This window comes from Euphorbia lathyris, chromosome 2 (assembly GCF_963576675.1).
Source record: "Euphorbia lathyris chromosome 2, ddEupLath1.1, whole genome shotgun sequence".
Lineage (NCBI taxonomy): Eukaryota > Viridiplantae > Streptophyta > Magnoliopsida > Malpighiales > Euphorbiaceae > Euphorbia > Euphorbia lathyris.
In genome coordinates, this window is record NC_088911.1 from 90,478,810 (window position 1) to 90,550,898 (window position 72,089).

The following is a 72,089-nucleotide window of genomic DNA, read 5'->3' on the forward strand; positions in this document are numbered from 1 at the left end:
TTATTCATCAAGCAATGTCTATCAAGTCTATTTAACAAAGAAATCTCTTTGAGGGGAATTTACCTTTCCCTTGATGGAATCATGTTGATTTTCTCCATTGAATTGATTCATTCAGCCTCTACTCCTTGGCACCGGCAAGCCGGGATTGGTAGTGCACCGATGTCTACAACAGCTTCATTGACAAGTTCTATTTCTCCATTGAATTGATTGATTCAGCCTCTACTCCTTGGCACCGGTAAACTGATGTCTACAACAACTTCATTGACAAGTTCTATTTCTCCATTGAATTGATTGATTCGGCCTCTACTCCTTGGCACCGGCAAGCCCATCGTCAGCATAGGGATTGGTAGTGCACTGATGTCTACAACAGCTTCATTGTCAAGTTCTAATTCTCCATTGAATTGATTGATTCGGCCTCTACTCCTTGGCACCGGCAAACCTGTCATCAGAATAGGGATTGGTAGTGCACCGATGTCCATAACAGCTTCATTGACAACTTGAGTTGGTGATGTAATCACGAGCAACTTGTTAGCACCTTGATTAAAGGAAACAGATCAATGATTGATCCGGCCTCTAATCCTTTCCACCGGGAAACGCCTCTACTTCTTAGCACTCACAAACTTCGTGAGAACAGGGACTGGTTATGGACTTATGTTCAAGAGCTCTAATCTTACGTACAAGCAAGCCGAATGATGGAAACTTTGTCAACAAGAGTTGGTGATGCACGTACAACTTGGTAGCACCATGATTAAAGGAACCCGATCAATGATTGATCCGTCCTCTAATTTTGGATACTAGCAAGCTTTCCGTCACAATAGGGACTGTACATGTAATATACACAGCAGCCCCAGGAACGACTTTGTCAGAAAACACCGATTCAAGAAGATGCAATGGTCAATAAGATCCTTCGTTCTTTCTTAAATATATTTCATTCTTTTTTTTAATTTAGTTTTTTTTATTAGGATTAATCCAATAAATTCAATTTAATTGGAAGATTTAATTTATAGTCTTTAATTTAATTAAATTTCATATTATTTTTATTATTATTATTTTGTGTTTATGCATTTTTTTTATTTTTGAAGTCTAAAGATTTTGTTAAGGGATCGAAGCATAAATTTTCGTTTCTCAAATTCATGCTTGTGGGGAGCAATTATTTGCACCATAAATAATTTTTGGCTTTTAATTATATATTTTTAATATATTAATTGGCCCAACTTACATCTAAATAGATTTTCCAATAGTGAATACCAGGGGAAAGCTATTTTCTAGGACGAACCTCAAGGGGAACCTAAGGTAAATCAAAGGGACATCAAAAGGTCAGTTAATATTTTAACGTGTATTTTTGTGAGCCAATTAGAATGCATGAAAGTTAGAAAGCGCCATAATCAATGTTATCGTGGAAGTCAAAGTAGAGCGGTTACTCAATGTGGTGGAGAACGTGGATTAGTGGAAAGAAGCAGTAAGTTACCTCCAACATCTATAAAAGGAATGAATCACGATGAACAAGGCCCAACTCAACAACTCAACAAACCCAAGCAAAAACTCTAGCAAATTACCTCTAGACTTTAGCATTTTACAATTCTTAGTTATTCCCTTAGATTCAATTTTCATTCAAGTTCAAGTTCATTCATCTTTTCCAGTACAATTTTATTTTTATTTGTTGTTCAATCATTTTCTGTAAGATCGGTATCGTTTTGATAATCGAATCTTTAGGAATTTTCGGTCTCTTTAATTCTCACAGTCGTTTGATATTTAGAAGTTAGAAAGCGCACTCAATTTCATTCCATAGTTTGATAATACTATAATTATCTGACACGTCCGCAATTACCTACGAAAGAGCCAAACAACCATTAATATGGATAATTATCCTTATTGAGTATAGACACCAACAAATTCGGAAGAACAACGGAAGTAAAAGGATTAGCAAAGGAACATGCATTTCTAACTAAAGTATGAGCTGCATTATTCGCCAATCTAAGACAAAAAAAAAACACCCTAAAATATGAGTGGTTAGATAAAAGGCATTTACACTCTTGAATTAATGTTATGAGTGTATTTCTATGGCCTATTTTATCTAACGTGTTCTGCCCCCTCCAAACTCTGTGATATTATCACAAATACCATTAATTATATCAATAATAGTATTGGAATCAGTCTGGAAGTCCATATCCTGCAACTGGAGACCTACTGTCCATTTCAATCCATTCAAGAGAGCTTTTGCTTCGATGAGTAAACATGAAAATTCATGAAATAAGCTTCACCTAATTATTATTTATTTATTTTATCTAAATTACAGATATCTAATTGAGATATCCTAATCCAAATTTAAATCACAATTAAAACTCATCACCCTTCGTGTATATGTATTTAAATCACAATTAAAATTCACCACCCGTATTTAGTGGAAATTAAACCTAATATTTATTCCCACAAACTAAGGTAGCTTAATCATAAAGTCATTAAAGTAAAGGTTATACACCATCTATTTTAAAATAATTTGTCACATTTGATCAATTTTTTCTATTTCATTTTATTTGTCATATTTAATTTTCAAAGCAACTTTTTCTTATTTTACCTTTATAATTAGCTTAATATTAATTACATTTTTTTGTCATTTTAAGTTTTCAATCTATAAAGAATGGTTCAATTTAATGAGTGATACAAAAAATAAGAATTATTAATAAAGAGAGATAAATAGTAATTGGATGTTCGAACTACAGTTGCCGAGATGGAATTTTGTTCGTAGTCGGTGTCCCTTCAAGATGCTCGATCCTGCGAATACCGTCTCTGTGAGGGATCAATCCCTGTAGACACTCCGACGGTTAAGACAGTTAGTAATTCTAGGAGGAATAAGTATATAGTTGAAGTGCAGAATGGAGAAATCATGTACCTTTATTGTTCATTGCGTGTGTATTTACAGACTTCTCTAAATGGGCTTAGGCCTCGGTTATGCTTTGATGGGCTTGATGGGCCAATTTCATATACTTTATCATGGTATTTTTGGTTTTGTTAAAAAAAAAAAGAGAGTAATTGGTATAAAAAAGATTTAATTGAGTAATTTGTTTTTGGCCTATGGAGACCTATGGCCGGGCCGGCCACAAATTCATCCCGAACTACAATCTATAGGTCACCGAATTAAAATTTAAGTGCTAAAACTTTAAATTTAACCAAACTTGATTGTATTGTTTTGCATAAAAAAGCTAAATAAATTTCATTTTGACAGAAATTCAAAGGATAAATATATTTATGAACCCTCAACTTGTTATTATTTTGTTTATATCCCCTAAATTTTATATCTCAATATAAAGCATTTTACTAATATAAAAAGGATAATATATAAAAATATCCCAAATGTTGGTAGTTAAAAGCAAATTTAATCTTAATATTCAAAATGATGCAAATTTGCTTTTAGAAGTTTGACTAAAATCATATAAAAAAGTTAGACTAATTTTCAATCATTAACGAAGCACTCTATGAAGTTATTAATCTCGTTATCTTCCCTCTACATGTGTGTCATATTATTATTAATGAGTAACGTATTAAAGACATATGTATACAAGAGAATTTTTTTAGAAAATATTCTGTGTCAAATCGAAAACACGTATACACATGACATTTTTTTTCACGTATATACACATAAATTTTATCTATTGTTAATGAGTGATAACATAAAGCACATATGGAGTGGAAATAATGAGATTCATGAGTGTGTGATGTATAATTGTAGTTAAGAGTAAAATTATACAATTTATGACGTTAAGGGTAAAATTATTTTTGATTGTCAACGTTGAGGGGATTTTTACATCTTATCTCATATAAATGCCATTTTTACCGATGATCAAATCAAAATGACTGATGACGACCTCAAAATAGAAAATGGAAGAATCAAAGTTTTTTAAAACCACATTTCTGACGGAATCGCCGTTTTCGATTTTTCAAATCACCATTTATGAAACTTTCTCTTTCTAAATAATAAGTTTCTATCTTCTAACAAAACAACACTTAAATGACTTTAAAATAAAAAAGTTGAAGAATTAAAGTTGTTTATAAAATTATTTTCATTAACTCTACAATGGAGATTTACATGCTATTAGAGTTGCCACCTTGATTAACGGTGATGTCTCTCAATCTGCGACGTAGACCTGATAGATTTAATCTGATTCACCTGAGAAGAAATTAACAAAACGTCAGAGAATGACTAGTGTACAACGTCCATTCTCTAATGTTTAAATCAGTGATGTTATTAGGTGAAGTAAGAATATCGTAGAAAGCAGAGTGAAGTTAGAATGCTTTTGTACATTGTGCACCGTTAAAAGTGACTATTTATAAAAATGAGTGAAAGTTACATATTATTATGCAAATCTCCACTTGGAAATATTTGATTAGTCTATATATCTATACGATTTTGTACATATCTCCTATTTCTATAAGTTACGGTGGTTTCTTCCGACCATATAACTGGAACACATGTTCCTAATGGCTATGCTTTTTAAATAAATCCTTTTATTAGTCCACGTGCCTGACTTTTTATAGCTTTTTATTTCACGTGATATAAACATAAAAAAAAAAAAAAGTTTCTATGTTTTTTTTTGAAAGGAAAAAGGTTTCTATGTTAGTAAACATGAAAGTTGAAATGTTTTTATGTTTAGTTTTGGAATCCGTAATTATATAGAAAGTAAGGAGAAATATTGAGAAACCATAAATATAATTTAACCGAAATTGAAATGAAATGTCCTACAGCATCTCCTATGGTATTATTTTTGCTATTTTATAAGTGGAGTTGGCGGCCAAAACATGTCTTCAATTGTACTCCTTTTCTTGCGCCAAAAATGGCGCAATATATATACGTATATTAATGAGTTAAGATTATAAAAATAATATTTTGTAATTTGTTATGTTTAAGTGAATATATATGTATATTTTGAATAATTTTACTTAGTTAAAAATCAAATTATGAAGAAAACATTAAAAAAAATTAATTTTGAATATATGTTGATTAATAATAAAAATAATATATAAATTAAATATTATTATTTTTAATTGTAAATGGAATATATATGGTTCCGATAGTAATTAAAAAAAAAAGTAGGAAAAGTGGAATAGATGATTATTTATATGGATTGCTATACGTCGCCCCTATTTTACTTATCGTCGCCTCCTGTTTGATATTCTTGCCCTTTTCATTTTTCATTCAAAAAAGTGAAATTCTCCCAACCCCGAAGAACAAAACGAAGAAAAAATACTTGAACATCTAAGTTTCGTATTTACCAATAATCTGAAATTTAACGAATTTAACTTGAAACGAATTTTTTTCCGTTAAATTTGCTCTAAACGGGTAGCCATACGGTCCGGTCCATGGACCGGTAGTATGAACTACCCGTTTTTCCTAGGTAGAAACGGGTAGCCTACCCGTTTTTTCCTAGGTAGAAACGGGTAGGCTACCCGTTTCTACCTAGGAAAAACGGGTTTATTTATTTATTTATTTTTAATTATAATAAATATTAAAAATTGATTGGATGCTTCAATACGTATTTTTTATTTCCAATTTATCTATACGTTTTTTCTATCCAATCAATACATAATTTATCAATAATTAAATTTACGTTCTAAAAGATAAATAAATATAAATTAACAAATAAAAATTAATTGGACGCGTTAATACGTATTTTTTTATTTCCAATCAATAATTTATATATACTTTTTTTCTATCCAGTGAATACATAATTTACGTATAATTAAATTTACGTTCTAAAAGATAAATAAATATAATTTACCAAATAAAAATTAATTGGACACTTCAATACGTATTTTTTATTTCCAATCAATAATTTATCTATACGTTTTTTCTATCCAATCAATACATAATTTATCTATAATTAATATTTATTATAATTAAAATAAATAAATAAATAAATCCGTTTTCCCTAAAGGAAAACGGGTAGCCTACCCGTTTTTCCCTAGGTAGAAACGGGTAGGCTACCCGTTTATACCTAGGTAAAAACGGGTACCCGTTTTTACCTAGGTATAAACGGGTAGCCTACCCGTTTCTACCTAGGAAAAAACGGATAGGCTACCCGTTTCTACCTAGGAAAAACGGGTAGTTCATACTACCGGTCCATGGACCGGACCGTATGGGCTACCCGTTTAGAGCAAATTCAACGGAAAAAAAATTCGTTTCAAGTTAAATTTGTTAAATTTCAGATTATTGGTAAATACGAAACTTAGATGTTCAAGTATTTTTCCTTGTTTTGGAGGCATGATTTTTCTTCGGGGTTGAGAGAATTTCACTTTTTTGAATGAAAAATGAAAAGGGCAAAAATGTCAAACAGGAGGCGACGGTAAGTAAAATAGGGACCACGTATACAAAACCCTTATTTATTAGAGATGAGTAATGATGGCAATCAGTAAAAAGCAAGGTCCCTTTTTGTAAATTGGACGTCCATTTGCTGGTTTGGTGGCTATTATTGTAATTTCCTCATAAAAGATGATTTAGGTTTGGACTTTGAAATGGATAGTTTATTTTTTTATTATTTTTTAATAGAGAAATGTTGATAAAAACAAATGCAAAATAATAAAATAGGAAAATAGGAGAAGGAAAGTGATAGAAACGTTATGCGTGCGTTGGCCATGTGCATTTGTGCGGCGGTTTGTTTAAAATGCCAAAAATCATTTTCCACGTCATTACGTCAACGATTAGGTATTGATATTGAGTTTTGTTTTTCTTACCACCTCATTCTCGTTTTTATTGGAAAAAGATGAACACTACACTACACATTTGACACACTTGATATCCATTAAACCGATAAATTGTTTATTAATTATTATATGGATAATGCATATCAAATTCTGTGTATAGGAAAAATTCAACAACGGAGGAGTGGAGGGTGTTTGTTTCAGCTTTTCGGATTAACGTTTAGCGTTTCACTCCAAACCACATGAAATATATATAATATTTGATTAGGTTTATATAACCGCAACGTTTAACATTTTCTCTGGAAACTGCAACATTTTAGAGCTTTTTACGAAAAGTTTCTTTTTTGAGCTTTTTCATGAACAAGTTGATAAGGACATCTCCAGTCTGAAACTAGACCAGGACGCAACTTACGCGGAGCGTGGGTTAGATCACGCGGAGTGTGGAGTCATTGCTCGAAAGGGAGGAGGAGAGCCATTCGTGGAGGACTAAGTTCAGGAGGCATTCCACGCGGAGTGTCCGTTTAGTCACGCGGAGCGTGGGATGTTAAAAGAGACTTCCTCGCCAAGTTCTGATGGAAGGGACAATAGCTGAACTTCATTAAAATTACTGTTTTGCCACTCAACTATTTACTATTTTGCCATTTACTTTGATTACCCTACTATCATTTCTTCTATTTGTTCCTACCTTACCCTAAGGTTCCTTAGTTGTTGGTAGCCCTAGTGAGGCCTTTTAGTCTTTTGCTCTCTCTTAGAAGGAGTATATAAGCTCCTTATTTTGTAATGAAAGACAACTTTTGATATTATTAAACTTTGAGCCTTCATTGGAGCTTGGATTTATCCAATTTGGGATTACTCATCCTTCAAGTTTTAGTTTGAAAAGTTTGTAATCTTTGTCAGTTTACGATTAAAACTATCATATCGACTTAATCTACATCAGTTGGTATCAGAGCCGAATCGTTTTCCTTCCCATCTCGGAAATGGTTCAACCGCGTATCCAAAACAAAGCAATGAGATCCCATGAACAAAGAGTTGATGCATTAGAAGCAAGTGTGACAACAATGGATGAGAAGATTCAAAGAATCGAGGAAAAACACAAGACGAGTATGCATGGGATGGCCCTTGCTATCGATAGACTTGTTGGTCCCTTGTAAGGTTGCAAGTATAGTTCCAAGGGGGGGTTAGGAACTATTTTACCTTTTAAAACGATTAGGGCAGATTTCTTTTCTCTGAGAAAAGATTATATGACAGCGGCGCTGATCAATCGACAAGACACTGGCTTAGTCAACTAGTGACTAGGTTAGTTTCGTTGCTTAGGTCAGGAAATAGCACTTAGAGTCTATTCCTGAACTAATTCGTTGGCAGCGCACAACTCAGCTTGACCACTTTTACTTGGTCAGTTTTAGTTTGTTTTAAGCAGGCAATATAAATAAGGAGTTAAGGTTTAGAAATACTTCACTCAGCAGATTTATCCAGGTTCGGCTTCTTCTAAGCCTATGTCTTGTCCCCGGAACACTTCCGAGATTTCAAATCCTCTACTGATCTCTTTAAAGGTAGAGCCTGAAACCTTTTACAATATCAGCAATTGAGTATGACAAGAGTACCTTCCTCTATACTTCTACTCAATCCTAATCTCTCCGCTGAGTACTTAAAACCGAGTACTCAGCATCTCCTTTCTATCTCTAGAAATGATAAATGTTTTTGTCCTAATACAAAGATGTGCTAAGACACTTTAGACGATTTACAATCACTCTAGACTTTTACACAGATATGAAAATGTAGTGTAAGAATTTTGCTTTGCTTCTTGCTTGCAGAACTTGTAGAGATTTGGACAGCGTAATGGCTTGATCAAGTTCTGTATCTTGTGAAGCTTGTGATGGCACTATTTATAGAGACGTCTGGTCATTCGGTCATTTCGAATTTCGAAATAACCGTTGGAGGGAAACGGCTATGTGTCGTTGTCATCCTGACTTGCACAGAGCTCTCGGCCAATCACAATCGTGTATCTTCTGTCCTCAGTCAGCACAGCAGATGGTCTCTCCTTTTATGGTAAAGTCAACTGGATAGCATAATGTGTCGTCTGAACTTTGCCAAAAGAGGAAACACTTTGTCTGGAAGTTTTCCTTTTCCAGTCTGCTGTCTTGTACGCTTTGTCGAGACTACTCAGCAGCTTCATTGTGAAGTTGTTCCCGAAGGTCTTCTAGATCCTTCCGTTTGCTGAGTTGCATTTTTGTCCAAAAATGACAACGTCTTGACATACGCGGGCCGAGTGTACTGAGTTATTTGACTTGGGCCTTGGCTTCCGTATTGGGCTTGGGCCTTCCAATCCTTATGACTTATAACATTTATACTCAACATTGAACAAACACATTAGTAGAATAAATCAAAGCATTTAAACTTAGTGTGTTTAGAATATGTATTCTAATTTATACTTAAACAATTTTGTCAAATCAAAATTATGTGGAAAGGTGTTTCAACAAACTCCCCCATTTTGATGTTGGCAAAACTATTCAGCAAGGAACTCAGTATGAGCTCCCCCATGATAGTTGACCTTATATCATTTAGCAAACTCCCCCGTAAGGGTTGCACTACTGACTTAGTTTTAATTTCAACATTTAAGAATTTAAATGAGTGAGTCTAAGGTCAGTTTTTAGGTGAAGGTCAGCTATATTACATATTCTATTTACTCAGTGCTAAGCGGAAGTTTTTAGATATACAGAGCGCGCTGAGTAAATTATTGTTCAATGAGTTCTTTATCATAATGTTTCATAAGATCATAGTATGATGTCAAACATGTTATCAGCATATCATTTAGTCAATAAATATTATAAGTGTTAAGCATAGCTGATATAAACGAAGATACATAATAACTCAGTACTTAATAGCATATATCATAACTCAGTATTTGAATAAGAAAAAAAAAGTATGATATATTGATAGAAGTCAGCAGTTACACAGCAAAAGAAATAAAATAGCACATATTACAAAAGTTAAGACCTAGCCTAACTATTTCTTTTTCTTGCCCTGTGACTTACTTCTCTCGTACTGACGTTGCTCATGTTGAGCTCTAGCAGCTTGCGCTTTCTCCCCCGTTTTGTTAACTTCAGGGAGCTTAAACGCATCGGTTAAGACAGCTCGAATCAGTTCTTGTGAAAGCTCTTTGAGTTTGTCAGCACTTTCATTGACCCCATCAAAAATGGCAATGCCATCAGCTGATACTTCGACTGGTATATGAAGATCAGCAGCACTGAGCATATTTACACTGAAGGCTTGTGCTTTGGCTTGCCAAATGAGAGCTTCAGTGAGACCAGCAAAGACTTGGTGGAAGGTTTTCAAGAGTGCTGAGTCATAATGATGACGATGGATATTGTTATGACGAATGTGATTGAAGGATTGCTGTGCAAGAGATAGCAACTCATTTTGTTTCATCGCGTCAGTATCCATCTCTTGCTTGTTGAGATTAAGTAACCGTATGGCCTCACCAATTTGCTCGACTGAGCACTGACTATAGGATACCATTTGCTCATTTGTCTTAAGTTGCTCAGTATGAAGCTGAGCAAAGAGCATCTTGAGTTCTGAGGAAGTGGCGTAGTCAGTGTTCGCAGCAGACAACTTCTGAACTTGCTGATGGAGTGAGTTCAGATGTTGAATTGTTGACAGTTGTATCTCTGCTAGCTAGCTTGCTGGGCTTGTAATGACAGGACGACATTCAGCAGATCCTTGAGTCCCTTGACTTCGTTGAGAAGTAGAGTGACTTGAGAGAGCTGAGGTGCGTCAGGAATTGAAGATCCAGCAGCAGGCGAAGTGGAATGTTGAAGATCGTGGATGAGTGCTTGCACTGAGTCAATGAGCTTTTTACCGGACTCAGTGGCATCCCGATGTACATCAGTATGACCAGAAGAAAGTGGGGTGAAAGGAGTACCCTGGTCAGTGACTGGATGACTTGGCTCAATCTGCACTTGAGTTGGAGGTAAGTTTGATTGATCAGCAGAGAGGTTGTTGATGGAAGTCATAACCCGAACACTGTCAGTGCTGACGGCAGAGGGATGAGGAGTCAGCATCATGCTTGAGGAAACAGCATGGGCAGTGCTTGGTTCAATCTGACTTGTAGAAGTGGTTGAAGTGTTATGCTCGACATGTTCCTGTTGAGAAGAAACAGAGGCTTGTTTTTCCAATGGCGTTGTAGTAGAGGAAGTTGAGGGCCGTTTGAAAAATTTTAATTGGACGGTAGAAGGATCCTTTGTTGTCTTGGAGAGGACAAGTTCAGGAATGGATGGTGGTTGCACAGGAGGGTCACTGACTATTACCTCACTGGCCTTAACCAGTTTTTGCCTTCTACGTGGTGGAGTGGTATGATGAGCAGGTTCTTTTGAGTGAGTAGGAGAAGGTTCCTTTTGCTCAGTATGAATCTGGTCAGCTTGCTCTTCAACTTGTTCAACTCCCGCAGCCAACTCAGTGTCAGTCTGCACAGCTCCACTTGCTAACCCAGTGTTAGCATCCTCAGCTTCTATTTCACTGTCATATTCCTCAGAGTCATCAGCGTCATCCTGACCGCTGGCTTCAACTTCTTCTTCTTCAGCAGTGCTGTCTCCATCAAGCTCTTCCTCAACTTGGGAGATGAAGCGGTCATCTAACTGGACCTCAGTTCCCTCAGCATCAGTACCTTGGCATTGAGTGAAGTGAGAATGACCCGGTATAATAAAATCCGTCAGCATGACGTCGAGAGGGGCCAGTGTTGAAGACTTCTGCTTCTTCTGAGGGAGCTCAGCAGCTTCCTCAGTGTCAGGCTCATCTTGACTGCTTCTCTTCTCAGCTGACTTTCCAGCTGACCTCTGCCTCTTTGCTGGAGACACAACATTAGGTGTCTCAGCAGATTTTCTCTTGCGAGAAGCTGGGGCCTTAGTTCTTCGCCCTTTCTTAGGCTCAGCTATAGTCTCCTCAGTCTGATCAACTTGGCCAGCAGCAGCAGCAGCAGCTTTTCCTTTCTTCAAAGGCTGCCCATATTTCAGTGCCCTCAGCGAGGCAGCTGTGATTTCGGTTCCTCTGAAAGAGTCCTCACCTTCGAGGTCAATCTTGTGGTCGATGAGGATCCTGGTAATGATTGATCCCAACCTCATTGTACCCGTGCTGCGTAGGAACCCAGCAACTAGGAAGACCGGTATGTTGATGGGGGTGTACGTCAGCATGTGCCATATGAAGCACTGTTCAAAGTTCGTTGCTGAGGTCGTGCAGTTTATTTTAGGGTAAATGAAGTAGCTCAGCAGGTAGTGAGCCATCTTTTGGTGCTGTCCCATTGAAGATGCTGAGATCTCGCCTGAGTGACCCTCAGGTTTGCAGAAGGTATGGACGTAGTCGGTCTTGTCCTGATCTCTAGACTTCCTCAGTCTGACTCCCTCAGTTTTGAGCTGGAGGAGGTTTCCAATGTACAGAGGGTTGATGAAGATCGTCTTTCCTCGTACTTTAGTGCTTAGATAGTCAGGGGAGTCACTGGCAACCATGAGATTGTGGTAAAACTCCCTTACCAGGTCAGGATACGTCTCATCTCTGACAGAGAACAACCCAGTCCATTCGTTCTTCACAATCCATTCGGCAAACGGTTGTTCATGTTGGACGAAGTGCTCAGAAACCCATCTGGAGGGCTCCACTTTCCATTCGAGGACACTTTCGAAGACTTTGGAGTAGGTCCGTATCTTCACAGCTTTCTCTTTTCCAGAGTTTTGGTCAGTTTTACCCTTGCTAGAGGTGGAAGGGTTTCGTGAAGGTTCATCGGAGCTGGACTTCTTTTGGCCGGCACTGGAGACGTTGAAGGATAGCTTAGTCATTCTTCTAAGATGGAGAGAATAGAGGTATTTGAGAGAGAGAAATTTGAGTAATTTCTTAGCCTTAAGAATTTGTTAAGCGTAAAGAGTAAAAGATGGGGAAATGCCCATAATTTATAGACGAGTTGAACGGTGTGGATCTTAACCAAATCCATGTGTCAGTTTTGCCTTGGGATCATATACCGACAAGGATCCTGGCATTTATGACACATTACGGCGAATACGTCATCCTAGGTTATACGCGTGCTTGGAATTTATGCTAACGGATTAATCACTCAGTATTTAGAATGTCAAGCGTTTGATATTCTGAGTGGTCAGTGCATTATTTAAGGATGATTTTAAGTTCAAGTTCTAAACTAATTTACTCAGTGTGCAAGTTTACTCAGTATTGTATATTCAGTCAGTTTCAATGAGATACTCAGCAAACAATAAATCATTCAGCATGTAATTCACTCAGCATTCAATATTCATTTAGCACAGGAATTTACTGAAGAGGATTAAACATACCAATTGCTTCTCTCAGTATGCTGAACTGCTCACGAGCCAGTGGCTTCATGAAGATATCCGCCAGCTGTTCGTCCGTTGGGACAAAGGTCAGCTTGATCTCACCTTTGAGTACATGGTCTCTAATGAAGTGATGTCTGATGCTGACATGCTTCATTCGGCTGTGTTGAATTGGGTTCTTGGAAAGATCAATTGCACTTTTGCTGTCACATTTGACTTCAATTGTCTTCGTTTGAACACCGTAATCTTCAAGTTGTTGCTTGATCCATAGGACTTGAGCAACACAGTGACCAGCAGCAATGTACTCAGCTTCAATTGTGGACAGGGCTACTGACGCCTGCTTCTTGCTGAACCAAGATACAAGACAGCTTCCTAGGAAATGGCATCCTCCAGAGGTGCTTTTTCTTTCCAGCTTGTCTCGTCCATAGTCAGCGTCAGTGTATCCAATGAGTGTAAAGTCATGAGTATTTGGATACCACAAACCTGCATTTACTGAGCTTTGCAAATGTCTAAGGATCCTTTTTACAGCTATGTAATGGGATTCCTTAGGGTTAGCTTGATATCTAGCACAATAGCATACTGAAAACTGAATGTCCGGTCTACTGGCTGTTAAGTAAAGTAGAGAGCCTATCATACCTCGATATAACTTGCTGTCTACTGACTTACCATTCTCATCAGCGCAGAGGACAGTGTCAGTGCCCATAGGAGTGGATATTGGCTTGCAATTTTCCAAGTCATATTTCTTTAAGATCTCCTTGGCATATTTAGCTTGACTGATGAATATTCCATTCTTTCCTTGCTTAATTTGAAGTCCAAGGAAGAAGTTGAGTTCTCCCATCATTGACATTTCGAATTCAGTCTGCATTTGTTTGCTAAACTCCTTGCACATTGATTCGTTAGTTGCACCAAATATTATATCATCAACATAAATTTGGGCCAGCAGGGTATCTTTACCCTTTTTCTTAATGAATAAGGTTGTATCAGCTTTACCCCTGACATAATTTTTAGTCAGCAGGAAACTGGTCAGCCTCTCATACCAAGCACGTGGTGCTTGCTTGAGGCCGTACAAAGCCTTTTTGAGTTTGTAAACATGGTTTGGGAACTTAGGGTCCTCAAAACCTGGAGGTTGATTTACATAAACCTCCTCGTTTATAACTCCATTAAGAAAAGCACTTTTGACATCCATTTGGAATAATTTAAAGTTCATGTAAGATGCATATGCACACAGTATTCTAATTGCCTCTAGCCTTGCCACTGGGGCAAAGGTCTCATCGTAGTCTATACCTTCTTGCTGACTGTAGCCCTGAGCTACAAGCCTTGCTTTGTTCCTGACTACGTTTCCTTGTTCGTCCATCTTGTTCCTGAAGACCCATCTTGTTCCGATGGTCTTTTGACTCTTTGGATGAGGCACTAACTCCCATACATCATTTCTTCGAAATTGATCGAGCTCCTCTTGCATTGCGTTCATCCAGAATTCATCGTACTCAGCTTCAGCAAAATTCTTCGGTTCTTGTACTGAGACGAAAGCAACATTGCTGAGGTACTTCCTGAGTTGATTCCTCGTCATCAGGGTATTCCCAGCAGAATCAAGGATTGCACTTTCGGAGTGCCCTCTTGGAATCCTTATTTCTTTGGGTAGATTCATGTCTTGTGCTGTTCCTGTTTCAACAATCTCTGCAGAAGTAGATGGGTCAGTAAAAGTAATCTTAGGTTCACTCTTACTCTTGGTCAGCCTTTTCGTGAATGACTCAGTAGCTGGTTCTGAGTCAGCGATGGTTACTGAGTTTGGTTCTTCTTCGGTCAGCGGCTGGTATCTACCTGCAGGGTCAGTTTCATCGAACTCTACATGTATTGACTCTTCTAACACTTGAGTTCGCTTATTAAAAACTCTGTATGCTTTGCTGTTTGTTGAGTAGCCCAAAAAGATAGCTTCATCAGCTTTTGAATCAAACTTTGCTAAGCTATCTTTGGTATTTAAAATAAAGCATCTACAGCCAAAGGCACGAAAGTATCCAATATTGGGCTTTCGTCCTTTCCAAAGTTCATAGGGGGTTTTCTTGAGTATAGGTCTAACTAGAGCCCTATTAAGAATGTAGCATGCTGTGTTAACAGCCTCTCCCCAAAAATACTTTGGAAGCCTATGCTCATCCAGCATTGTCCTTGCTATTTCAACAAGAGTTCTGTTCTTCCTTTCTACAACCCCATTTTGCTGAGGTGTTCTAGGAGCAGAAAAATTGTGGTCAATGCCGCTGGCTTCACAGAATTCAACAAACTTTTGGTTTTTGAATTCTCCACCGTTATCACTACGGATATGAGCTAATTTTAGGTCTTTTTCATTTTCAATTTTTCTAACCAAATTTGAAAATGTCTCAAAGGTCTCATCCTTGCTGGTCAGCAAGATAACCCACGTATACCGAGAGAAATCATCTACAATAACCAAGAAAAATCTTCTTCCACCCAGACTCAGCGGCTGGACTGGACCAAAGAGATCCAAGTGTAGCATTTCTAACGGACGCTTAGTTGAGACAATGTTTTTACTGTGAAAAGATTGCTTGGTTTGTTTTCCAGCTTGGCAAGCATGGCATAATTGATCTTTTTGAAATTTAAGTTCAGGCAGTCCCTCAACCAATTGCTTTCTTGCTAATTTGGCCAGGAGGTCCATGCTTACATGACCAAGTCTCCTGTGCCATAGCCAGGAATTTTCTTCCTTTGTTACTAAGCACACAGTTTTTGAAAACTTTTTCTCTAAGTCTAGCATAAAGACATTATCTATCCGAGGGACAGTTAAAATTAACTCATTAGTTTTACCCTCGTATATTTTACATCCAGTAGCATCAAATATAACTTTTCTCCCATTGTCACATAGCTGAGCTACGCTGAGTAAGTTATATTTGAGTCCGCTGACTAGGTAGACAGTTTCAATAGTAGGATTACCTCCGATGGTTCCTGAGCCTACTATCTTACCCTTCTTGTTGTCTCCAAAACTTACACTCCCTCCTCGTTTACGTTCAAACGTGATGAACTGAGTTTCATCACCCGTCATATGCCTTGAGCATGCGTTGTCAATATACCACATCTTTGACTTCTCGGCACATCTCAGGCTTACCTGCATTGTAACTAGTTACTTTTAGGTACCCAATTCTTTTTGGGTCCTGACTTGTTAGGTGCAACAGGTATAGCATCATATTTTATTTTATGGCGACATACATGGACAGTATGGCCATTCTTTCCACAGAAGTCACAACTGACCTTCTGTTTAGGATTTTTTACTGACTTGTCAGCACCCCAGTGCTGAGCGTGCCAGCACACTTTAGTAGTGTGTCCTATCTTCCCACAAAAGTCACACTGGACTCTTCGCTGGGGATTTCGTCTTTGCTGAGTACCTTGGTATTGTGTACCTTGATACTGAGTTCTCAGCGGAAAATTGTTTTTGTTTGGAACCTTTAATTGGTTCTGAATGGTTGTGACATCCTTCCTCAGTTTCTTTGAAACTGACTGGACTTCAGAGACAGACTCATGAATGATTTTTATATTTTCATGCAAAACTGAGTTGTCTTGAAGAAGGTATCTGAGGTCACTCAGTTTGACCTCTTCCACCTCATCACAGCGCCGGCTGAGTGCTTTAATCTTCTTGTTACACTTTTTTACAAGTGTATACAGATCACTCAGGGCGTTACCCATTTCATTTCTGAGTTGAGAGAGAGAGATTACCTCATTAGATTGCTCTTCATTATCTGACTCATCAGATTGGTCAGCATGCTCATAAATGCATGGCTCAGCAAGTTCGTCAGCCATAAAGCATATCTTCGCTGACTCGGTGGCCTCAGTTTCTGTTGATGAAGATTCATCACTGTCACTCCAAGTAGCCACCATTGCCTTCTTCCCACTTTTCTTTTCTTTCCTCAGCGTGGGGCAGTTTGACTTAATATGGCCATCTTGGTGGCACTCAAAGCATGTAATGGGCTTTGAGCTGTCCTTTCTGTATTTACTGTCGCTTGAGTCAGCCTTATACTTATCAAACTTTTTGTAAGGCTTTTTAGAATATTTGTCGTTCTTCCTGAACAGCCTCTTCATCTTTCTTGTGAACATAGCCATCTCCTCATCATCAGTTGAACTCCCGTCAGTGGAGTCAGCCTTCAGGATATGTGACTTCTGCTTCTTGTCATCAGATTTTTCCTTCACCTCAAAGTTTTTCATGGATATCTCATGGGTCAGCAATGAACCGATGAGTTCGTCATATTTGTAGGTGGTTAAATCCTGAGCTTCCTCAACTGCTGTCTTCTTTGCTTGCCAGTCTTTTGGAAGACTCCTGAGTATCTTTTTGACTTGTTCTTCCTCAGTGAAGATTTTCCCAAGTCTCTTGAGCTCATTAATGATGTTGGTGAACCTTGCGTTCATGTCTGAAATGCCCTCATCATTGTTCATCTCGAACAGCTCGTACAGTCTCATCTGCTGATTCACCTTGGATTCTTTTACTTTGTTTGTTCCCTCGTAGGTGACTTCCAGCTTCTTCCAGATCTCTTGTGCTGACTCACAACTTGAGATTTTGTTATATTCTGCAGCATCGAGTGCACAGTGAAGCATATTGATAGCCGAAGCATGGTTTTGAAGCTTCTTAAGATCATCCTCTGTCCATTCAACCTCAGCTTTAACAACTGACTGGCCAGCAACAACTTTCACAGGTACAAACGGGCCTTGGACTATAGATAGCCAGGCACTCATGTTTGTAGCTTGAATGAAGTTCTTCATCCTATTCTTCCAAAAGGTATAGTTTGACCCGAAGAATAGGGGAGGCCTGGTAATGGACAGCCCCTCAGGTAATATCTGAGTTGTCTGGTTTCCATGGAGAAACCGAGTGTTGTTTTCGCCCATGGTATGGATCAACTCAAGGTTGTTAGACCTTTAGTAATGAGCTTTTAAGCTCTGATACCACTTGTTGGTCCCTTGTAAGGTTGCAAGTATAGTTCCAAGGGGGGGTTAGGAACTATTTTACCTTTTAAAACGATTAGGGCAGATTTCTTTTCTCTGAGAAAAGATTATATGACAGCGGCGCTGATCAATCGACAAGACACTGGCTTAGTCAACTAGTGACTAGGTTAGTTTCGTTGCTTAGGTCAGGAAATAGCACTTAGAGTCTATTCCTGAACTAATTCGTTGGCAGCGCACAACTCAGCTTGACCACTTTTACTTGGTCAGTTTTAGTTTGTTTTAAGCAGGCAATATAAATAAGGAGTTAAGGTTTAGAAATACTTCACTCAGCAGATTTATCCAGGTTCGGCTTCTTCTAAGCCTACGTCCTGTCCCCGAAACACTTCCGAGATTTCAAATCCTCTACTGAGCTCTTTAAAGGTAGAGCCTCAAACCTTTTACAATATCAGCAATTGAGTATGACAAGAGTACCTTCCTCTATACTTCTACTCAATCCTAATCTCTCCGCTGAGTACTTAAAACCGAGTACTCAGCCTTTCCTTTCTATCTCTAGAAATGATAAATGTTTTTGTCCTAATACAAAGATGTGCTAAGACACTTTAGACGATTTACAATCACTCTAGACTTTTACACAGATATGAAAATGTAGTGTAAGAATTTTGCTTTGCTTCTTGCTTGCAGAACTTGTAGAGATTTGGACAGCGTAATGGCTTGATCAAGTTCTGTATCTTGTGAAGCTTGTGATGGCACTATTTATAGAGACGTCTGGTCATTCGGTCATTTTGAATTTCGAAATAACCGTTGGAGGGAAACGGCTATGTGTCGTTGTCATCCTGACTTGCACAGAGCTCTCGGCCAATCACAATCGTGTATCTTCTGTCCTCAGTCAGCACAGCAGATGGTCTCTCCTTTTATGGTAAAGTCAACTGGACAGCATACTGTGTCGTCTGAACTTTGCCAAAAGAGGAAACACTTTGTCTGGAAGTTTTCCTTTTCCAGTCTGCTGTCTTGTACGCTTTGTCGAGACTACTCAGCAGCTTCATTGTGAAGTTGTTCCCGAAGGTCTTCTAGATCCTTCCGTTTGCTGAGTTGCATTTTTGTCCAAAAACGACAACGTCTTGACATACGCGGGCCGAGTGTACTGAGTTATTTGACTTGGGCCTTGGCTTCCGTATTGGGCTTGGGCCTTCCAATCCTTATGACTTATAACATTTATACTCAACATTGAACAAACACATTAGTAGAATAAATCAAAGCATTTAAACTTAGTGTGTTTAGAATATGTATTCTAATTTATACTTAAACAATTTTGTCAAATCAAAATTATGTGGAAAGGTGTTTCAACAAGACTCACCCTTGAGATTCGGAATTCCCATGCTGAACACGCCGGAGACCCGCACCGAAGGTAAGAAGAGCCAACTTGACCCCAACCCGATCGACAACCGACACCACCTCCTAGAAGGAATCATGTACCACAACTGATGGACCTCGGGTTCGTAAGGTAAGACGCCCTAAATCCGTTATCATTAGAAATGCCGATAGTGATAGTGATGGCCAGTGGCAGATATAGGATTACTCGGTTGGGGGGTCGATTTTACACGTGCGTTCGGGAAATTTTTTTTTTTGCTAAATCGAACTTGCTTAATTTTTTTTTTGGTATATATGCGTATTATAATTTGAATGACCAAGAACCAATTTTAAGTATCAATAGAAAATTTCTCAAAATTAAGCTAGATTTCGTTTAATAGTCCTGCAAAAAAAAAAAAAAATAGAAATTTGGATTTATTGAGATCTAATAGGCAAAAAACCTAAAAAAAAAATTAGAAATTTGGATTTAGAGAGACCTAATAGGCCTAAAAAAAATTAGAAATTTGGATTTAGGAAGTACCTAATAGGTCCAAAATATTGAAATTTTGAATCTTAAACAAGTTTAACACGTCATGAGATATATTTAATTTTTTTATTAGTTCAATGCTAGTTTCTCAAAAAAAATTATAACATTTTTACATTTTTTTATATTTAGTTTTAAAATTTAATTTAGAAATTAAGTTGTTTGAGTCTCAAAAATAAGAAATTATTTTTTTAATGGAAAAGACTTAATAAAAATGAATTCAAAATTGTTATGAAAATAAATAAATTAATAATGGTAACATAATTTTATAATTATTGAAAAATAAAATTTAAATAAATAAATAAATACTTTCTAAAATAAATTAAGGTTGGGGAGAATTGAACCTAGAACTTTTTAAAAAGAAACAAATGTTTTTAATCATTTCATCTACCTTTAAACAATGAAATATTATTATATAGAATCTATATAGATTAATATTAGGGGCCGAAACTACTTGTAACCATAATAGTTCCGGCGGCTGGAGAGGCCCGAACCCCCTGTCTCCGTCCTTGATGATGGCGACTTGTTTGATGATTTTGAGTTGAATAGGATTGTTAGAAATATGGCTATTAGACTTTTTTTTTTTTTTTTTTTATGTTAATGTTATGGATGATAGATATATATGCTAGGGATGTGAATCATACGCATGCGAATGCTATGAATTTGGATGTAAAAATAAAAAAATGATAAGAATGTAATACTAGAGTTGATAAAAAATATCACACTTTTTAATGTAGTTAAGCAAAAAGCTTGACTAGTAGTATAATTTTGACAAACACTCGACTATTAGTATTTTTCTAATCTTTTCTTAAGAATCGGTGGACTTTTGTTTCTTCTTAAACAAAAACAACATCATCGCCGTGAATGTAGGATAGATTGCACTAATTACCAAACGGTTCACTAAAACCGTTACTTAACGCCGCCAAATATTGTCCGCTCGCAATCTCAATGCCGCGTAAAGCAGGGCCTAGTTCGCTGGTCCCAGCAGAGCAACTGTCTGTCTCCCTTCTAAGCTAGTAATTTATTTTCATATATATATATATATATATATATATACACGGTGTTCGCGGTTACTTTGCTTTTTACAAAGTACCGTTACTTGGTGTGGTTTTCATCATTGGATTAATTTTATGCTCTATTATTTAATGGTGAAAACCACACCAAATACCTCTATATATATATATATATATATATATATATTTGAAGAATATATATTTATGTATTTCAAAAAATCACTTAAAAAATGGACGAATCTTGAATTAAGTAATTAAATAAAAAATATATTTTAGAGATAAAGTATAAAAATATCTCTAACATTTATAGTCAAAGATAATTTTACTCTAACATCTAAATGTTACAATTTTACCCCTTAACATTTGTAGCCAAGAGTAACTTTACTCACAATTTTGATAAGTTGGGTCTGTTTGAAAAATAATTCGTCAAATTATCTTATCAATTATGAATTTTATCATCTACATTTTATATATACGTTATGTTATCACTCATTAGTAACGGATCACAAACATATGATTAGCCGTGATTTTTTTTTTTTTAAAATATAGTCTTTTATTCAAATTGGAAAAAATTTCACATAATGTATAAATATTAATCTCCAATTTTATTATTAAATAAAAAAATATAATTTTTTTTAGAACTAGTAGTTAATATGCGATTGATGCAGAATAAGGGACACAATATTTATATTTTATAATAATATCTGAAATTGACTCAATTTATCAACATTATGAATAAAATTACTTTTGGTTGTCAACGTTAGGGGTACAATTATACAATTTTAGATATTAAAAATAAAATTGCTATTGACCGTAAATATTATAAATATTTTTACATTTTATCCCTATATTTCATTTGCTACATCAATTTACACGAATTTGGAAAAAGAAAGAAAGAAAGATTGTTTCTCTAAATTTTTAGGCGAGAAGATATCTAGTTAGTCCAATTCCATGAACTCATTTAAAACAATATGATTAATCTTATAATATTACATATAGAGTAATCTTATAATCTTAGATATAGAATAAGAAACTATTTGTATAATTTAAACAAATTGAAAATATCAATATATCTAAATAACTTCAGATGATTGATAGTTTAGTTAAATAAATTTAACTGATTAGATGATCAAGTTCAGATCATCTCATCGATAATAAATTTAAGTAATGAGGATATTTAAAATTCAAGGGTCAGGCCAAATAAATATACTACAATGTGTTAAACCTATTTTAATTTTTTAGTAAGAATTAAACTTATTTTTATTTAAGCAAGTATTAAAATAATTATTTCCAAAATAATTAAAATATCAATTAAAAATAAGAATATGTTTGTATAAATAATATTCTCCGAAATTTCCAACTTGTAAAAGATGAGGGCTCTAAAATTGCTATTATCCGATATTTTTTGAAAAATAAAAGATAAATTTGTAAAAGCTGCACAATCTTTAAAATGGAAAAAACTGCTAGTACATTATTTATCTGAAACAATCAATAATAATAAAAGCTTTTATATGCATGTTCATGGCGTTTTCTGCTCATACAAAATTCCAATCAATGCGTATTGCAGAAAGATACTGAGCATCAAAATCAAATCCACAATCCACAACATCCTTAAAAACCTAACAGCTGTGCTGTGAGTGATTATCTTAGTTTTGAACAAAGAAAGAAGTTTCATGCCCTTTTTCTTCAGCTGTGGGGTCATTTATTTTACTCATATTTGAATATGACAGCCTAATCAACAGCCTGGAAAGGGTTGTTATTGGTATAGTCCTCCACTAAAAAAGCTTCCTCCTTGATGGGGTTTCATGGCTGCACTCTTTCAATGTCAACTGGGTTTCCATTTTTAACTCCTACCTCTTCCCTTTCTTCTTCTTGAGAGGTAAGGGTTTCTAATTTCTACCTTCTTTTCTTCTGCATTTTCTCTTTCAGATTGCACTACTTTATTTTATTCAGATTTCAGAGAGAGTGTATTGCTTGGAATTGGTTTAGATAGATCTGGTGTTTATGAGAAAACAGAAGCAATTAGGGAAACTGGGTTTCTAATTTCTAATAATTGCCTTTTTCAGTTCTTAGTGAACCTTTTTTGCTGGAGATTCTACTCGGTGGAGCATTGGAGTATATAGGCATTTAGGAGATTCATTCATGGTTTGTTGAGTTGGGAATTGGATTTGCCCCTCTTCTGTTTGTTAAAAGGTCTGGGATTTGGGTTAATTAAAATGCTGAATATCAGATCATTGAGATGCTTACGCATCTTTCTTATTTTGGTGCTGTTTGAGCTCGTTGGTTACAATAGATCATTTGCTGCTTTCACTCCCCCTGATAATTATTTGATTGCTTGTGGTTCTTCCAAAAATGTTACCTTTCAAGGTAGAACTTTTGTTCCTGATTCCGGGTTTTCTTCCCTCACATTAAAAAGTGGAACCTCTTCTATTGCTCTCTCTAATTCCAGTTTTCCATCTCCTATCTATCAATCTGCTAGAATCTTTTCCGGAATAGCTTCTTACAAATTCAAAATTCAGCAAGAAGGCAGGCATTGGATCCGCCTTTACTTTTATCCTGTTCCGAGCTCAGGTCAAAATCTGACTTCTGCATCTATTTCTGTTGTCACAGATGATTATGTGCTCTTGAACAATTTTACTTTTAAGAACTACAATGGTACTTATATGTTCAAGGAGTATGCAATCAATGTGACATCTGATAGCTTGACTCTTTCCTTCATTCCTTCAAACAATTCAGTTGCATTTGTTAATGCAATTGAGGTTGTTTCCATTCCCGATGGAAACTTCCCTGACCAGGCGTTTTCTGTAAATCCACGAGCTCCTGTTGGCGGTCTTTCTGAGGTTGCCTTTGAAACAGTTTACAGGTTAAACATGGGGGGTCCATTGATCACGGCTGAAAATGATACTGTTGGAAGAATTTGGGAGAATGATTCCAAGTACCTCCATGTGAACAGCTCTGCTGTGAATATATCAGCTAACCCTTCATCCATCCGGTATCCCTCATCGGTTACAACTGAAATAGCACCAAACGGGGTCTATGCCACTGCTGAAGCCATGGGAGATGCAAATGTCGCCAACTCAAACTTCAACATAACTTGGGTGTTCTCTGTTGATCCAAACTTTAGCTATTTCATTCGTGTGCATTTCTGTGATATTGTTAGCAAGGCCCTGAACTCTCTTGTATTCAATCTCTACATAAACGATGACAGTGCCCTTGATAGTTTTGACCTTTCAACTTTTACTAGTGGTCTGGCTGTACCCTATTACAGAGACTTTGTGTCTAATTCCTCTCTCGAGTTGGATACTTTGACTGTCAGCGTCGGTCCAGATATGCAAGCCGACATCACAAATGCCACAATGAACGGCTTGGAGATTATAAAGATCAGCAATGAAGCTAAAAGCTTGGATGGAATTTCTTCTGTTGGAAGCCTTCTTCCTGAATCACCCTCCAAGAAAAGCAAACTAGGAATCATAATTGGTTCAGCTGCTGGAGCTGCAGCTGCATTTATTTTAGCTGGTGTTTGTTACTGTTGCATTGCAGCCCGCAAGTCAAAGACTCCTCAGCAGGGCCATCCTTGGCTACCATTGCCTTTATACGGAAACTCTCAGACCATGACAAAGATGTCCACGACTTCTCAAAAAAGTGGAACAGCTAGCTGTATCTCATTGGTTTCCTCTCTTGGTCGGTACTTCACGTTCCAAGAAATCCTTGATGCAACCAACAAGTTTGATGAGAACCTGCTTCTTGGGGTTGGTGGTTTTGGCAGGGTTTACAAGGGAACTCTCGATGATGGGACCAAACTGGCAGTGAAAAGAGGAAATCCCAGATCAGAACAAGGTCTAGCTGAATTCCGAACAGAGATTGAAATGTTATCCAAGCTCCGACATCGCCACCTTGTCTCTCTTATTGGCTATTGTGATGAACGGTCAGAAATGATTCTTGTATATGAATATATGGCTAATGGACCTCTCAGAAGCCATTTATACGGTACTGATCTGCCACCACTATCATGGAAGCAACGGCTGGAAATATGTATTGGTGCTGCAAGGGGACTACATTATCTTCATACAGGTGCTGCTCAAAGCATCATTCATAGGGATGTCAAGACAACAAACATTCTCTTGGATGAGAACTTTGTAGCCAAAGTTGCTGACTTCGGACTCTCAAAAACAGGTCCAGCTCTCGATCAGACCCACGTGAGTACTGCAGTTAAGGGTAGCTTCGGCTACCTTGATCCTGAATACTTCCGGAGGCAACAACTGACAGAGAAATCAGATGTATATTCTTTCGGGGTGGTGTTGATGGAAGTTCTGTGTACTAGACCAGCTCTGAATCCTGTTCTTCCAAGGGAACAAGTTAATATAGCAGAGTGGGCAATGATATGGCAAAAGAAGGGCATGTTGGACCAAATCATGGACTCCAATTTGGTAGGAAAGGTGAATCAAGCTTCTCTAAAAAAGTTCGGGGAGACTGCTGAGAAATGCCTGGCTGAATATGGAGTTGAAAGACCATCAATGGGCGACGTCTTGTGGAATCTCGAATACGCTCTTCAACTTGAGGAGACTTCGTCTGCACTTACGGAACCTGAAGATAACAGCACGAATCATATCCCAGGCATTCCGATGACACCACTTGAACCATTTGATAATAGTGTAAGCATCATGGATGGAGGGACCTCAGGAACAGATGACGATGCTGAAGATGCAGCCACAAGTGCTGTGTTTTCCCAGCTGGTAAATCCTCGCGGAAGATGAACGAACGATTCCGGTGACAGTGTAAAGTTTTTGGAGAAAAGCCAAGGTTATTCTTACCACACTAGTTGTTTTTACCTCAATTTTTAATCCATAATATATTTAATTTGTAATATAGTTCAGTGATTTGTGAAAGGCACATAAATTCTCTTATTGTCTTGATTTGATATTCATCTTTTTTTTGTTACACGGTAAAATATTCAATGTATTGGGATTTACTACCATTTATTTGCTAAATTGGCATAGAAATGACTTATTGTTACTTTTCTCTCCACATTTAATTGATTATCAATCTTATTCAGATGCATGTTAGAAAGTGAACTTTTATTCTCATGATGAACATGTGATTTCAATAATAATGTAATCCATCCAGCATGGTCATTCTTAAAGTTTCAATTCCTCAATTATTAGGACTTGCTGCCAGTGCCATATCTCTAGAAGAAGCCAGGCTAAAGGGTAATTTGGTAAATTTAGACAATAACTTGATTAACATGTGTCTGCATATAATTGGCTGTTCTTTTTTGACATTTCTTGATTTGAAATGATATGCCAAAAAAATACTAAGTTACAAAAATGATAGTAGTATTTATTTTGGTGTAACCACCACCGGGTGTCGTGCTGCAGGGCCTTTCTGAATTCGGGGGTTAGGTGGACCTTTTCTTTTTTAACAATGTCAGTATTGCTCTATACACAAAGGAAAGGATCAAACACGTGATCACTTGCTATTTTTAGTTTACACGAATATATGGCGGGACCCAAAAGTTTATTCATCCCACGATTTGCAGAGTCAAGTGTTGACTTTGTGTGTGTTTGCATGTTCCATCTGGCTATTATGCTTTCTTGATCATATCCGTATTAGATTCTGACATTAGGCCAAGCAAGCATTCAAGCCTAGCTTCATTCCACCACTTATATAATTCTAGCAGTGAGCAGTTGTACAATTCGTGCGCCTATAACAAATTAGTATCAACCTGATAGGGCCTGTAATGGAGCTCAGCTAAATTTGGTTTGGCAGAAAATAGACAAGTTGGAACTCGAGTTGATTCTAGATCAACATTCCGTTTGAACTTGATCTGAACTTGGTCTGATAAAGTGAGCTGCTTGCGAGCCTTTGTTTATTTGTTAATGAGTTTTACTCATGACTAATTCATTAATTATATTTATAAAACAACTCATTAATTATGTTAATATATAAGGTGCATTTTCAAACTTACAAAACTAAACTCTCACGCAAACTATCTAGTTTTACATTTCTCCTTTTATGGAAGTGCTATTATTAAAAAAAGAATTGAACTAATTCATTAACTTGTTCACAAGTTTATAACTGAGCTTGCTCACGAGCTTTTGAGCCGAATTTCTTCGTGTTCATGTTTGGTTCGTGTATAAATCAAGCCAATAAGTTCGAGCTTTTATCGAGTTGCTTATAAACTGCTCGGCTCATTTACAGCCTATCCACAAATAGAACCCTTGATTTCAAAGAAAACCCTTGATTTCCTTGCTTTTCTTGTCCTTTGGAACGTCTCAATTAGTAATCTGTAGGAGTAACTCGTTAATTCTGATTTATTCACAAGATTAACAATTTCTTTTTTGTTGACAAGTTTATGCCTCTTATAGAAACAAGACGACATTACAATAGGAAAAGGTTTTTGCTTAGAAACTTATTATTTAGGAGATTATCAGCATATCTTTTCCTAAAAGTAAAATACTATTATAATAGGAAAGTAAATATAACTAAATAAAAATATTAACTAAATGAGGTTGATACTGCCTAAATAATTATGATAAAGCAAACATGTAAATTTTGAATCAAATTCATCAATTGTAGTTGAAAACCTGAACTATTTCCTGCAAACTATGCCATGTCCGTTAGAACCAGCAGTGCAATCGAGCATGCCAAAATCCATCACTGATACATCCTTCCGCTCGGTTGCTTCAGCTGGAGAGAATAAACATGACTCACAATCAGCAGACAGCAGAGATGTAGTCCGGTACTTATCTTCTCCTCCCACAACCGGCATTGCAACTCCTGGTTTCGCTGGATTCTCAAACTCAGGCTGGTAAGTCCTTCCAAGCACACCTTCAACTTCCGTGGATAAACTATAAAACTTGAACTGCACTTCCAAGTGACTATAACAGTCACCAGAAGGTATCTGATAACTATGAATTCTATCATCTTCTTTTGTCACAGGCACAACCTTCACCGATATCTCAGCAACCTCAGGTAGAATGATTACTACACTGTTCTTGCTTAGTGTTCTCTCCACTCTAATTTCCGGAGATTGCCATGACGATAAATGTCCTTCTGGTATCACTATTTCATTCCCATTGTGAGTGAATTTCAGATGATCAATCTCACCATCCCATGTCTCTGCTCTTGTAGCCTCAAGAGAGAAAGTATGTGAATTGAACATGATGCCAAGAGCTTGAATCCAAGTGAAATCGCGGGTTCTGCCTGCTGGACGGAGGCCGATGAAACGGGCATTGATTTGCAGGTTGAGATCAGATACTAAGGTGAAATGCTGATTGCTCTTTCCATGGAAGTAAAAGACAATGCCATCTCCACCGATGAATCGGGGATCGAAGCAGGCTGAACCAGGAGAGTTGCAATTTGGTACACGATCTATATATCAGCAAACAAAATGCTTGAGAGAAATGAAGAATTACATGAAAAGTATATATAGAAGTTGCAAAGAGTGTCTTACGTTTACATTCAGGCTTGCAGATGGGTGAATTGCAATTCAAAAAGCAAACTTTTTCTCTTGGATTAGATGAAGTTGTGAGTGGACACTCTACTGGGCAACTTAACTTCTTGAGGAAGCATGGACCTTTACTGCGGCAGGTTACATTTCCTGCATGTATATCTGCTGCACTATACACTAAAACTAGCACAATCACTAAGAGTTTATTGCCTGCCATAGTTCTTCCGAATTACCATATACGCACATCTATGTTCTTATATATATATATATATATATATATAACTAGATTGGGTTTTGCAAATAAAATTTCTTGATTTGATTTTATTAAATCTTAAGAGAAAGGAATCTACGTTATTGATCTATTACATTTTCTTTAACATTGTCCATGCATCTAATTATTATATTATAAATTGGGAAGAAACTGTATGTGAAATTCATTTATAGCAAGATGCAGATTTGTTATGATTTTCAGGTTTGCGTAAAAGAAAAAGTCATTATCAAGAGTGTGATGTAGTGAAATTGATTCTATTACGTTATAATTGAATTATTTTGATTGATCCTTTATTTATTGTAAGCTTTAAACAAAGTTGAAGGTATATTAAATGGAGAGTAGAGGTTGCAGGCGAATGAAGGGGCGGATGATACGCATAAGTCCATGTGAGTGTACAGCGATGGGCAGGGGGACTAGGATAGTCAAACAAACTCTCTCGACTTTGAATCAGATTAACAGGTAATAGAGTTGGTTTGGTTCCCCGAATAGATAGAGTAGTAATAGAATAACTATTGTGGATTGCTAAATACCGTCATCTAATTACTTGTCAACGTCCCCTTTTGGACATTTTTGCGCTTGTCATTTTTTCAATCAAAAACTGAAATTCTCTCTGAAATTTCTTCCAAAATCACAAACCCGAACAACAATCATGGCTGGCGGACACGACAAAGGAAAAAGACTAATGATCCATCCGGTAAGTTTTTTTTTTACTTAATTTGAATCGAAAACACGAGTTCCGTCTCTGCATTTGGAGACGGAACTCATTGAAAATGGCCTGGGCGGGTAAAACCCGCCTGGCCTTAGGGCACGCTCCCGCCTACCCTAAGGCCAGACGAGTGTTTCACCCGCCCGTCCCATGGGCAGACGAGTAGTTCATTCGCCCGCCCTTAGGGTAGGCGGGTGAAACTCCCGTCTCCCTTTAGGGGGGCCAAATTCAATTTTTTTTTTGGTCGGACTCCCTTTAGGGGGTTCGAAATTGGAAAAAAGCCAATACCGAGTTACAGAAACATTCGATTGTTGTTTTGACGTTAAATTTGTATTTATCTATCAACGTAATTATTGAAATATTTTAAAGTAAATAAGAAGTAACTCAATTAGACAAATTATTAATCGGATTGGAGCAGATAATAACGGAAATGCTTAGGATTTGGGGACGAATTTCAATTAGCGTAAATAAGAACTGACATTAAAATAAACGAGTTATAATTTTCAGACTTCTGAGGTTGGAGGTAGTTCCGGACATCCGCATACTACCACACGTGATGTCATCTTCTCGGAGGAGCCGTGACGAGGAGAGGCTGATGGCGGACGTCCAGAGGGCGCACGTGGAACAGGGTCAGCACGTTAGAGCTGGTGAGCAGGATGATGTTGCCATGGACGTGGATGGCTCAGATCATCCTGCAGACGAGAGGATCCCACCTCCTCAGGTGACGAGGGGTAGAGGCGACCGATTTGTTGCTCCGGTAAATAATTTACATTCTTGCTTTATTTTGTTATTAGTTTACTTTAGCTATTATTGTAAGATTTCAATCGTTTAAATGTTATATGTGTAGTATAATTTCAAGGAGCAGCAAACGCTCTAGGGATGCTGCAGATAAGGACTGAGTAGTGACGGAGCAGGTCCCCGACGGTCCTGTTGATGGTTCAGTGATTCCCAGCTTCTTGGGACATATTGCTGTTGAGATTTGGAAAGGTCATGTTAGGGGCATCCTCAGGTGCCATACTAGATCAGGGTTTTACAAGAAACTGCTCACATGATACGATAGATCGACTGAGGAGGTCTAGGCACTTATACATGCATCTCGGTTGACACACCACCCAGATATCATGTACACACACATTGATATGCCTCTAATATCTGCTTTTGCGGAGCGTTGACAGCCGGACACATTTCATATTTTAAGGTCCAATGCTATAAATGGCCCAATAAAAAACTATGGATCTAACAACGTTCGGAGCTTCCGTTCTGAAAAAGTTCGAATGGTCATAACTTCTTTGTTTGACCTCTGAATTGAGTTGAGAAAAGTGCGTTAGACTCATAATGGAAAATAAACGACTTTAATCTCCAAGCTTAAGAGAAATGAGTTTAGGTTTTGGTCTTTGATTCCGTTCGGAGCAATGCGGGTTCCACCTGCAACAAACCGAGCACAAGCAACTTAATTTCATTATTAGGGTCAGAAAAGTTCGTGCTAACAGTGCTCTCTAATGATTTATGAGTGCTCAATTAATAAATTTTGGATGCTTTTCCAGAAAAACATTAAACCACCATATAAAGTTTTAATATTTACTGGAGTTTTCTAGTAACAATGGGTGCTTAAGCCCCCCCATTGCTCTTTCTAGATCCGTCCCTAGAAAATACAATGGTAATAGGTTTCCTATAACATGTGTGTGTTCACACTATATACTACAGACATCAAAATGTGGAAGATCTTCCATTTGACATGGAAGTCTAGGACCCCCTAATAATTTTCCTTGTTGCAGACCTCACATGCCTTTTGGAGTTGTTACTCTCTCTTAGTCATTTGTGAGTTTTTCATTTGTTGATAAGTGAAATCTAAGAACCGCACGCTCCTTTAACGGAAATGTATGTTTTGATTATTTAAGGCTTGTTAAAACTAAAAATAATGGCTTAATATATAATTACAAATCTATACCTGACACCTTGAACTTATAGTTGAATATATTCTCCAGTTGCACTTATTTAGAGTTGTATCGAGGCACGACCATCATCTTGCTAACATATGTGATTGGTAGTTTTGAGTTGTTAATGGTTACAACAACTCTTTATACTCTATTATGCTCGATAACTTTTCCTTGTCTCCAGTCATATGGTTAGAGCATCTAGATTCCATTATCCAATCATCATTATAATTGATAAATTTATTTACTTATAGCAGTAAATGCTAGCTTGTCTTGTGCATCTGATTTAGAGGGCATGGTTGTGTCACATGTCATTGGCTCTATTATGAACCACGAAGCCTCAAAGTCGTAATCTTCATCTCTTTCATCTTGAGAGTGTGTGGATGTTGCATCATTTCCTTCTACTTGTTTGTATCGATAATCTCGAGTATAGTGACCTCGTTTACCACAATTATAACATTGATTATTCTTGTGCTGATGTGATTTCTTGTCCGCTTGGTTGTGGTTGTGGTGAGCTCCCCCTTATTGCCAACTCCCCCTTTGTTGATTTTTTTGCCAACTTTGTTTGAATCTTTTGCCATTTCTCGATCTCGCTGTTTTTGGATCCCTGCTCTTTTTATTGTTAAAAAGAGCTTTATCTTCATCATTGATTGAGACTTTAGGCATTTATCTGTCTAAAGTCTCTTGATTAGCCAAGGTATTTTCTAATTCGTTTAAACTTGACTCTTTAGCCCATCCACGGATTGATGTGACAATAGCATTAAATTCGGGACGCAACCCATGGACTATAATTTTTGGCATTCTCGTTTCAGTAATTGTATTTTCTGGATCCAATTTTGAAATTCTTTACATAAAGTTTTAGCTTCAGTAAAGTATTGACTCATTGTCATATCGTTTTGTGAGACCAACAGTAACTCGTTCTAGAGTTGTTGGAACTTGGCATTGTTTGTTCTTGCAAATACTCAAGCGAGAGTGTCTGATGTTTCTTTAGGGGTTTTGACGTCTTTGATGCGTTGCAACAAATCGTCCTCCACCGAAATTGATAAATCATACATTGCTTTACCACACTTGACCTTCCACTTTTAAGGTCATTTTGTTCCGTCGGAGGTGTTGTGTCATTACCTCACGATCTCCCATAAATCTTAGCCGAGCAGATAAATTACATACGAGTACTCAAAGTACTGTAATTATAATTATTGATTTTTTCTAGAGTGCTTACCGAGGTAGACATATTTGCCATGACGACTTGGTTATCTGCTTTAATCAACCAAGTACGTTTGGTCGCAGACCAATATTTTTCATAGCCCCATACTCTACGTCAGCAATACCTCGTACCACCACGATCCCAAATCGCGATCTTACTCGACTCTCGGTCCTTGATCGCCTGCTTGCATTCGATCAGGTACCGGTCCCTAACCACCCACTCTGATACCACTTGTTAAGAAATTGAAGGACTTAATAGTAATTTTTTTTTTATTAAAACCAAGACCAACCACACCACACACACTTATACTATATTTTAATTTATTTTACATATGCAATTTAAATCTTTTTTGTTTTGCTACACATAACTACCAATACCCATACTACCTATTTATACTAATAACCCATTAAACCAATACCACACATTTGGTCGGTTATAAAATATCAATCAAAATCATTTAATGTGATTTGATTTCTAGCCCGAATTAGAAGATTACTTCAATCTCTAGAAATATTATTTACAAAATAAAGGCGGTGAGGCTAAGTTCAATAATAAGTTATATATAATGTTAGATAATATAATATTTCATTTTCATTTTTCATAAGCAAACAAACCATATATCGAAATTGATTTTTTTTATGAAAATTGGGACGAGAGTTAAATTAGGTCTGACATCCCGACTAGGTCGGCACCCCAGACGCCAACAAAACCCAAACCCTTATATATAAAAAAATGAAGAGGAGTACAAAGAGTTCAGAGAAAGCGAATGTGTGAAAGATTACAAATGTCGTAAAAAATAAATGACTTGCAAAAGGAAGGCGACGATGGCCACCATGTTAAACCAGCGGAGGAGGTTCCGTGCCGAGCCAAAGAGTCTGCTGCTTGGTTCCCTTCACGAAAGATATGGGTGATAACAACATTCATGCTTGCACACTGTTCAAGACATTTAAGCCACTTCTGTCTGACCGACCAAGGCACAACCTTTGAGCGTTGTCTGAGAAGGTTTACTACGAACATTGAGTCAGCTTCAATCCAGAGGTTACACCACTCTTTCTCCCAATCCAGATCAACCGCGAACATCAAAGCCTAGAGTTCCGCAATATGAGCATAAGAGTTGTGGATTGGGAAAGCAAAGCTGCCCTTTGGGAATCCCCTATAGTTCCTGAAAATTCTGCCTGCACCAGTAGCCCCGGGCGAGCCTACCGCAGATCCGTCTATGTTGACTTTAGTCCAACCTACAGGTGGGGGTATCCATCAGACGTAAACGTAATCAGGCGCAGGCGGTGGCCTTGACAAGTTTCGATTCAGCAAGGTGTTTGATTCTCTAAGCATGCCGTGAAGCCTGGAGATAGACATTTGGATTGAAGGGAGTTCGTTGTCGACGATTGCTTTATTCCGAAGGTTCCATAAAAGCCAGGTGGCCGAGGTAATGGCTAATTTACAGGCACGAGCAGATATGCGCGGCATCGGAAGCTGCAATAAATTAACAAGGAAAACAGTGAAATTACATGTTGTGTTAATCGGAAGCAAAAAGAGCTCGCCGATGGCCTTCCAAATCTCCTACGCATAACAGCAGGTAAGGAACAAGTGGTTAAAAGATTCTTCATGACATTTACAAAGCTCGCAGCGGGATGCCAAATGGAAACCGCGGGACTGAAGGGCTGTCTGAACTGATATTTTATTATGCAAAACCAACCAACATGTAAAAGACTGCCTCGGAGGGATATATGTTTCCAGATCAGCGCACCCCAATCATTCGCTATGGTCGAATTGAAGCTGGCGTATAACTTTTTTACTGTTAGCCAACACGAGTCCGTGAGCGACCAGTAGCAGACGTCGATCGTATCAAGGCCCCGATGAATTTTTCTGATATCCTCTTGTAGCTGTCCGAAAGATGATCAATATTGGTCCATTCATCGTGAATTAGGAAATTCTCCACTTTGTTGATCAGGCCTGTCTGCTGTTTAGGCGGTAGACCCAGTCTATTCGCAATGGTGGGCGTAATCCATTTATCCGTCCAGAAGTTCAGCTGCGAGGTCCTACCAATCCACCAGTTTGATTGGTTTCTGATACGTTTGTACATGTCCCTGCATGAGAGCCAAACCGTGGAGTTGCTTAGATATTCTCTTGGCAATCCGGATGCAGACAAGAACCTGGCCCTGAGGATATTTATCACAAAGTTATCTCCCTGTAAAAGGTCCCAGCAAAACTTCCCCATGAGACTTTGATTAAAGCAATCAAACTTCTTAATTCTGAGACCCCCTGCAGCCATATCCTGACAGCAAATATTCCAAGGAACCGTGATTAATTTGCGGGTATCTTTGTCACCCGTCCAAAGGAAATTCCTGACGGCTCTATTAATTTGCTTCAGCAGTCCAACCGGCCATTTGTAGATCAAGAAAGAATGGATCAAAGCCCTAGACAGTGTGGATTTTATTAATGTGAGCCTGCCCGCGAGAGATAAACTCTGACCTTTCCATCGACTAAATCTAGCCATAAAGCGATCAGTAAGAGGTTGGAGAATACCTTTTTTTGGTGCGCCGGTGAAGAGAGACACGCCGAGATAATTAAACGGCAGCGTCCCCGCCCGAATACCCAGGGTAGAGGCAAGTCTGCTGCGTCTGCTGCTGTTTATGGAGTTGCTAAAGTAGATGGCAGATTTCTCCCAGCTAACATTTTGTCCGGAGATAGCTCCATACATTGTGAAAATTTGCTTAATACAGCGAGCATTTCTCAAGGTAGCCTTGCAAAACAATAGCATATCATCTGCGTACAGAAGGTGGGAGGGGAAACTCACATGATTCACATAGCCCATAGGAAGTAGAGTGCCATCCCGTTCAAGCTTAGCAAGCCATCTGCTGAAAAAGTCTTCCGCAATGCCAAACAATATCGGAGAGAGTGGATCTCCTTGCCTAACTCCGCAGGAGCAGCCAAAGTATCCCTTCGGAGTTCCTCCCAGAAGAACTGAAATTTTAGCTGAGGAGAGAATGTTTAGTATCCATTCCCTAAAGGTTAGAGAGAACCCAAAAGCTTCCATTACAGCAAGCAAAAAATTCCAGTCAAGAGAATCAAACGCCTTTTTTATGTCGATTTTTAGAGCCATATTCCCACCGTAGCATTTCTTTGCAAGCATATTCACGCCCTCCGACGCTGCAGCGATACATTGATTGTTATGTCATCAAAGAGTGCGTCCAAACCAAAGCACAATATTCACACTGATTAATATTGAAGATTCAGGATGTGATTTGATCTATTTATAGTTTTTTTTCGGCAAAAAGCATCATGGGACCCCTGATCTTTCATTATTTGGTGCATTAAGGCCTCGATCTTTTATTTAGACACATTGAACCCCTGATCTTTCATTGTTTGGTGCATTAAACCCTCGATCTTTCATTTAAACACATTGAACCCTTTATCTTTCATATATGGGTGTATTAGGCCCTTCCGTAAATTAATTCATATATAAGTGTATTAAGGGTCTGTTTAATTCAACTGTTAGCTAGTAGATGTTGCTGTTGACGTTAGCTGTTTGCGGTTGTAATAAACTGTTTGTTGTTGTTGTTGGCTGTTTGTTATTAGCTGTTTAATTATTAGTGCTTGGTAAAATTATACCGAACTGTTGCTGTTAGTATTTAAAATGTCTAATATGGACATGTTTTAAATTAATCAACAAATAAATTATAAAATAAAAAATGTATTATACAAATTAATAACAATAATTTTAATAAGAAATAAAAAATATATTGAACACATTTAAATAAGAATAATGTTAAAAAGAAAACACATTTTGTGGAAATAAGAAGGATAATTTTGTCAATAATAAGTAACCACAAATAACTGTTCATGAAAAACGCTAAAAAAGAGTTTTTCGTGAAAAGCTCCAAAATGTTGTAGTGTCTAGAGAAAATGTTAAACGTTACGGTTATATAAACCTAACCAAACATGCTCTTAATACACCCATATGTAAATTGATTTACGGAATGACCTAATACACCTATATAGATCAAAGGTTTAATGTGTCTAAATGAAAGATCGAGGGCTTAATGCACCAAACAATGAAAGATCATGGGCTCAATGTGTCTAAATGAAAGATAGAAGACTTAATGCACCAAATAATGAAAGATTAGGGGCCTCAGAATGGTTTTTGCTTTTTTTTTTCCCTTATGAATGGTCTATTTATATTTGAAGCATGGAGAAGAGTACATGGGCAGATCAGTTGACTTGTTTAATGTCCAATATATTGGCTCCAAATAGAAAACCGTTCCAGCAACAAAATGGCCTACAGGATTTTGAAATTGTAAATGCATTCATTAGACGGTGCATTAATATGCTACTTCGAAGGGAGTATCAAGATTGTTTCATTATGTTTAGTTAATTATAATTAATTCTATTTCTTGGTAATCAACCCGAGGCAGCAATTAAATGTAATTAATGTGCACTGGAACAAGAATGTAAAAGCTACTACTAGCAATTCTAGTAACAAGAATGAACACCTCACTGGTAATCAAATTATAATTTGGATAGAAATTATTGTTAACTGTGCGATAGACATGAGTAAAGACGACATAGACACTCCAGCTTGAACAAAACAGAATTGTCTTGAGCTGGAAGAAGGTAGCAAAAGCTTCTGTTATTGATCAGTACAATTTATTCAATAATATCCAGAATTTAATGAACTACTTCTTGCAAACAATTCCATATCCAGCAGAAGCACTGCGGGTGCAGTCAAGGGTGATGTAGTTGATCATGGATGATGTCTCTTTCTTCTCTTCTGGAGAGAAAATGCAAGTTTTGCATTCTGTTGAAAGTAGAGATGCAATTCTGTAATTTTCTTCACCTCCAAGAACTGGCATAGCAACACCTGGCTTTGCTGGGTTCTCAAAATCAGGCCTATAAGTCCTTCCTAAAACACCATCAACCTTAGGTGAAAGGTTCATGAACCTGAACTGAATCTCCAAATGCACAAAACAATCATCAGAAGGTATTTGATATTTATGGATTCTATCATCTTCTTTACTAACTGGCACCACATTCACCATTATCTCTACAGCATCCTTGAGTGTCAGAATCACACTGTTCTTGCTTGAAACTCTCTCTACTTTCACATCTTTCTCTGGAGAATACCATGTGGAAAGGGATCCTTCTGGAACCACTAATTCTTCCCCATTGTAACTGAACTTCAAATGGTCAATTTGGGAATCCCAAGTTGCAGCCTTTGTGGCCTCAAGAGAGAATGAATGAGAGTTGAAAAGGACACCCAGGGCTTGAATCCAAGTGAAGTCCCTGCTTCTGCCTGCCGGCCTGTGTCCAATGAAACGGCCGTTAATCTGAAGATCAGAATCTGATACTAAGCTGAAATGTTGGTCACTCTTTCCATGGAAATAGAAAACAACACCATCTCCACCAATGAAACGGGGATCGAAGCATGCTGAGCCTGGTGTGTCGCAGTTTGCTTTGCGATCTGTTAACAAAAGAATTATTACCACCAAGCACATATTAATAATAACAAAAAAAAAAAAACCTATTGATTGATAGTCTTACGCTTGCACTGAGAGTAGCATTGAGGAGAGTTACAGTCGGCATAACAGACTTTGGCTTTGGGATCTTCGGAGGAGAGGCTGGGGCATTCGGCAGGGCACTCTAAATACTTGTCCCCGCATCGACTGAATGGGCTGCAATAGTAAGTTGCAGCATTAGCCTGCTGTGCAATGCCTGCAATGAAGGCTACAACAAGGATAAACAAACAGCTCTTGGCTAACTTCTCCATACTTGTGTAACTACTTAATTAGAAAAGAGGAAGGAAGCCCAGTGATGCAAAACCCCTCTTCTGCTGGAGCTATATATAATATTTTTGGTGCAGAAATTTGGTCTGTATTAATATTGTTTCCATATTTTAAGTTTGTGATTTACTCTACATCTTATCACATATTGGAAGCATGAACATGGGCTTACTTGGCTCGGCTGCCTTCTATCTGCCAATTGCTTTAATTATATGAATGTGATTTGAAGGCAATAATATACTGATGCATTAAAGATGCAGCATTTGCCCTGGATGAGGATAATATGGCTAGTTGAATGAATTTGAAATTGGAAATGTCAACTTATAACTTGTTTGGTTTTGCAGTAATGAATATGCTGGCTCACCCCAACATTCCAGGATAAGCAATTTCAAAATCACTTCATTTTATTAATTTAAATGGAGTAGAATTTCTCTATTATCAAACTAAAAGGAAACAAGTTTACTTCAAGAAAAATGGACTGCAGCATTTAAAGCATATATTTTACAAAAGAATGGCCTACAATTTACAATTAAAAACCGGACCGGACATCAAATCAAATTAACAACTGGATTAGAGATCAATCAGTTCAACTGATTGATTTAAATTGGTTGAACAAGATGACGTTATAATATCTATCTATATATATATATATATAGGAGCGGAACTAGGGGTTGGGGGGATCGAGCCCCGGCAGGCGGTCGAAGAATTGAGATTTTTTTTTTTCTCTAAGTAATGGGTTTGGTAATATTTTGGAGAGAATTATATTGACTCTATGTAGTATTATTTTAATGTTTAAAGAGATGAGATGGTTAAGGATGCTTCTATTTGAGAGGTCCTATGTCAACCTCATTTTCTTTTAAAAAGTTTTTATTTATTTTAATTTTATTTTTCAATAATTATAAAAACATATTACCATCATCTATATATAATATAAAACAGTAACGATGGAATTGAGGTGTCACTTCCTCCTTTTTTAGTGACAAAAAATTTAATATATTAATTTTAATTTTATTATATATATTTATCTATAAAAAGATTATTGTATCCGTACTATATCTAAGAGTTCTACAGAATTTAAATTAATCCCTAAAATCTCTCTAATTCTCTACACATCTATCTATATATAATATAAAACAGTAACAATGGAACTGAGGTGTCACTTCCTCCTTTTTTAGTGATAAAAAATTTAATATATTAATTTTAATTTTATTATATATATTTATCTATAAAAAGATTATTGTATCCGTACTATATCTAAGAGTTCTACAGAATTTAAATTAATCCCTAAAATCTCTCTAATTCTCTACACATCTATATATAATATAAAACAATAACGATGGAACTGAGGTGTCACTTTCACCTTTTTTAGTGATAAAAAATTTAATATATTAATTTTAATTTTATTATGTATATTTATCTATAAAAAGATTATTTTATCTCATATATCTAAGAGTACTACAGAATTTAAATTAATCCCTAAAATCTCTCTAATTCTCTACATATCTATATATAATATAAAACTGTAATGATGGAACTGAGGTGTCACTTCCTCCTTTTTTACTGATAAAAAATATAATATAATATATTAGTTTTTATTTTATTATTATATTTATCTATAAAAATATTATTTAAAGTAAATGTGAAAATGAAATAATAATATTTAATTTATATAACACATTTATGTCATTAATTGTAATTATTAGATTGTATTTTTATTAATATTTATATATTAAGATGAATCCGTGCATCGCACGGGCCAAAAACTAGTTAATTAATTTAAATGGACTCTTTATTTTTATTTTGATAACACTTTTAAATTCATTTTTAATATATCTTATCTTTATCATTAAAAATAAAAATAAACATATTTAATATTCATTTTTATTATGTATTTACCATTAAAAAAAGGTAAACATGTTTAATTTTCTATTAGTTCAATGCTAGTTTCTATAAAAAAAATGATAACATTTTTACAGTTTTAATGCGTTGGAGGCTAAAAAAATTTTGCCCAGACTTTGAAAATTTACCGTCAACCGCACAGTTAATTTTGATTTTTTTTTGACGTTTTGAAATTTTTTTATTGATATGTTTGAACCCCGTGTCATCCGGGGTCCTGGTTCCGCCACTATATATATATATTAATCAAATTATTAATTACAAATTTATTATCATAATATATCAATTTCAATAAATCAAATATATCAACACTAAATAAAATAATCAAATAAATAATCTTATTAAATTACAAAAAAATAAAAATAAATCAAATCCAATTATTAGAAATAGTATAATATTTTCTCAAAAAATTATAATATTAATAAATTTTATATTTAAAGTATATATAAATGTTTTTTTCAATTATTATTTTTATATTAACAAAATAATAGATAATTTTTTCAAAAAATAAAATAAAGAATAGATAATAAAAATGATAAAAGAATATTAAATTATTTGACTAAAATAATCACAAGATATTAATATTGTCCTTAGCATTAGGCTACATTTGAATTAAAAAAAGTACCACAATTTACTAAATAGACTATTAACTATATGATATAAGCAGAGTAAAGAGTATATAAACAAATTTAAAAATGGGCTTTCTATCTAAATATCATAATTGAATATAAAATTACAACTAAATTATTATCAAACTTAATTATTAAGATATCACTATTTTCTATATATAACAAATAATATATACTTTGACTCCTAATTTAAAAATTCTACAATTCATAAATGCTAAAATTTAGAAAATATATCATTAATCCTTAATTTATAAACTCTAATCTTTAAAATATATTAAAAATAATAATTTTATTAGTTTGGCCTAATCTAAAATTATGACTTAATATAGTTTTTCAAATATAAATTTGTATGTACATTTTTCTTTAAAAATCCTTAAAAAAGAAGACATGTAAAATTAGAAAGGCTTTTTACATAACAATCACAATGCTAATAATATTTCTAATTAAATCAAATTGGTAACTTTTATTTGTATTATATCATATTCATCATTTTTATTCTAGAAATGTCATATAGAAAAGAGATATTTCTGAATTTCTACTCTTTTTCAACTATTTTCAAATCAATTGGTTTTGAATAACTTCCTAATTGACAAATTTCAAAATAAGATCTGCACTAACTTCAAATTCTTACCTATACTTTTCCATATAATTTCCTCAAATTAGAATAATAAGCGGTCCAAATCCAAAAAATAATTTGTGTACAAGTATTTAATACACATTTCATAGGGAGGTTTCTAATTTTCTTGAAAAACATGCATATAGTGAAAAGTACCAATCCCATATCGAAATATTGAAGAAAGAGAGAAAAATAGTCTAGATGTGTAATAGGTTAGGTAAATAGTAAATAGGTTTTCAATTTGATCCTATTTTGTAATTTTTCCTTGTTTAAATTGAGTTAAATTAAACTCCTACGTGTTTCAATTCGACCCCAATTGTTTAAATTAAGTTCAATTGAATCCATATGCAATTCAATTCCCCTTTTAACGTATTGGAATTTTTAATTTGGACCCCAAACACTTTAATTCATGTAACTAGCCCCCTCATATTACAGTTTAGCCTCCATTTATTTTTATTTTTCTCATTTCCTCTCTTAATTTTTGTTTTATAAATAAATAGGAAATAAAGTAATTAATTATTCGGTGATTGATGGAGTAATAAAAAAAAATCATCGGTGATTCGATTTATTAATCAACTTCTAATTTAGAATTTATTTATTCATTTCATTTCACATAAAATTCATTTTCTCGTTTACTAATTTGATTTCTTTTTTGCTAAAATTATTTTATTTTCCTACTCAAAACTACGTAGTTTTGGGTGGTTCTCACCTAGGGAAGGGTTCTCACTTGATCCCTCCCCTATATATTCAATTTAGAATTTCTGATTCCAAAATCACTATACACAACCAGTCCTGACATTGAATATATATATATATATATATATATATAGAGGAGGGATCAAGTGAGAACCCCTCCCTAGGTGAGAACCACCCAAAACTATGTAGTTTTGAGTAGGAAAATAAAATAAAAAACAATACTACCTAGGGGATTCAAACCTAGACCTCTTCAGCCACACTCCATATTACCTACCACTAAGCCAATTGCTTTTTTTGTTTATAATATCGCGCACTGCTTAATATACCACGGTCCTTTTAGCTTCCATTGTTTAGTATTTGACGCATGCACTTATTAATATCGATTAAATATGCATAATAATGAATTATTAATAGAAAAAAAGAAATGTGCATAATAATTAATTATTAATAAAAAAAAAATGTGCATAATAATGAATTATTAATAGAAAAAAATCCAAGAATATGCTCTAATTTCTTATTTATTTAATTCCATTATATTTTTGTAATTTATGTTATATAAGAAAATATATTTTTTAAAACATACGTTATAACGTATATTTTAACTTTTAAAACACGAACTATGAAGTTTAGAACGTACGACATATTTTTTAGAACATACGTTATGTTTTTTAGAATACGTGTTATGTTTTTTCGAACATGAATTATAAATTATATTATAGAACAAATGAAAAAACGATCCAGATATCTACTGATTTTTTTAGAACATTATAAAAAAAAGAAATGTGCATAATAATGAATTATTAATAGAAAAAAATTCAAGAACATGCTCCAATTTCTTATTTATTTAATTCCTTTATATTTTGTAATTTATGTTATATAAGAAAATATATTTTTTTAAACATACGTTATAACATATAATTTAACTTTTTTTTTGAAACAACATATATTTTAACTTTTAAAACACGAACTATGAAGTTTAGAACGTACGACATATTTTTTAGAACATACGTTATGTTTTTTAGAACATGTGTTATGTTTTTTCGAACATGAGTTATAAATTATATTTTTGGAACAAATGAAAAAACGATCCAAATATCTACTGATTTTTTTTTAGAACATTATACTTAATTTTTAGAACACAAACTACAAACTTTAGAACATACGTTATGTTTTTTAGAACATACGTTATGTATTTTAGAACACGTGTTATGTTTTTTCGAACATGAGTTATAAATTATATTTTTGGAACAAATGAAAAAACAATCCAGATATCTACTGATTTTTTTAGAACATTATACTTAATTTTTGGAGCACAAACTATAAACTTTAGAACATACGTTATGTTTTTTTAGAACATACGTTATGTTTTTTAGAATATGAGTTATAAATTATATTATAGAACAAATGCAAAAATGGTCCATATATTTACTGTTTTTTAAACATTATACTTAATTTTTAGAACACAAATTATAAAGTTAAGAACACATGTAACAATATTTAGAACATCGTCCTTAACATTTTAAAACATAAATTACAAAAAATATGGAGGAATTAAATAAATAAGAAATTAGAGCATGTTCTTGGATTTTTTTCTATTAATAATTCATTATTATGCACGTTTTTTTTCTATTAATAATTCATTATAATGCACATTTAATCGATATTAATAAGTGCATGCGTCAAATATTAAACAATAGAAGCTAGATGAATTAAATAAATAAGAAATTAGTGCATGTTCTATAAGAAAATATATTTTTTTAAACATACGTTATAACATATAATTTAACTTTTTTTTTGAAACAACATATATTTTAACTTTTAAAACACGAACTATGAAGTTTAGAACGTACGACATATTTTTTAGAACATACGTTATATTTTTTAGAACATGTGTTATGTTTTTTCGAACATGAGTTATAAATTATATTTTTGGAACAAATGAAAAAACGATCCAAATATCTACTGATTTTTTAAGAACATTATACTTAATTTTTGGAACACAAACTACAAACTTTAGAACATACGTTATGTTTTTTAGAACATACGTTATGTATTTTAGAACATGTGTTATGTTTTTTCGAACATGAGTTATAAATTATATTTTTGGAACAAATGAAAAAACAATCCAAATATCTACTGATTTTTTTAGAACATTATACTTAATTTTTGGAGCACAAACTATAAACTTTAGAACATACGTTATGTTTTTTAGAACATACGTTATGTTATTTAGAATATGAGTTATAAATTATATTATAGAACAAATGCAAAAATGGTCCATATATTTACTGTTTTTTTAAACATTATACTTAATTTTTAGAACACAAATTATAAAGTTAAGAACACATGTAACAATATTTAGAACATCGTCCTTAACATTTTAAAACATAAATTACAAAAAATATGGAGGAATTAAATAAATAAGAAATTAGAGCATGTTCTTGGATTTTTTTCTATTAATAATTCATTATTATGCACGTTTTTTTCTTCTATTAATAATTCATTATAATGCACATTTAATCGATATTAATAAGTGTATGCGTCAAATATTAAACAATAGAAGCTAGATGAATTAAATAAATAAGAAATTAGTGCATGTTCTTAGATTTTTTTCTATTAATAATTCATTATTATGTACATTTTTTTTTTCTATTAATAATTTATTATTATGCATATTTAATCGATATTAATAAGTGCATGCATCAAAATTAAACAATAAAAGCTAAAAGGGCAATGATATATTAATCAGCGCGCGACATAAATTATAAGGAAAGCAATTGGCTCAGTGGCCTATTTCGAATGATTCGAGAGTCCTTGGCCTCTTCTAAAGGTTCGACCCCCCCAAGCAGCTCTTGTGAGAACCCTTTTTTAGGTGAGGACACTTCCTTAGGTGAGAACCACTCAAAACTACATCGTTTTGAGTATAAAAATTAATAAAAACAGAATGCTATTGGAGGGATTCAAACCCAGGCTTCCCACCTACACTCCATACTCCTTACCACTAAGCCAATTGTTTCTTTTGTGTATTATGTCGCGCGTTGCTTAATATACTATTCTCCTTGTATCTTCTATTGTTTAATATTTGACGCATACACTTATTAATATCGATTAAATGTGCATAATAATGAATTATTAATAGAAAAAAAATAAATGTGCATAATAATAAATTATTAATAGAAAAAAAGAAATGTGCATAATAATGAATTACTAATAGAAAAATAAATCCAAGAACATGCTCCAATTTCTTATTTATTTAATTCCTCTATATTTTTGCAATTTATGTTTTAAAATGTTAAGGACGATGTTCTAAAAATTAAGCATATTGTTTTAAAATAATCAGTAAATATATGGATCATTTTTGCATTTGTTCTATAATATAATTTATAACTCATATTCTAAATAACATAACTTATGTTCTAAAAAACATAACGTACGTTCTAAAGTTTATAGTTTGTGTTCTAAAAGTTAAGTCTAATGTTCTAAAAAAATCAGTAGATATCTCGATCATTTTTGCATTTGTTCTATAATATAATTTATAAATCATGTTCTAAAAAACATAACGCATGTTCTAAAAAACATAACGTATGTTCTAAAAAATATGTCGTATGTTCTAAACTTCATAGTTCTTGTTTTAAAAGTTAAAATATATGTTCTAACGTATATTTTAAAAAATATATTTTCTTATATAAATAAAATATTAATATGAAATTTTATTAAAATATATAATATATTTTCATTTAAAAAATATTATATGGACTATTTTTGCATTTGTTCTATAATATAATTTATATTCTAAATAACACAACGTATGTTCTAAAAAACATAACGTATGTTCTAAAGTTTATAGTTTGTGTTCTAAAAATTAAGTATAATGTTCTAAAAAATCAGTAGATATCAACATCATTTTTGCATTTGTTCTATAATATAATTTATAACTCATGTTCGAAAAAACATAACGTATGTTCTAAAAAACATAACGTATATTCTAAAACATATGTCGTATGTTCTAAACTTTATAGTTCGTGTTTTAAAAGTTAAAATATATGTTCTAACGTATGTTTTAAAAAATATATTTTCTTATATAAATAAAATATTAATATGAAATTTTATTAAAATATATAATATATTTTTATTTAAAAAATATAGTTTTTAGCATCAGATGCACTTAATAATATATAAATAAGAATTGTATAATGAACAAACTAAAGCAAACGTATTTTTATTTAAAAAATATAGTATTATATTTTTTTTAGCATCAGAGGCAATTAATAATATATAAATAAAAGAATTGTATAATGAACAAACTAAAGCAATTGTATTTTTATTTAAAAATTATAGTATTGGATTTTTTTTTAACACCAGAGGCACTTAATAATATATAAATAAAGGAATTATATAATAAACAAACAAAATCAAGTGGCTCAGCGGTATATGTTGCGCGCTATGCTCTTCCTATGCCCTAGATCCAGGTTCAAATCCATCCACCCTCGTTTTCTTATTTAATCTTTTAATTAAAGGTAAAAACTACGTCGTTTCATTTAGTTCTCACATAACAAAGTGTCCTCACCTAAAGGAGGGTTCTCACTTGATCCCTCCCCTATATATATATATATAGAGGTGAGATCTGGTGAGACAATGGATTGTGGTGTCGCAAGGAACTTATAGTGTGACATAATAATTTTTTTTTGATAGAAATTGGGACGAGACAGACCTTGAACGGTGAGAGCACCCATGGTCCTAGAACTGTCAAACCCGCCATATATTAAATAAAGGAAAAGTTGAGTGTTTGAACAAGAGAAAAGGAAGGAGAACAAACAAGAAAAGGGGAAGGAGAAAAGTTTAGGAAATGTCAAGAAAAACGCAAATGAAAAAAATTACAGATGTCATCATTGATAAACCTGTGACAAAAAGCAGGAGCTGAAGGCCACCAATTGATCACTGAGGAAGAGACTCTAAGTTTTGCCAAAGCATCAGCAATGCGATTTCCTTCCCTAAAGATGTGTGAAAAAATAATGTTCATCCTAGAACAAATGTCGAGATACTGCAACCATTCTTGTCGAATACTCCAAGGAACATCTATGGAACGAAGTCGAAGTAGATTAACTACGTACATGGAGTCTGACTCAACCCAGAGCTGATGCCAATTTTTCTCCTAAGCAAGTTCAATTGCGAATATAGCAGCTCTCAACTCAGCCATGTAAGCAAAAGAAGGAGGGGTAGAAAAAGCAAAGCAACCTTTGGGAAAGCCTCGATAATTACGAAAGATACCGCCCGCTCCCGCCTCGCCAGGAGTACCAAAAGCAGAGCCATCCACATTGACTTTAACCCAACCCGGAGGAGGTTTAAGCCAATGAACATGAATAATGTTGGGAGACGGAAGCGGCCTTGGAGAAGCCAAAAGATGGGATAAGATATCAGCATCTCTCCTCGAAGAGCAAAAACCTTTAGAAGAGGCCAAGGACTCTCGAATCATTCGAAATAGGCCAAAAACTCAACATAAAAATATATTTTCCCGACATTTCTAACTTCGTTTTTCGAAACTTTTTATACTGTTAGACTCATTTAAATTAGACGGTCATTTTGAAATCCTTGAAGTTCAAGTAAAAAAATTCTAGTGAACGGAATCCGACGATTAGGTGGGCGTTTTTCAGTGAAAAAAACAATACCCAAAAAATTCGCAAAAAATTCCAAAATATGTAAAATATTATTCTGAGAAACTTTAATTCTTGGGTCGAAGCGGTATTTCTTACGATTTAGTTCCAATAAAACGTTTTCCTTAACTTTATCCATTTTACATGCTTTAACAATTTATTGAATCAAAATCGTAAGGAATCTCGCTTTTAGCTAAGAATTAAAGTTTCTTAAAATGATGTTTTACATGTTTTGAATTTTTTTGATAATTTTCTGGGTACATTTTTGGTCATACCTTTAGCACTATGTGTTGGAAAAAGCAGCACAAACTGCTGGACGCCAGCACGTTGCTCTAAATCAGTGTAAAAATTATTCTAATTAGTGTACCAATTGTTTCAAATCAGTGTATCATTTTTTCCAACAAAATAATTATATTGTTCCAACATAATTCTGAAATTATTCCAACATAATACTTATATTGTTCAGTGTACGAAATTGTTCCAAATCAGTGTAACATTTGTTCCAACATAATACTTATATTGTTCCAACAGAATAAATCAGTGTTCAATTGTTACAACAAAATAGTTATATTGTTCCATCATAATACTTATATTGTTCCAAAATAATAAATCAGTTTACCAATTGTTCCAAATCAATTTTATTATCTATCGTCTTCAATTTCATTTTTGTTTTTTTAGTATTTAATATAGTATTTTCAAATTTATATTAGTTATATTATTTAGAAAATAATTTTAATCCTTAAAATTTATTGAAAATAAAAAATTACCCTTAAAAATCAATAAATCATTTTCCTTAATTTTATCCATTTTACATATTTCAACAATTTATTGGGACTAAACCGTAAGGAATCTCACTTTGAGTCAAGAATTAAAATTTCTCAGAATAATGTTTTACATTTTCTGGAGTTTTTTGAAAAGTTTCTGGATATTTTTTTCTCACAGAAAAACAGATCGCCGGATTCCGTTCACCGGAAATTTTTTTACCTGAACTTCTGGGATCTTAAAATGACCATCTAATTAAGACGAGTCCAACGGTATAATTTTTTTTTAAAAAAAAAGGTTGAAAAAGTCGGAAAAATGCATTTTAAAGAAAAGAAATAAAATAATTTTTTTTCCTTTTATTTACAAATTTGCCACATTCTCCTACTTAATTACAAAATTGATCATTGTCACACCACAAGATTTGTCTCACCGTAAATAATCTGTCAAACTAGATCTCTTATATATATATATATATATATATATATATAGGAGAGGGCTCTTGTGAGAACCCTTTCACAGGTGAGAACCACCCAAAACTACGTAGTTTTTAGTAGAAAATTTTAAAAAAAACACTGCTGCTTGGGGGGGATGAACCTGAGACTCTTTGTTTAGACTCCACAAAACTTACCACTAAGCCAATTGATTTCCTTATAATTTATGTCGCGCGCTGATTAATATACCATTGCCCTTTTAGCTTCTATTGTTTAATTTTGATGCATGCACTTATTAATATCGATTAAATATGCATAATAATAAATTATTAATAGAAAAAAAAGAAATGTGCATAATAATGAATTATTAATAGAAAAAAATCTAAGAACATGCTCTAATTTCTTATTTATTTAATTCATTTATATTCTTGTAATTTATATTTTAAAATGTTAAGGACGATGTTCTAAATATTGTTACATATGTTCTAAATTTTATAATTTGGGTTCTAAAAATTAAGTATAATGTTTAAAAAAAAAAGATATATGGACCATTTTTACATTTGTTCTATAATATAATTTATAACTCATATTCTAAATAACATAACATATGTTCTAAAAAATATAACGTATGTTCTAAAGTTTATATTTTGTGTGCCAAAAATTAAGTATAATGTTCTAAAAATATCAGTAGATATCTCGATCGTTTTTTCATTTGTTCTATAATATAATTTATAACTCATGCTAAAAAACATAACGTATGTTCTAAAAAATATGTCGTACGTTCTAAACTTCATAGTTCGTGTTTTAAAAGTTAAAATATATGTTCTAACGTTTGTTTTAAAAAATATATAGTTTGTGTTCCAAAAATTTAGTATAATGTTCTAAAAAAATCAGTAGATATCTGGATCGTTTTTTCATTTGTTCTATAATATAATTTATAATTCATGTTCGAAAAAACATAACACGTGTTCTAAAAAACATAACGTATGTTCTAAAAAATATGTCGTACGTTCTAAACTTGATAGTTCGTGTTTTAAAAGTTAAAATATATGTTATAACGTATGTTTTAAAAAATATATTTTCTTATATAACATAAATTACAAAAATATAAAGGAATTAAATAAATAAGAAATTAGAGCATATTCTTGGATTTTTTCTATTAATAATTCATTATTATGCACATTTCTTTTTTTTCTATTAATAATTCATTATTATGCACTTTTTTTTCTATTCATAATTCATTATTATGCGTACAGTAAAACCTCTATAAATTAATACTCGATAAATTAATAAACTCTTTAAAATAATAATTTCTTCTGGTCCCGACTTGGACCAGTTCAAAAAATGATCAATTTTAATAAATTAATAAGATAATAATTTTCTGGAACAACCCTTTATAAATACATTGTATTATTACCTCTATAAATTAATAATTTCTCAAACACATATGCGAAATATATATAATACATACTTAGATAATTTAGCAAAAATATGAATCTATAGTTTTTTTTTCTTGAAATTTAAATATAGTTGAATTTCATTTCTAACTATTCTCAGTGTATTCAAAAGTGTCGGCATACCCTTGTCAAATTGTAACAAAAAATTGTAAGGAGATGATGATGATATGATTGCTTCCTTTCTTGTGACTCGTTTCAAAGGTACCGAATCATCCTCAATTGAATTTTGCTTAACGCTCGACACAATTTCTTTTAAACTTGAGCATTCATTGTTTTCACCTGCATAATCCAATATTTGATTGACATCTATTGGATTGCGGTAACCAAGCTGACCAATCATTCCCTCAAGTTCACGAATGTCTTTAGTGGTTGCTTCCTCTAAATTCGTTGTGGCAGATTCATAAAAAGTCTATTTTTGGTATGATTTGAAACAACATTTCATATAAATTTATATAGTAATTCATTAACTATGATATATTGAATATTTTTAACATAGATACAATGAACTTCCAAGTTCAATTAACTTATATAATGCACATTTAATCTTATTTGTTTATTGATTTTAAACAAAAACTTTATTTAAATTAGTAATTTAAACTTTATTTAAAAAAAAATTAAAATCACTCTATAAATTAATAATTATTAATTTATCGATTAATTAATAACTCTATAAATTAATAAAATTCCATGGTCCCAACATTATTAATTTATAGAGGTTTTACTGTATTTAATCGATATTAATAAGTGCATGCGTCAAATACTAAACAATTGAAGCTAAAAGGACCATGATATATTAAGCAGCGCGCGATATTATAAACAAAAAAAAGCTATTGGCTCAGTGGTAAGTAAAATGGAGTGTGGATGAAGAGACCTAGGTTCGAATCCCTTAGGTAGTAGCGTTTTTTATTTTATTTTCCTACTCAAAACTACGTAGTTTTAGGTGGTTCTCACCTAGGAGACACTGATACTGCTGAGGTTCGAACCCTGACCACCTCACTCACACTCCACACTCCTTACCACTAAGCCATTTGCTTTTCTTGTGTATTATGGTGCGCACTGCTTAATATACCAATGTCCTTGTAGCTTCTATTGTTTAATATTTGATGCATGCACTTATTAATATTGATTAAATGTACATAATAATAAATTATTAATAGAAAATTGCATAATAATGAATTATTAATAGAAAAAAATCCAAAAACATGCTCAAATTTCTTATTTATTTAATATCCTTTATATTTTTGTAATTTAGGTTATATAAGAAAATATATTTTTTAAAACATACGTTAGAACATATATTTTAACTTTTAAAACACGAACTATGTGTCATGTTTTTTCGAACATGAGTTATAAATTATATTATAGAACAAATGAAAAAACGATCCAGATATCTACTTATTTTTTAGAACATTATACTTAATTTTTAGAACACAAACTATATATTTTTTAAAACATACGTTATAACATATATTTTAACTTTTAAAACACGAACTATGAAGTTAGAACGTACGATATATTTTTTAGAACATACGTTATGTTTTTTAGAACACGTGTTATGTTTTTTCGAACATGAGTTATAAATTATATTATAGAACAAGTGAAAAAACGATCCAGATATCTACTGCTTTTTTTAGAAAATTATACTTAATTTTTGGAACACAAACTATAAACTTTAGAACATATATGTTTTTTAGAACATACGTTATGTCATTTAGAATGTGAGTTTTTTTTAACAAAAAAATGGTCCATATATTTACTATTTTTTTAAAACATTATCTTAATTTTTAGAACACAAATTATAAAGTTTAGAACATATGTAACAATATTTAGAACATCGTCCTTAACAATTTAAAACATAAATTACAAAAATATAGAGGAATTAAATAAATAAGAAATTAGAGCATGTTCTTGGTTTTTTTTTCTATTAATAATTAATTATTATGCATATTTGTTTTTTTCTATTAATAATTATTATGCGAATTTAATCAATATTAATAAGTGCATGCATCAAATATTAAACAATAGAAGCTACAAGGGCATTGGTATATTAATCAGCGCGCAACAAAATATACAAGGAAAGCAAATGGCTCAGTGGTAAGCAGTGTGGAGTGTGAATGAGGAGGCTAGGGTTCGAACCCCAGCATTAACATTAGTGTACTTTTATTAAATTTTACACTCAAAACTACGTAGTTTTAGGTGGTTCTCACCTAAGGAGTGTTCTCACTTGATCCCTCCCCTATAATAATAATAATTGATCTGAAATGTTAGTTCATATTTAACTAATATTTGATACAATAATACATGTAAATAAATCTATAGAAAAATTATTTTATACTTTCTTGCATACATGTCATATACCGTATTAAAAGGAAAATATTATCAAATAAAAAATATCGTGTGTATGCAATGCTCCCGAAACACATTGATTAATCTAGGATGTCATCCTACAAACCCTAATGGCCGGGGTACAACAGTGTAAATCAATGAGAGCCATCGTCATCCTTTGTCTCGTCGAGCGCCTGCGCTTCAGAAGCTCCCCTTGCTCGTATATAATCCCACGACCGTTGTATTTCAGACCTATCTTATTCTTGGACTATTTGTTGCCTATCATATTGCTCATAGACATGTTGCGCAACTCGCATTGTAAAAACAAAAACATCCCCATTGTAACATGTTTATATACATATATACATACATAGATCATGATACGAATACATAGTGATCCTGCACATCTACCGATAGGACATTGTGGTCCTCACGACAATCCTCCCTCATATAAAAAAACGTGTCATACATTAATAGAAGGGTTAATTATAAAAAACTACCCTGTGGTTTGGACTTCTTACGATGTGGTACCTGTGGTATTTTTTGTTACAAACACAACCTTGTGGTTGTCACCGTTAGACAAATAAAGGAGACGGTCAAAATTCTGTTAAAAAGGTGACGTGGCACAAGGGCAATTTAGGAAATTCGATTTTTTTATTTTTTTTCTTTCTCTCTCCTCCTTCATCGTGTTCTTCTTCTCCTCCTCCTTCACACACATGTCTTCCTCAACTTCTGTAAATACTCATAAACCCTCCCCTCTTTCCCTGTTTCCACACTTACTTTCAGCAACGCTGCAATTTCAGGCTCCTCCAAACTTACCCCCATTTTCCCCATATGTTCCTCCACTTCATAAGCCTTATCAGCCTCTAATTTCTCACAAAAACAAAACAAAACAGGATCGCAAGTCCTCAATCGCGGCAATTCATTGTAAACCCCCATGCTTTTCATCAAATTGAAAGCGTATTCTCCATCCTCTTTCGTCGCAGCTAGTCTGGCAATAGCAGTAATCGAGGCTTCGTTCGGTTTGATGCCGTTGGAAACCATGTTGTCGAATATGTGAAATCCGTATTGAGCGAGGTGTTTAGTAGTTGGGTTTGAAAGAGAGAAGGAGCAGAGGTATAAGAGAGCGTTGAAGTGGTTGTTGTTGAGGCGGATGTTGTTTGAAATAGCATCTTCGTAGAGAGAGATAGCAGTGGAAAGGTTTTTCGATTTTGAGCATGAGTTGAGATTCTGATAGAATTGGGATTCTTGGGTTTGATTCTTACTGTGTCGTTGCTTTTTCTTGCTTGTTTCATTTGCCATGGCTGCAACAAGGAAGAAGAAAGTTGAGATTTTTAGGAGGTAAGATAGAAGGAGTGAAGGAGGAGAGAAGAAGGGGAGAGAAAGAAAAAAGAAAAAATAAAAATCAAAAAATCGAATTTCCTAAATTACCCTGTGCCACGTCAGCTTTTTAACAAAATTTTGACCGTCTCCTTTATTTGTCTAACGGTGACAACCATAGGGCTATGTTGTAACAAAAAATACCACATGTACCACATCGCAAAAATTTCAAACCACATGGTAGTTTTTTTGTAATTAACCCTTAATAGAATAAAAAAGGCTCACATTTGTTTTGAGCGGATCAAAAGTAGGACTCCAATGGAATCAATAAAAGAAAATGTATTATATATATTTTATTTTATTTATTTATATTTTTTTTTGTAAAATATATTTAAAATTATGTTTGTTGAGTTTAGCTGAATTAATTAATTAACTAAATTTTAATTTGCTATATTTTTATTGTTAATAATCATAATTTATTTTTCTTCAAAAAAAAAAATATTTCTAATTTTTAATATAAATATATTAATTGGGTGGGAGCAGATGGGCTTAGGAGTTAGTTCGTAAAGTCAAAGCCTCGCTCAGTCGAGGCCAGTATAAACTTAAATTTTAATAGGATAAATAATTTATTAGTCCCATTCTTTGTACCTAACATACTATTTAGTCCATCTTTTTTGAAAAATACATTATAACATATCCCTATCTTTTGTCAATATTAACTCTTTGGTGTATCTGTCTATTTTTGTTTTTTTTTAGATTTTTAACCCAACATATCTTAGCTTTCAAAACCATCATAGTACGATACATAATAAACATATTACTCTGTTATTTTCTGTCTGTCTGTTTATACCAAATATAACGGTTAAAAATCTAAAAAAAATAGACAGAATGACCAAAAGGAGATGAGATAAAAAAGTGAGAACTAATAAATTATTTACCCATTATAATAAGATAATTAAGAAACAAGCCGTAACCTCTACTTGAACCCAGGCAATGAAAGGTCTAAATTCTAAAGGGAAGAAATGATAGGGCAGGTATGTAAGAACATGATAGAGGAAACATGGTATTTATAGACATGTACAAATCTTGCTATACTTTCTACATTGATATAATTCCATATGACATCCAAATTTCCAATAAATAAACATAATTATGGATGATTTGTTACATTATGGAATTGCTACATATATTTATATACATTTAGCAAAATAACAGCAAGTTTATGATGATGGGCATATACCGCAAATTCCCTATCTACCAAGACTCATAATTACTTATTAATATTTAAAGTTTAGTGCAATAGCTTAATAAAGGAAAACAGAAGAAATACCATCCTAGTAGTTTTCATCGAATTTTCAGCTTTTTTCGACCACGACCACTAGTGGATACTCAAGTCGGTAGCTCTCCTAGATCGTCTCTGAGCAACGAGTATAAATAAGATGTTTGGTTGGAACTTACTTTGTAGTCTTGTAGAGTAGTTTAATTAAATGGAGATAGTGGGAATGGCAGTAGCTTTTGTTTTCATTCTTGTTCTTAGCCTGTGGTTCTGGTGGACCAACAGAAACTCAGTACTCACCAATTGGCCTGTCGTTGGTATGATCCCATCAGTTCTCACCAATGCATCTCGAATCCACGATTTCGTCTCTGGTTTTCTTCAGCAAAGTAATGGGACATTTCATTTCAAAGGTCCTTGGTTCTGTGGCATGGACTATTTGGTCACTAGTGATCCCATGAATGTTCATCACACTTTGAACAAAAACTTCTCCAACTATCCTAAAGGCCCTGAATTCAACCACATTTTCGAATACCTTGGAGATGGGTTGGCCAACGCCGATTTTGATAGCTGGCGATATCAGAGGACTATGCTTCACTCTCTTTTCAATCTCTTTGTGGAGCATTGCATCAAAATAAAGCAACAAGAATTAGAACAAAACAGAAACATTAATGAATTCGATGCCCTAACATATTTTCTGCAGAATGAACAAGTACTGAGTTACAAGTTTATAAGGGATATGGCAACTAATCTTTTATTTGCAGGAAGAGTACAACGAGTGCTGCTCTTTCTTGGACCTTTTGGCTAATTGCAACCAACCCATCTACAGAAACAAACATCTTGAAAGAGGTGGAACAACATTTTGGTACTGATAACTCGAAATTTGTTTACGATTTTGAAAAGCTCAAACGACTTGTTTATCTACATGGAGTTATATGTGAGGCTTTAAGATTATATCCGCCGATACCCTTTGAACGGAAAGTATCGATTGAATCAGATATCCTCCCAAGTGGTCTTCGTATCTCCAAAAATACAAAGATTTTATATTCTTTGTATGCAATGGGAAGGATGAAAGAAATATGGGGTGAAGATTGTTTAGAATTCAAGCCGGAGAGATGGATTTCAGAGAGTGGAGGAATCAAACATTATCCTTCATACAAGTTTACAGCATTCAATACTGGACCAAGAACTTGTCTAGGTAAAGATCTGTCCATTTTGCAGATAAAAGCAGTTGTTTGTGCTACCTTATGGAATTATTCACTTCAATTGATTGAAGATCAGCATGCTTATCCATCTAGTTCTGTTACTCTTCAGCAGAAAAATGGTTTAAAGGTTAGAGTTTTCAAAAGATATGCTTAAGGAGGACAATATGGAACAAGTCCCTACTGGACTTCTTATCTAAGCTTTCTTCATAAAAGCTATGTTGTTTGTCAAATTAACAAGTATATGTTACTTGTACTAAAATAATTGTAACAATGTCTTTTTATGTTGTTTGTCCAAGTTAACCTATATATATAAATATATACAAGTTAAGTAAATGAAAACTAACTTTTCTGTATCCTCTCGCAAGCAGTTTGGTTTCAATTTAAGAGGTCATATTCAATACATCTCAATCGTCACAAAATTAGCAAAGTCGAGTTTCAAAGGGTCACTCATTCCAATTATAAGCTATTGAACCTGATAATTTTCCAGTTATAAGCTAGGTGTACCACCTTGTGGGGGGTTACAAGTAGCAATTGTGAAGATGCATGTGATATGAAATGACGAAAGAAGTTGAGGCAGAGGTTAACAGGTTCATTGAATTGCTCGCTTTTTCTAGGTGGCATGAGAGCTTAATCATGTGGGAATAAAATTCCCATCTTGTTCAGAATACTATAGGAGCTGTGTAGACACAATGAGGGAAGAATTGGAGAAGCCTCATGGAGTATGTTGAGAAAGTGGAGAAATTCAATGGCTTTGGTTAATCTCAAGAGCATCTTAATGAGATCATGATGAGGATAGGGGTACCATAACAATTTTAGGGCAAGCTCTTTTCTACCATATTAAAGGGTCTGGTAGTAGCATGGTATCAGCGCCTGCCTAAGGCTACTGCCTCGTCTAAGAAGGGATCCTTGTGATACAGATTGAAAGCGATAAATGAAGGTTTTAATCGTAAACCTACAAAGATGTTCTTCTCTAGCTAGACTAGAAGGAGTGAATCCCGATAAACAAGGTATAAACCTTAATTCTAGAAAGAGTATTTGATAGATAAAGTTGCCTTATCCTTACAAAATGAGGGTTTAAATACAACCTCTAAATGATAAGTAAAGGACAGGAACTACCCCTATTAGGGTTACAATATGGTTAATAATAAAAGGGTAAGGTAGGTAATGCGCCTAGACAACTGGTACAGAGGTGCAGGTACGGAGCGTCAGGGGTTGTTGCTGAATTCCTTCGGCAGAAAGTAAACCTGAGATCCGCCCAGTGTAGTTGTTGGTACGCCTCATGGCGTACGCCTAGATCCGCCCCGCTCGCGTGTCCAGGGTATCCGCCCTCCTAGGTACAACCTCTATAGGAACGACGAAAGTAGATCCGCCAAGGCGCGTTTTATCAGTGATCCTAGTTAGGATGTCCGCATCATTCTCTCCTTCTTTAAAAGAATTCGGCACTGACTTGTTTGTGTTGTGCTCCAAAGGACCATCTGACTTCCATGGGCTAAGGTCACGAATATTGAACGCCGGTGAGATTTTACCCAGCCAGTTCGGCAAAGCTATATGATAGGCATTGGCATTGACCTTCTTGGTGATCTTATATGGCCCGTACTTTCTCGGTCGAAGCTTGCTGCTTGTGGCGTTGATGAGTCTCTCTTTTCCCAAGTGTACCATAACCTCATCTCCCACCTCGAATTGTAGGTCCCTGCGGTGCTCATCCGCCTTAGCTTTTAGTTTCTGGTTTCTCTCCTCAAGAGTCTCCTTCACCTCTTGGTGCATCTGGACGTAGTCTTTGGCTAGCTAGTTTGCAGTCACGTTTCCTTTGGGAAGATGGGCTATATCAAGGACGTGATTCGGGGTCTTAGTGTATACCACCTCAAAGGGTGACTTCCCAGTTCCCGAGTGTACAGATCCATTGTAGGCGAACTCAGCTTGTGCTAAAACCACGTCCCACATCCTGGGCTTATCCTTACATTTGCTGCGCAGTAAGTTTCCCAGAGTCCGATTGACCACTTCTGTCTGTCCGTCTGTCTGAGGGTGGGCGGTGGTACTAAACTTCAGAAAAGTATCAAAAAGAGCCCACAAGGTCCGCCATAAGTGACTCAGGAACTTTGTGTCACGGTCTGAGACAATGCTCTTTGGTACGCCATATAGTCTGACAACCTCTTTGAAGAATAGCTTGGCAGTCGCTGAGGCGTCGTTAGTCTTACGGCATGGTATGAAGTGTGCCATTTTCGAAAACCGGTCAACAACCACAAAGATGGAATCCATGCCTCTCTGAGTTCTGGGTAACCCTAGGACAAAATCCATGGACAGATCCTCCCATATGGTTTCTGGTACAGGCAAGGGTAGCTGTAAGCCAGCATTTGTAGCGTGTCCCTTGGCGGTCTGGCAGATATAACATCGTTCTACCAGGTACGCCACATCTCTTCTCATTTTGGGCCAGAAATAACGGGAACTCACTGCTGCATATGTCTTGTCTCGCCCAAAATGTCCCCCCAGGGATCCGCCATGTAGATTTCGGACCACCTTCTCGCGGATAGAAGTGTAGGGTAAACAAAGTTGGTTGCCCCTCATTAGATACTCATCCATCAAGTGATACGCCCCATCCCCAGGTTGGCGCTGGCACTTCTCCCAGATACTTCCAAAGTCAGGATCTGCCAGGTACTCTCCTCTGATGTGTTCGAAACAATCGGTCTCCAGGTTGACTATTTTTATTAGTGCAACCCTCCGACTCAAGGCGTCCGCCACTATGTTCTGTTTTCCAGCCTTATGGATAAGCTTATAGGGGAACTTATCTATGAAGGCAGACCACCGGGCGTGCATGGCACTTCGAAGTTGCTTCTGACTTCCCAGGTATTTGAGAGCTTGATGGTCAGTGTAGAGGATGAACTCTTTTCCCACCAAGTAATGTTCACATACTTTCAACGCCCTCACTACAGCATAAAACTCTTGATCATACATTGCCCACCTTTGCCGTGCCTCACAGAGCTTCTCACTGAACTATGCAATGGGCCTCTTTTCTTGCATCAAGACACCACCAATCCCAATTCCACTGGCATCACACTCAACTTCAAACAGTTTGTCAAAATCGGGATACGCCAGCACTGGCGCTGTACTCAGCTTTTCCTTGATCAAGGCGAAGCTCTCTTCTTGGGCGTCCGCCCACTCGAACCCCTTTCCCTTCTTCAAACATTCCATCAACGGGGCCACTATGGAACTGAAGTTCTTAATGAATCGGCGATAAAACGTTGCTAGCCCATGAAAACTCCTGATATCCCCCACGTTCCTCGAAGTAGGCCATTCTCGGATGGCTCTTACTTTCTCCCCATCAACTTGGATTCCACTCCCGCTGACCAGGAATCCAAGGAAAACTAAGCTCTCCATGACAAAGTCACACTTCTTGGTGTTGGCGTATAGTTGGTGTTTCCTTAACAGGTTAAACACTGTCTGCAAGTGCTCTTCATGTTCCGCCAAGGTCTGGCTGTGGATCAAAATGTCGTCAAAATACACAACTACGAACTTCCCAATCACTGGGCGAAGCACCTGATTCATCAGTCTCATAAAAGTACTAGGGGCGTTGGTCATCCCAAAGGGCATAACTAACCATTCATACAATCCATCTCTTGTCTTGAAGGCAGTCTTCCACTCATCCCCAGATCGGATTCGTATCTGATGGTACCCACTCCTGAGATCAATCTTGGAGAAGACTCGAGATCCGCCAAGTTGGTCCAACATGTCATCCAACCTTGGAATCGGGAACTTGTACTTGATGGTGATCTTGTTAATAGCCCTACTGTCAACACACATCCGCCAAGACCCATCCTTCTTCGGTGTAAGTAAAGCTGGAACAGCGCAAGGACTCATACTCTCCCTAACGTACCCCATCTCGATGAGTTCCTCCACTTTCTGTCTCATGACATCATTCTCCTTTGGGCTCATTCGATAATGTGGGAGGCTTGGCAAACTAGCCCCAGGCACAAGATCGATATGATGTTGGATGTCTCTCAAAGGTGGTAACCCACTTGGCAGTTCGTCGGGGAACAGATCTTGATACTCGCCAAGTAGGCGGGTCACTTCAGTCGGCATCTCCCTTTCGCCCATTTGGGCGGACTCGCGACTCGCCTTAACCATTACCACATACACCATCTGGCTCTCCTCACATTCGCTGACAAACGATTTGTGTGTAGGACAGACTACCAAGGTAGACTTCTCGTCGGCCTTTGGTTCTCTCATCATTGGTGTAAGGACAAACTTCACCCCATTCTTTACAAATCTGTAAGTGTTTTCTCTTCCGGCGTGGATGGCGTCATTATCAAACTGCCAGGGTCGGCCCAACAATAGGTGGCATGCGTCCATGTCGACCACATCACAACAGACTTCATCATGATAGTTACCAATCTCAATAGGTACCTTGCATCTCTGGGTCACCCTCAACTCGCCCACGTTCTTGATCCATCCCACCCTGTAGGGATCAGGGTGCGCCTCCGCCAACAATCCGAAGTTCCGAACGGCGCTGCTACTCACAATGTTCTCTTGGCTCCCACTATCTATTATCACATTACATCGCCCACCTTTCACAAGACAGCGGATCCTGAATAGTCGGTGCCTCTGATCTCCCTCTATTCGGTTGGAGACTAACAAACGTCGTACCACATGAATGGCGTATCTCTCTTCACCCGCCTCATCATCATCTTCTCCCAATGGTTCACAAAATACTTCATCCTCTTCGTCATAGTCATCTTCATACCTCTCTACCATGTTGGCGCTCTTCCTCCTAGGACACTCGTTGGATCTATGGCCTGACTCATTGCACCGAAAACATTTGAAAGGTGCTGGCCTTGCATACGGATTGTTGCCCTTGGGTGGTATAGGTGCTTCCCTGTATGGTCTAGTATCTCCAACGGATCCTCTTCCCACACTGTTGACTTTGGCCCCACTGGCACTCGCCACCTGCTTGCCTTTGTCATAAGACTTCACGTTATCTCTTCCTCCAGGCGTATACTCAGTAGTGGCGGATCTCCTGGATCTCCCGGTCAGTTGGGATTCAGCCTTGAGGGCTAAATTCCTAGCATCTTGTACTCGCACCACCATCTGTGTGCCAATACGATCCTGAATGTTGTATCTCAACCCTTCTAGATACCTAGAGGTCTTTTGGCTTTCAGTCTCAGACAAGTTGGCTCTCGCCGAAAGCCTCAAGAACTCTGAAGTATACTCATGGACACTTCGGGTCCCTTGAGAACATCCCCTGTAGGAGCTGTAAATATACTGCTCATAATCCGGCGGTAAGAACCGCTCCCTCAACATCGCCTTCATCCGTAGCCAAGATCTAATCGGATCTCTGCCCCCTCTTCTTCTTTCTTCCCTCATCTGATCCCACCAAACTGATGCGCCCCCCTTCAAGCGATACGCCACCAGCCTCACCTTCCTCTCATCAGGAATCCCGGCATACTCAAAGAAACGCTCAACTTCTGATAACCAATCTAAGAATCCCTCTATATCCAGCTCGCCACCAAAAGATGGTAAGTCTATTTTTAGCTTAAAGGCATCATCTCTGTCAAAGTTTCCTAGATCTGGTTCTGCCCTAGCCATACCCACACGCCTGTTATCAATCGGACCAACATCCCTCATATTTCTAAAGGCACCATTATCCCCAAGATCCTCAAAATCATCACTATCGCTATCAGCGTTATGCACAAGGACAAAGTTGGGTCTTCTTACCTCAGGATCCCTAGGACCCATTTGTGGAAGTTGGACATTTGTCAACGGCAGTCAAGGTGGCGTGGGTTGCCTTTGGGGTCGTTGTTCAAGGACTCCTTCCCTCCTTTGGTCCGACTCCCCGGCGGCTGGTCTGACCACTGCACGAATCTCTAATCTGAGGTTTTCCAAGGAAGCGGTTAGCTCCTGGAACCGTTGGTCGTTTTGCTTCTGCCGCTCAAGGCTGGCCTGGATTTGTTCCGCGAGGTGCTCTCTCAGCTCCTCGTATCTCCGGTCACCGATTTCCATGGAATCTTGCGGTTGTCGGGGTTGAACCATTGCCAAAAGAAGTTTCGGGTCAGGAAACGATTGGCTCTGATACCAATTGATACAGATTGAAAACGATAAATGAAGGTTTTAATCGTAAACCTACAAAGATGTTCTTCTCTAGCTAGACTAGAAGGAGTGAATCCCGATAAACAAGGTATAAACCTTAATTCTCAAAGAGAAAGAGTATTTGATAGATAAAGTTGCCTTATCCTTACAAAATGAGGGTTTAAATACAACCTCTAAATGATAAGTAAAGGACAGGAACTACCCCTATTAGGGTTACAATATGGTTAATAATAAAAGGGTAAGGTAGGTAATGCGCCTAGACAACTGGTACAGAGGTGCAGGTACGGAGCGTCAGGGGTTGTTGCTGAATTCCTTCGGCAGGAAGTAAACCTGAGATCCGCCCAGTGTAGTTGTTGGTACGCCTCATGGCGTACGCCTAGATCCGCCCCGCTTGCGTGTCCAGGGTATCCGCCCTCCTAGGTACAACCTCTGTAGGAACGACGAAAGTAGATCCGCCAAGGCGCGTTTTATCAGTGATCCTAGTTAGGATGTCCGCATCACCTTGTCTTGACGCCCTTATCCACCCAGAATCCATGAACGTTGGGGAGAAAATGCACGACTTAATCAAGGAATTGGGAGAAGAGGCGTGTAAGAAACAGATTCATAATCGGATCAAGAGTTACCTGGCAAAGAGTTGGTGGAAGACCCTTTCAAGAGGTTCCAGTTATGCTCAGTACTAGCAGATTCAATAAAGGAAAGAAACAACTCTGAAAAGAGAGGAGTAGAGAGAGTGTTCTGAGGCAGGAAAACTAGTTTGACACATAAGCCTTCTTTTGTTTGTAGGGTTATAAATAAATAATATGTTTTGCAAAAAATCTTTTTTTCCTATTTGTGATGTTTAGTATATAAATATTGCGCATTTCTTTTTTTTTTTAAGTCATTTGTGAAAGAATGTTTGACATATATAATGATCTCCTTATATGAAATTGACTTTCTGTACAAAAGATGTTCTTATAGTTAATCTTATACCCCAAATCAATCCCTTTATAAAAAAAAACTTGGGAGAAATTCTATAAGAGAAAAGGAAAATAAGGATAGTAGGCATCAAAAGCACACCAATAAAGCATCAACAATAAAATCTATCCACTACAGAAAAACAGAGAGTTAGCGACCGAAATATCGGTTGCTAATTCGGCCGCTAAACTGTTTACGACCGAGTTAGGTTGTTTAGCAACTGAATGCAATTTTTTTTTTTTGAAGGGCTGGTAAACAGGGAGTGTGAATCATAGGCATCCCAACTATGTTGGCACCCCTAATCAAAACACCCAATCCCTATACCAAATTTATTAAAAAGAAATGAAAGAATTAATAAATACATCAGGTGCAAGATAAAACTAAGCAAATCTGTAGACCTGCCATCCTCCTAAGTTACAAAGGAAAGTCGAAATACAGAATTGGGGGATGTCCGACCACCAGGTTAAGTTTGAGTTGACTCTTCCGTAGTTTGCAAGGGAATCGGCCACTTGATTGCCTTCTCTATAGATGTGGGAGACTACCACTGTCATTGATTGAAGATTTTTCAGACATTTTAGCCAGTGCTGTCTAAGAGTCCAAGGCACTAGCTTAACTCTATTGCGAATTGAATGTACCACATAAGATGAGTCACTTTCGATCCAAAGACGCCTCCAGCCTCTGTCATGAGCCATATTGATCGCTGATAATGCAATTGGTCGCTATAGAAACGCTACAAAAGAAATAGGCTTTACCAACACTTTCATAAAGTGTCGAATGAGCTTAATTAAAAACAAGCCCAAACTATTTAATTGATTTGTGTTACAGATCCTAATATCCCAATTTCATACCTCTCTCCCTCATCTTATTCTCTCTACTGGTTTGGGAACTCATTCTCGCTGTCTCCGAGTTCTCCTTCAGTCTCTGTGATTTTTTAGAGATTGTTGTCCGCGTGATTGTTTGGTGGTTTGAAACTATGGATTCTTTGGGTTATTCACGATGCTTCTTCATGGGACCTATATCAATATAAGTCTGAATTTCTAGGTACTTTTTTTCTTCTTTTTTTCAATTGTTGGTTTGATTTGGTTTGTTTTCTTCCCTTTATAGGTTCTGCTTTTTCTTCTACTAATTTTCCTACTTCCTAACCTTGACTGGTTACCCTTTTCTTTGTGTTTAACTTCTAGATCTGTTAATTAGTTGGCGTTTTCTTTTCCTGCCAGGTATTTTCCAGATTTAAATTCTTCTTTTTCTTTGGATTTGTTTGCTATTATTGATTTGGTTGTTCTATATTTATAATTAGAGTGTTGATTTATGATAAGGGAAGTTGAAAAGTTTTTGCTTAATCATGGGCCCTTGGTAATCATAGGGAAGAAGTTTTCCTAGGGGAAACACTGCTATGGTTTACAACTGATGATTTAGGTTGGATGTATGGAACCTAAATAGATAATTTTATGGTTACTCTGTTTTTCTTATTATTATTTTTATGATAGACTTTGCTATTTTTTAAGGTTGAAGGAGAAGCGCAACAATGGTGGATAGCTTTCATGCTCTAATATAATATTGGAATAGATGATCAACCTTACAGCATGTGTTCTAAATTAGTTTATCCTGACAGAGTTGTAATAAGGCTCTCCGAAAGCACCATATGATATGGGTAAGAGTTGAATTGGGCATTATTGCTCCTTTCAGGTTTTATTTAGTTTCTAAAATGACGTTTAATTAGACAAGGAAATTATCAAGATAATAAAAGAGAAACTTAACATAGTATATTTTGGTATCTCGTAGCTGTCACATTCATCAGAATATGAAAGAGATTCTCTGTCCAATGATTAACATGGGCAAATGTGTTCGTCTATCTTGTTGATTCATAATACTAGTGTGTCATGGCAACATGAGGTATTTCAACTACTTGTTACTCCACAATACCTTGGAATGCTTCTGAAATTAATCTTATAGTATTTGCTATGTTGATCATATTCATGCTGTTTGTTTTTCAGTTCTTGCTTACTCTAGAACTCATTTGCATCGCATCTCGAGCTTCCTTTCGCTTTTTATTCCCCAGATAGATGTAAAAAAATGATTCCTTTTGGCTTTGTAGATGCATCTGTGGATTTCAATTTCCTGTGAACCTTTACTGATGTCATATTGAAGGAGAATATGGCAGGAGAAAGCAGAAGCCAAGAACAGAAGTTCATTTCTATAAGGTTATATCATGTTTCAAAAGCGATTTAACTGTCCAATGCTTTTCATAAACAATAGATTGATGCCAGTCTTATTTTTCAATTTTTCAGTTTTGGTGTACAATAAAATTCTGTATAATCATGTGAAGCAGCATAAAGCTGAGGATCGTGCATTGCTGTGAGCTGTGGCTGGCAATATTCACTAGTAGAAAAATGTTCATTTGCATCGCTGCATTTGCATCGGCCCCTAATACATTTGCATCGGCCCTTTAATAGGGGCCGATGCAATTGTCATGAAATAAGTATTTGCATCGGCCCCTTATTAAGGACCGACGCAAATACCTTCGTTATTTGCATCGGTCCTTAATAAAGGGCCGATGCAAAAGCCCGTTCATGTATTTGCATCGGTCCTTTAAGTAAGACCGATGCAAATACTTCTATTATTTGCATCGGCCCCTTATTAAGGGCCCATGCAAAAGCCTATTCATATATTTGCATTGGTCCTTTAAGCAAGACCGATGCAAATACTTTTCTTATTTGCATCAGCCCCTTATTAAGGGCCGATGCAAATACTTTTGTTATTTGCATCAGTCCCTTATTAAGGGCCGATGCAAAAGCCTATTCATATATTTGCACGGGTCCTATACGGTTATCATTTGCATCGGCCTTTCATAGGGCTGATGCAAATGAACAATCTGTTTTTTCCCCAATTCCCTTTTTGCGAAAAATAGAGTAGACCTAATAAGTACTGAAGAAAGAAGTTTGCTGGAAAAAATCCAGAAGGTCGCGAAGAAAAATTCCTATCATGGAAACTATCAAGTCGTTGAAGAAAAATCCAGAAGTTTGCTTCGATCCTTTGTTCTCTCCTCTCCCTTCATCGTGCAAATACAATTTTCCATTTGGGTTGTTCCGATTCTGAGCTCTGAGTTGAAAATCCTTCGTCTCCCTGTTGCTTTGTCGTCGTTCTTTACTTCGTCACTGGCTACTCCCTTTCTCTTTTCTCCTCCTTTTACTACTTCTTTCTTTTCTATTTGATTTAGGGTTCCGTTGGCGATGAGTTGCCATTTGATTTTCAGATTTTGTATTATCGCCATCACCTTCCCCTCTGTCTCGAACTTCCTACCCTAGGCGCCACTACTCTTCATTTCACACGATGTGAATTCAGCTTCACTCAGATTCTATGCGCCGCCTCCAATGGCAAGCAGGTTTCTTCTCGTCTCTCGCAGGTTCAGGAGTGATGTCCTATTTTTTCAAGTTTCTTGTTTCAGTTGCGATGTCCTGTTGATAGATCGTGATTTCTTCAACAAGGATTAGAACCGTAAGTCACTATCTGTCCATTTGTTCAAATTTTTTCCTGTCATTTATACTTGATACTATAGATATTGGTTTAATTCTACTATTTTACTCGGGGGAAACATTTAAGATGATTTTAGCAAAGATGCAGGTACCCAAAGACTGATAACTTTTACTTAGCAAAGTAAGTTCTCAGATCTAATTTATCATTGTGTAATGCTATTTTATTCAAATCTTAATTAGGCCGTTTTAATTCAATGTTTCTTCTTGCTATTAGATTTACAATTCCATCATGTTTAAGTTTTATCGGTTACTTTTACATTTGAGCTGCATCTTAGGAATTTCATAGTATAATTTCCAATTCTTTGGTTATTATTGTGTTTACATTACTTAGGCATAGTTGTGATTGATTACTTCTATTGGTAGCTTTTTTTAATTACTTTTAGATGTTGAACTTAGTACAAAGATATTTTCTTTTAGGGTTCTTAATTTAATTACAGAACTTCTGTATCATGTTTATAGTTATACTTTTTTTTTTTTTTTTGAGTTTTGGGTAATGTTGAATCTGTCTGATTTCTTCTTAATTTTAATTAAAGTTGATTATATGAATATTGATGAAATGACATAGAAGATTGATGATTATGACATTGTTCTAAAAGATAAGATAGATCCGTCTTAATTGATAATGAAGGAAGTATTAAAGATTACAGCATATCATATACCTAAAAGAACTATTGTTTAGAGGGAAGAAATAAATTCTACAAGAGATTCTCATTGCAACTAAAATTACATATGTGCAGATTGATCTCAGTGCAACGGATAAAGGGGATGATAAAATAACAGGATTCGAGGATTTGAAGTTGGAGGAAATTGAGCATCTAAAATTTAGTTTCAAAACCGAGATAGCGGTGCCGATGAGCTTAGTAAATAATTCTGAGATGGAAAGGGTGTTTGATGCCTCAGTTCTATTTGAATTTGACTTAACTGTAGATGATATTGGTGGATAACGATTTACTACTGTGTGTATATTGTGTGTATATGGTGTTGAATAGAGTTTATCCATGAGGTTGCTGATACGGCAGTCTAATTTAGTTGGTTACATGTGTCCAGCCTGCAAGGCAAAAATCTCTGGGACGAGAAATATATGGGGTGGTGACAGTTCATGAATTTCACTAGGTGTGTGGCAATTTTAATTAAATTCAAGTTTATTTTTAGGGAGCTTATAATGGTTTTCAGTATTTTACGTTTCTTTTTGTTTATTTATGTATACATCTGAATCTGATAGAGGAACATTTGATTATGATAATGATATTGATAAAATATGTTGGCCTATGCACCTTGGTGTTTTTCTGTAGAGTACTTTTAGTGCAGGGCACAAATGTTCCTATTTCAGTTCATACTAGTATCTGGCTTTGCAACCATTTCAAAATAGATGAATCACTGGCACATAGATCATATAATTTAGATATGGTTCATATAAACTAGTACACTCCAAACTCTAAAGTTTTGATAAATTTGGTCTGTTATCATCCATCCATTGAGATATAAAAGAATTTGATTACAGCTAAAGATCCAAAAAATTAATTCAGGGTATCTGCCTTAGTTGAGTTGTATGTTGTTCATTTTCTTAGACAGTTATCATAGCTCTATAGGTATATGTAATAAAGCGAATTTAAAGTTTTCCAATTTCTTTTGTTGGTTGGTTGAATAACTATCCATGCTTTTGTTTAGGGTTTTGTACCTTTTTGTCCTTGGTTGGTATTTATTGTTTCCTTCATGTCTGCTAGGTTTGACTTAGCAGAACAAGCGGACCCAGCATTCTCTAGGTAACATTTTTAAAATTCCACATTTTCAAATTGATCAGTGTACTTTTACAGTATGATTTGATTCATGTTTGTCATACTAACTGTTATTCATTTGTAGGAAAAACTTCATCCCTCATGATGTTCACATGGAACGACAGATAATGCCCCGTGCAGTTACTAGCATCAATGGGCCTACAGATTGGAATGAAGCTTTGGATATCATATGCTTTGGCTCCCCAGAGCAGGTTTGTATTGTCCTTTATATAATCACTAGGTCATTAAATTGTTTATTTTATTTCATTATGCACAGATAAAATTTTATTTTGCGGCATTATGTTTTTTTTTACATGGTTTTATTAAATTGAGATTCTGAATTTTGGTGTATTTGGTTGCAGTCAGTTGAAGGAATGAAAGTTGTGTGCCATGAGTTGGCACAGGCCACTGGTGATCCAGAAGGCAGTCTAATGAATGAACTTGTGAAAGATGCTGATAGACTTGTTTCATGCTTGGCTAGCAAGGCAAGTGATATAGAGAATAAGTACCTTCTCTTATGTTTCTTTTGGGCATTTTCTGCGTCCACCACTCCTTATATTTCTTGACTAAACAGGTGGCCAAGACTTTTGACTTCAGTTTGACAGGAGCTTCGTCAAGGTCTTGTAATACGTTCTTCATACACTTATGCAGGTAAGTTTACAGCCCAGTGTTCTTGTTTATTGTTCTGCCTTCTTTCCCAGTTCTTCATGTGTACATGGTTAAACACTATGATTAGGGTCTGAATAACAAGCAGAGACTGAATACTCCTTTTTGGAGAACTAACCACTATGTTAGGATGCATTTCTAACATAGTGTTTTGCTTGATTGAATTTGCTGCAGACATTTCAAAATAAAAGACTTGCTCATGCTGTTAAAGAGAGCACTCTGGACAGTCTAATAACAGAGCTTCTACTTTGGCTGTTGGATGAAAGGGTTCCCCATATGGACGACGGCAGCCAACTATTGAAAGCATTGAATGTGCTTATGCTTAAAATTTTGGTGATGGTTTAACTGACATGCTTCTTATCAAGTTTAAGATATGTTTTACTTCCTACCTTATAAGTGGTTGTACATACAGGATAATGCTGATCGAACTTAATCCTTTGCTGTCCTAATTAATCTCTTAAGTCCACTAGATCCCTCAAGATGGCCTTCACCCGCGTCAAGTGAGACATTTGCCATCAGAAATCAGAAGTTCTCTGATCTTGTTGTCAAATGCCTGATTAAACTCACCAAGGTAATTTTAGTTGCTTCTTTAAGCCTTGCCTGCTTGCTTGAGAGATATGGTACAGTTGGTGGTCTTACGTGAAATGGATAATTATCCTATGGAGTCTGATGCCAGATTACATTTGTTGTTAGTAGCTGTCATAGAAAGTCACAGAAAGTTGTTCCCTAATAGCACACGATTTGGATTATTGATGTCATGGTGGCATTAATGGTTATTATATGGTTTACTCATCTTTATCATTACCAAAGGAATGAGCTGATAAGAGAGAGGAACAAATTAAACGAGAACGGAAACATTAAAATTCTTTAAAGAACTAGCTATTGTTGTTTACCTTAAGTGTCTCAAATTGTCAAAGTGCATCAATGGTTGATTGGACTTCTTGTTAATGATACATGAATTTTCAGGCTCTGAATGGGCGTTAAGCTTGCCTAGGGCTTGAATGAGGGCAGATTGAGATTGCATATACTGTTTAAAATCTGTTGTATCATTTTTAGGTACTGGCAGAAGAGTATAACTTTTTCCCTAAGAAATACTAGTCTTAGTTGAACCATTTCCTAATATTGTTCTCTTCTATTGTATTAACAATTTAGAAGTGTAGAAAAGAGTAGAATTTCATCTTTTAGGGGAGCGTCCTTCAGTTTCCGTAGCACCCGTGTTCACCAATGTGTGAATTATCCAAGCATATATTCTTGAATTTCTTCAAGAGTGGTTTCCGAGGAAGAGGACGTGGTTTCCGTGGCCGCGAGAGAGGAGGATATAATGGAACTCATGCTGACATGCAGCAAGATGGAGGCTACAATTACGATGCACCAGCTCAAGGCCGTGGTACTTCCCTTTTTCCTCAACTTATGACTTACATTTTTCACATTTATTTTTTTTATCTGTTGTATATGTTTTTCCAAGCATATGATAAGGTACCAAGGGAAGTACTTTGGTGGGCCTTGATAAGGAAAGGCATTTCGCGGAAATATATTGACATCATAAAGGACATGTATGAGGGAGTATGCACGAGTGTACGTACTAGTGTTGGGAAAACTGAAGAGTTTCCTATTACGATTGGAGTGCATCAAGGTTCCGCACTAAGCCCATTTCTTTTTGCCATCGTTATGGATGAACTAACAAGTTCACTTCAAGATGGTATACCATGGTGCATGCTGTTTGCAGATGATATTGTGTTGGTTGATGAGACGAAAGAAGGAGTGGAGATGAAGTTGGAACTATGGAGGCAAACTCTAGAATCTAGAGGCTTTAAGTTGAGTCGAAGTAAGACAGAATATTTGGAGTGTAAGTTTAGCGGCCGTAGGAGTAGGGAGGCAGGGACAATCACCCTAGATGGGAGAGTTGTTCAGGCCTCGGATTGCTTCCGGTATTTAGGATCTATTATCCAAATGGATGGAGAAGTAGATGGAGATGTTGCCCATAGGATTAAAGCTGGTTGGTCGAAGTGGAAGAGTGCTACGGGTTTCCTTTGTGATCCCGGCATGCCTAATAGATTGAAGGGAAAATTCTACCGGACGGCAATTAGACCAGCATTGTTATATGGTACGGAGTGTTGGGCAGTGAAACACTGCCACATCCATAAGATGTCGGTGGTGGAGATGCGTATGTTGAGATGGATGTGTGGTCACACGAGAAAGGACCGGGTGCGTAATGAAATAATTAGGACAAAAGTAGGGGTCACATCTATTGAGAATAAAATGAGAGAAAACCGACTAAGGTGGTTTGGCCATGTGAGACGTAGAGCGCTTGATGCGCCGGTTAGGAGAACCGAAGAGTGGCAAAGGGATGTAGTGGTGAGGGGTAGGGGAAGACCTAAGCAAACTTGGAGGAGGGTGATCGAGAGTGATATGAGTTTATTGGGAATTGAGGAAAATATGGTAGTGGATAGGACGGAGTGGAGGGAGCGAATCTGTGTCGCTGACACGACTTGATTTTCACGGTTTTATATGATGGTTCATGTTAGCCGATCCCGAATCATTTCGGGACTAAGGCTTTGTTGTTGTTGTTGTATATGTTTTTCCAATGGTATGCCTTTTTTAACTATAATTTATCAAAATCGTCCTTGAACA

At 35.7% G+C, this 72,089-nt stretch overlaps 4 protein-coding genes and 1 pseudogene across 14 annotated transcripts in view; 3 read left to right on the forward strand and 2 right to left on the reverse strand.

The window, feature by feature from the left end:
* Nucleotides 1–22,318: 22,318 nt before the first annotated feature.
* Nucleotides 22,319–25,859, forward strand: LOC136218915 (receptor-like protein kinase THESEUS 1). The gene is made up of 2 exons (XM_066006086.1): nucleotides 22,319–22,725; nucleotides 22,913–25,859. The coding sequence occupies exon 2, from the start codon at nucleotides 23,063–23,065 to the stop codon at nucleotides 25,598–25,600; it is 2,538 nt and encodes an 845-aa protein (XP_065862158.1). The 5' UTR covers nucleotides 22,319–22,725; nucleotides 22,913–23,062; the 3' UTR covers nucleotides 25,601–25,859.
* A 1,512-nt stretch (nucleotides 25,860–27,371) lies between these two features.
* Nucleotides 27,372–28,513, reverse strand: LOC136217227 (uncharacterized). Its single transcript, XM_066003822.1, has 2 exons — nucleotides 28,300–28,513; nucleotides 27,372–28,217 (listed from the first exon to the last, which is right to left on the reverse strand). Exons 1-2 carry the CDS (start codon nucleotides 28,511–28,513, stop codon nucleotides 27,436–27,438), a joined length of 996 nt encoding a protein of 331 aa, XP_065859894.1. The 3' UTR covers nucleotides 27,372–27,435.
* Nucleotides 28,514–37,087: 8,574 nt separating this feature from the next.
* On the reverse strand, nucleotides 37,088–38,236 carry LOC136216479 (uncharacterized). Its single transcript, XM_066002990.1, has 2 exons — nucleotides 37,953–38,236; nucleotides 37,088–37,872 (listed from the first exon to the last, which is right to left on the reverse strand). The coding sequence occupies exons 1-2, from the start codon at nucleotides 38,176–38,178 to the stop codon at nucleotides 37,088–37,090; spliced, it is 1,011 nt and encodes a 336-aa protein (XP_065859062.1). The 5' UTR covers nucleotides 38,179–38,236.
* Nucleotides 38,237–55,277: 17,041 nt separating this feature from the next.
* On the forward strand, nucleotides 55,278–56,606 carry LOC136220685 (alkane hydroxylase MAH1-like; annotated as a pseudogene).
* Nucleotides 56,607–64,274: 7,668 nt separating this feature from the next.
* The window catches only part of LOC136218916 (protein MOR1-like), an 8,539-nt gene continuing 724 nt past the window's right edge, over nucleotides 64,275–72,089 (forward strand). The window contains exons 1-14 of one of the 11 annotated variants that reach the window (XM_066006096.1): nucleotides 64,275–64,525; nucleotides 64,666–64,701; nucleotides 64,990–65,135; nucleotides 65,267–65,377; nucleotides 65,580–65,685; nucleotides 65,773–66,979; nucleotides 67,085–67,138; nucleotides 68,065–68,130; nucleotides 68,742–68,780; nucleotides 68,878–69,004; nucleotides 69,155–69,277; nucleotides 69,367–69,443; nucleotides 69,633–69,791; nucleotides 69,871–70,029. In XM_066006096.1, coding sequence (XP_065862168.1) covers nucleotides 68,117–68,130; nucleotides 68,742–68,780; nucleotides 68,878–69,004; nucleotides 69,155–69,277; nucleotides 69,367–69,443; nucleotides 69,633–69,690 — 438 coding nt within the window. In that variant the 5' untranslated portion in view covers nucleotides 64,275–64,525; nucleotides 64,666–64,701; nucleotides 64,990–65,135; ... (3 more) ...; nucleotides 67,085–67,138; nucleotides 68,065–68,116 and the 3' untranslated portion in view covers nucleotides 69,691–69,791; nucleotides 69,871–70,029. The other 10 variants (XM_066006097.1, XM_066006088.1, XM_066006090.1 and 7 more) reach the window with 10 other exon arrangements.

Coding starts and splice junctions, on each gene's coding strand:
- LOC136218915 (XM_066006086.1), top strand. CDS start 23,063: ATGCTGAATATCAGATCATTGAGATGCTTACGCATCTTTCTTATTTTG.
- LOC136217227 (XM_066003822.1), bottom strand. CDS start 28,513: ATGGCAGGCAATAAACTCTTAGTGATTGTGCTAGTTTTAGTGTATAGT. Junction 28,218..28,299: donor CTGCAAGCCTGAATGTAAAC/GTAAGACACTCT, acceptor GCTGATATATAG/ATCGTGTACCAAATTGCAAC.
- LOC136216479 (XM_066002990.1), bottom strand. CDS start 38,178: ATGGAGAAGTTAGCCAAGAGCTGTTTGTTTATCCTTGTTGTAGCCTTC. Junction 37,873..37,952: donor ATGCTACTCTCAGTGCAAGC/GTAAGACTATCA, acceptor TTTTGTTAACAG/ATCGCAAAGCAAACTGCGAC.